This window comes from Oncorhynchus tshawytscha, linkage group LG07, assembly GCF_018296145.1.
Source record: "Oncorhynchus tshawytscha isolate Ot180627B linkage group LG07, Otsh_v2.0, whole genome shotgun sequence".
Taxonomy (NCBI): domain Eukaryota; kingdom Metazoa; phylum Chordata; class Actinopteri; order Salmoniformes; family Salmonidae; genus Oncorhynchus; species Oncorhynchus tshawytscha.
Window position 1 is genome coordinate 48,415,677 of NC_056435.1, and position 72,089 is coordinate 48,487,765.

The following is a 72,089-nucleotide window of genomic DNA, read 5'->3' on the forward strand; positions in this document are numbered from 1 at the left end:
CTGCGCCACTCGGGAGCCATGTGTTCTCAGTCCGACTTCAGACAAACGCCATTGTGTTCCTGAGAGTCTCATCATATTAGTTTGTAGGCTGGTTCAGAGTCTCCAGGCCGATTTTCAGGATGTCTCCTGGTCTGACAAACAGTGCTGTAGCTCTGACACTTTTCCACTGCAGATGCGGAAGGCCAACATAAGCGGGACCAAAAAAACCATATACTGTATCTCTAGCTTAAACTATTATGTTAATTAGTTTGACGCGCGCGTGCATCAATAGACTCTTAAGGATTTGTGCACACCAAACTAAACTGGGTTTACTCCACATGGCAGTTTGTCATATTATTACTAGTGCAGAAGCACGAGACTGGAACATTAGACTGCACATTCCTCACTCAGTAGATGCGCAATTAAAGGGGAATTCAAATCGTTTTTTTTCTGGTCTTCTGATGTGATTTAAGTATTAACATGGACTCAGAACATCCAATCTCGTTGTTTCTCTACGAACAATTGTAATTTTGAGAGTGAAAAACTTTAAAAAATCTAAAACCAGGAAAAATAAAACTGAGAAAAAATAATTTTGGAAAAAATAAAACAGAATTTGGGAAAGACATCACATATTTTATTGGGCCCCCCTTAGAGTTGTTTATTAACAATTATTTCACCAGGTATACTGACAGAAAATATAGTGCACTCCTTTCTCTTGTACACTAAGGACCCAGGAAGAGTTAAAGGTGAGAGGAGAAGAGAAGAATATGCCTATTTGAATACTAGAAAAAAATTGTAGCTCAGATAAGTTACATTTTTCTAAATGTAGCACTCATGCTAGAAAAGGTTGGAGACTCCTGGCCTACATGATCAAAATCACATTGTATTGTGGTAGGCCTATAGGCTACTTGCTGTTATCACAAGAAGCTCTCGAGTCAGAATTAGACGTTCATCCATGTTCCTCAAACATAACATTTTGAAGTTGTTCCAAACATCAAATTTCGAAGTGTTTAAGGTTAAGTTTAGGCATTAAGTCCACAATTTTTAGGTTACAGTTAAGTTTAGGCATTAACTCCGAATCCTATGGTGGTGCATACACTACGAATGATTAAGGTAAGGGTTCAAGTTTGGGATAGGCTTAAAACAACATGTGAACATGCAACCTTTTGAACCAGAAGCAGATGCTAAAGCCCATCCGCCATGCCCATCCACAACGCCCTATGAAAACAGCGCTCACTGTTGCCTCTAGTGGGCGGTTTCCACGTCATCTCCCGACATTCTGAGACATGGATGGACGTCGAATACTGACTTGAATCATGGGTGACCTGCCTGGTTATAAAGAGCTTTATCCTTTAAAAGATATATATTCACCCACAACTATCCAACCAACTTTTCATTGTAGGATATGTTTATAGGCCTTTTTCTACTTTTGACTGTCGCTCAGACCAGTGATGCCCAATTCCATTCTGCAAAATAGGTTAAGCATGTTTGTTTTTTCCTGCATAACATTTTTTGTTGAATGTTGTTTTTATATAACTCATGCCATAGTTGTATTTCGCATCTTGTTCTTTTGGTTATATGTTCGTTTTATGTTTATGTGATATGAATAACTCGGTAGAGTTTTTTTAATTAACCACACGTTTATGAACAATCAAATGGTTCTCGTAAACATTTATTGAGGGACATAAAACATGAGCAGCCTCTCTCCGAATTTAGCTGCAGTGGTGAGCAAGTGTTCCGAATCTCTACACAGTCACAAAGTTTTACAATATGCACCGTGTGTTATGTGTTTCTTCAATATAAAAGCCTCATATGAATCACACATTTGGGGTATATTATTATATTGTTCGATCTTTAATCTATTGTTGCTATTGTGCATGTTACAACAATGTTATACCCGTCAAAGTCTATACAATGCATCAAGATTGGATAAAAACTCTAAAGGAAAAAGGAATTCTTATTTTCCAAACTGTTTTATCTTAATAATTATTCAAATGGTCGACAAATTACATCGATAAAAAGTGCTTCGTGCACTGTGATCAACGTACCTCATGCTCCAATACGAGGGGATAATCAGTTTTCCATGCTTTTAGGACAACAAGGAAAAACGAAAACATTATAGGTGGTGAATCCTTCTTAATGATTGATCATATAATCTCATTCTTGTACATAAATAGCATTCAAAGGTCTGAGGTACACACACCCCTGACCTGTGACTGCTTGCGCATTAATCGAATGTAAAAATGTGTGGTAAACATAATCACGTGTTCAACCGTGGCCAATGAGAGTCAAAGAACCTCGGGATAAATAATTACCTGCCTTGATTGTTCTAGGGGTAAAATAAAAGTACACATACACTCCATATAATAATCTGATGCATGTAAAAGAGACCAGAGCATCGCCATGTCGACCACGTGTCCCATACGCAATTATTATGTGGATTCTTTGATAAACCATGAGAGCGAGGACGTGCTGGCGTCGCGGTTCTCAGAGCTTCCCCCCACCCGCTCGCGTCAGACGACAGTAGTACCAGAGTGCCCCGATTATCCCTCCTGCAGTTTTGCGCCGAAACCTTCTGTCTTTTCCTCCTCCTGGGGCCCAGTTCACTCCCAATCCTCAGTGGTCTACCACCCATACACCCACCAACCTCACGTTGGAATGGACTCGAGGTATGTTCGCTCATGGCTGGAGCCCATATCTGGAACAGTATCCTTTCCAGGCTACCCGGCTAACTGCAGACACTACGGACTCAAACCCGATGGTTTCCCTCAGCCCAGTACCGGAGACTGCATCACCTCCAACAGTCGCGGTTACCCAGACTATTTCTACAACACCTGCGTGGACATCCGAGACAAGGCCCAGCAGATAGTCCCTTCTCCAGAGTCGGAGGTTTTGGCTTCCGGGAAGCACAAAGACGAAAAGACAGAATTCGACCCAAGTAAGTGGAAGCCATGCCAGTCTACAAACGGTTATAGGATTCGTGTGTGTGTGAGGTGGCGGTGTTCGTCATCCATGGGGGTTTTGCTCGTTGTTGTTGTCCCGCTATAAAACGAAATGGTCGTCTCTTTTCTCTTCCCTTTGAACGAGAAGGGAACTGGAGGGGCTGTTAGATAGTATTAGACAGGACAAACGCCAATCCCCTTAAGGTTGTAAAATATGAATTAGCTATAAAACAGCTATACAATGGGGAAACTGGAAGCAAGCTTTTTATTGGCGAGATCAGAATCTCTAGTAAATTCCACTCCACTATCTTCTTACATGGCCAAAACGTGTGCCTAAAATAATGTTTTGTGCGTAAAAGCATATTTTATTTTACTTCTCGAGACATTTGATGTTGTTTCATTTATACACAAGAGGTGTGGCCTTATATAGGCTTTGTGTTATAGTGGATTATTATTATTTTATTATTTGTTATTATAGCCTTCGATTGAAATGCACATCCAGAAACCTGAAATCAACCAACAAGCTAATTCGGATGATCCATGTTTACAGAAACGTTTGCAGAAACCACCAAGAGTCACCATGGTTTTTATCTCCAGTATGATTATCATGGCTAATTTCATTTAATTCAATGTAAACCTATACTTGTTTATTTCCCCGTATTATTTAGTCAATAATGGCTGGTTTTTCACGTGATTATTCAACTTTCTGGTACAACCGAAACCGAGCAAATCACAAAACATAACTTTGCTCAAATACAGCCTATTCAGCAAGGACCAAAACCATTGATATGGAAGTTTCTTCATACCAGTAGTTATAAAAACATGACTACACCGAGCAAACGCACTACAATAAACACAGAACAGAATATTTTAGGCCACAACAGGATTACCAGGGTGAAATGCATCTAGCTGCCTCGGTTGTAGACCAGCCGAGACTTGAAGTTAAAGGCTTTTAAAATATTTTATGGGCCAATAAAGCAAACGTGTGCACTCACAATTTTATGACTCGGTCCTTTTCTAGCACTGTTGAAAATGAATCATGTCTATAAGAGAGATGATTGTTTATAATTATTAAGGAAAACATTGATGACACATTTGACAATGCACATGGATTATATTGAACCATAGACTTATTCCCCCCAGAAATGTATAAGAGTGTAGGCCTGCTCTGCGTCTGGTCTATTGTTTGTCGAAGTGTTCATGATAATGATTTGGGTTATACACTGGAAAAGGTAAGCAAAAGTGCTCAATGTATTAACTTTTTTCTGATTTATCATTTTACAGGCAACCCGGTGGCGAATTGGATACACGCTCGTTCAACGAGGAAGAAACGGTGTCCTTATACAAAATATCAGACTCTCGAACTCGAAAAAGAGTTTTTGTTCAATATGTACCTTACCAGGGACCGTCGATATGAGGTCGCTCGGGTTCTTAATTTGACCGAGAGACAGGTCAAAATTTGGTTCCAAAATCGGCGAATGAAGATGAAGAAAATGAATAAAGAGAAGACAGAAAGCAATGAGCAGTAACGTGCTGTATGGACAAATTGACTTGTACACGTTCAGAAAAATGTCACTCATGTTCTCTCCTCTCCATTGGTCTCTCCTCTTGAGAGCTACTGTTTTCCCTTTTGATCTGATATAATTGAGATCTATAGGCCTATTCTTGACAAAGTAGCACATTGCAAATTGGGGCCACGTCTCTCTGTGACAGTATGCAGCTTGTTTTGACTATTTATCCTTTATTACGGCTTCATAGTCAAGACAGGAATAGGACATTAGTAAAGAAATGTATAGGGTCACGTTGGATAACTGTGTATAACAAAACCTGTGTATTTTTGTAGATGTTGCATCTTTGGCCTATTCAAGTTTAAATTAATGTTTTGTACACGAAGTACATGGAACGTGTGTCTTGTGTTTCGTCTAGACCTATGTGGATATAGATTTTGTTGTAAGGTTTTTATATTATTTTCTCTCGACGCTACACGTTTACGTTATACTGCAGATTGTGCTCATCTTTCTATCCGAAATAATCTAATTTCCTGTCTTTGTTGGGTCATTATTAAAACGTTAAAACCTTACCTTTATCATAAATATTAACACTTGCAAAAATGACATTCTGAGATGGCTTGACAAGACAGTAGGGTACAAAAATATAATTCGCAGATGTTGTTGGGATATAAGTAATTCAACAATTCCAATAGGCTACAGTCTAGCATTAGATACGGACTACTCCTTATTGAAAGCAGATGTGTCTTTTAACTCATTATTCTTCCTTTTCTATTTCCTTTTATAAAGCACGTTTCCTGACCAGTTCCAGTCGCTGTGTTTTCTGAATTGTGAATGGTTCTGGGGGGAAAATAACGTGACATTTAAGGCCTTGTGTAAACGCATTGCATCGCGTTGTTTCCTTTATACGTGTTATCCAATCATAGTCATTTAAGATTATTGTAACTATTTCAAGGAAAAGCTTTAGCGTGTTATTCTGGCACTGAAACGTTTTCAGTCCGTAATCTGTCCAGGCCTGGCCATATTTCTAATTGGTGGTCATTTAACAAAACATGCCACACATAACTTGATTTTTGCGATTCAGGTATAACGGAGGTGGGCATTGAGAGTGCATTTCGTGTAACAATGTGGCATAGGCCTATCTCAATATAGGCCTATCCGTGCATAGTTTAAAACAACGTAGGCTAGTTTACAACGTGAGGTGTTTTATAGTTTTTACTTCGCCTTCTTGTAGCCTAGAGACTCCACTATTTCATAATACAAATGTAGTCTATATGAGTGTTAACACTCTGCACACACTGGTTGAATCAACGTTATTTCCACGGCATTTCAATAAAATTACGTCGAACCAACGTAGAATCGACTTTGAATTGATGTCTTTGCCCAGTGGGTTGTTTCCATAGCATAAATCGCGAATATAGGGCCTAGGCTACACATTGTTGACGTTACGAAATAATTTGTAATAGACTAATGCAATCTTTCGGTCACTGATTTGAGGCTATTGTGAGCCGAGCAGTGCGCTATATTATGTTGGTCTAGCTGAGTTGGTGCTCTATGTTGTATTTTAGATGGGTCATGCTGGCCATGTGTCGTGGGTATGTAACCCACAGCAAACGGTGATACAAGTGTTCCCCCTGTGTCATGGTGCTATTTTTGGACACCCTCTGGACGCCACACTAATTTGCCGCGTAATCCTTTGCATCTTTTAGCCGATCAGTTCATTTGAGGTGTGTGAAGTATCTTTTCTGGCGTTTATTTTCCTTTCTTGGTCGCTGGACTAAATTGGCTTTCCCCTTAAGTGTAAAAAACAATACTGACAGGACGCAGAGATTTTAGAGCCCAATATAGTTGAACATTTCCGTTGTGGTGCACAGAGAAATGTGGGGTTTTACGACCCTGCTTCGGGCAGCGCTGTTCGTCTTGAATGCAATCTAACAAAGCAAACCTAGCAGAACTGGCTAGACGTCTAGGCTAAATTACTTTATTGTTCTTATTTCAAGGTATGGTGTGCTGGTTTCAAAGGAGGCTTATTGCACTTGTTTTTGTTTGCTGCAAACGTGACTCCATCCTCCTTTATTTACCCACTTTGAATTGTGTGGCAGAAGGGGAAATAGGAACACATGAAAGGCCCCAAATTGAACTTCCTTTATTCCAAATCTATATGAACAAAAATATAAACGTAACATACAACAATTTCAAAGATTTTGCTGAGTTACAGTTCATATAAGGAAATTGACCAATTGAAATCCATAAATTAGGTCATAATCTATGGATGTCACATGACTGGGCAGGGGCACAGCCATGGGTGGGACCTGGGAGGGCATAGGCCCACCCACTTGGGAGCCAGGCCAAAGCCAATCAGAATGAGTTATTCCCCGCAAAAGGGCTTTATTACAGACATAAATACTCCTCAGAACCCCCCATCCCCCCCATCCCCAGGTGAAGAAGCAGGATGTGGAGACATACTGCCAAATTCTCTTATGGTAGAGAAATTAACATTTGATTCTCTAGCAACAGCTCTGGTGGGTATTCCTGCCATCAGCATGCTAATTGTGCGCTCCCTAAACACTTGCGACATCTATGGCATTGTGTTGTGTGACAAAACTGCACGTTTTAGAGTGGCCTTTTATTGTCCTCAGCACAAGGTGCACCTGTGTAACGATCATGCTATTTAATCAGCTTCTTGATATGCCACACCTGTCAGGTGGATGGATTATCTTGAAAAGGGATCAAATGCTCACTAACAGGGATGTAAACTGATTTGTGCACAAAATTGGAGAGAAATACACTTTTTGTGTGTATGGAAAATTGCTGGGATCTTTTATTTCAGCACATTGTAGCACAGTGCAACAATATTCTCTTGGAACACTGGCACTTCCCCTGTCGAATGGCAATCTCCATTACTCTAAAATAGCCTCGATTCAATCCAACCCATACCCATGTGTCTTTATGACTTTGTCTTAGGCTATATATGACTACTGTATACACGTCTGTTATTTCAAGTTTTTTACTATTGGGGCCATATGGCAAAAATGAGGAGGACCCCTGCGATTTATAGAGATTTTATTAGAGTTGTAACAGATATAGGTATCCTCATTGCTCATTATTAAACGGTTATTATTTCTACTTTCGCTATTAGGCTATAGTATTCTTATACTATATCCCTTACGAGGATTGACATTTTATCAAGCTAGCAGCACTAGCAGTAGGCCCAGTAGTGGCAGAAACATTCTATTCATATGATTCATAGTATGTATTTTAATTATTGGCTACTAATTAGGCCTATGGTTTAAAATCTATCGCCGATCCAATCTTCCACTATCACGATATACAATATGTGTAGGCCTAGCATATATCTCACGAAATAATAGCCTCTGATGGTTATGTGAAAGTACTGTAGGTCTAGAACAAGTCCAATTAGTGCAGTACAAATCACACAAAAAGGCCACTGGATGTCGCTGTTGACTAAGTATTTAACATTTTCGAGCCTATGTAGCCTGTTTACCTTTTGTATGGGAACCTTTGGGGGACTGGAGGGAGAAAATGTTCTTAAAGGCTGTTCTAGGGTTACTAGTCACAAATGTAGAGATGAACAACTCATGCGTAGAGCTGAACAACCAACAACGTCCGTTTTCTCCCAAACCTATTATTAATCGTCTGCATATAACTTTTACGGATAATAATTATCTTTCTTCTCTAGCCTACACTATAGGCAGTAGTATTTCTGTAATATGGCAATATTGTATTATTTTTTTTAAAGTATCGATATTCCAATTTATTTAGCCTATGTCTATCTACAACCATTTATTTTGTCAGTGGGTCTCTATCTCTGTCTTGGTGTTGTTATGAAGAACAATTATTTTAGTTATAACTGATCAATTATCTTTTACTGTTGTGTTAATCGATAGCCTATGTTTAGTGTTAAGTAGCATAAGGTAGGCTACATTTACTATGGGCTCAAAAGACCATCAGAACATGTAGGCCTAACTTAATGTCAAAATGTATAGTCTGTAATTGTGAAACATATTTTCATATTTTTATTATGTTTGCTCTAAGTAAAAGACCAAAAATTCAACCAAACACGTTTATTTCACTTTTATTTTCATTAATAATCATGTAAATCATGTACAATAATTAATCAATGTCATCAACGACTATTAAGCATTATACAATAATTAATCAATGTCATCAACGACTATTAAGCATTATACAATAATTAATCAATGTCATCAACGACTATTAAGCATTATACAATAATTAATCAATGTCATCAACGACTATTAAGCATTATACAATAATTAATCAATGTCATCAACGACTATTAAGCATTATACAATAATTAATCAATGTCATCAACGACTATTAAGCATTATACAATAATTAATCAATGTCATCAACGACTATTAAGCATTATACAATAATTAATCAATGTCATCAACGACTTATTAAGCATTATACAATAATTAATCAATGTCATCAACGACTATTAAGCATTATACAATAATTAATCAATGTCATCAACGACTTATTAAGCATTATACAATAATTAATCAATGTCATCAACGACTTATTAAGCATTATACAATAATTCTGGTAACATAAAAAAACATATCAAACCAAATATCTAGGCTGTATTATTAGCAAATACAATTTTGATGCATGTAAACATTTTCGATTAAAATATTTTAATTGAAATAGGCTAGGCTACAAAACATTTCACAACCACTGGGTGTGCGCGTACATGTGTACGCGAATGGAAATCATTGACGTAATGCATAAACCTTGCCTTCACAGAGTCAGGGGTCGAGGTTTTTGTCACTTTCTTAAGGGCAATAAACGGTAGGCCTATTAACTAGGGAGGAAGGTGTAGAACACTACTCTTTCAAATAGACAATGTGTATAAGACTAAACAAAATGATAGTTGACACAGTCTAAGCTACATAAAATATTCAAAATGTTATTGTATTTTAAAGCAAAACGCACAGTCCCTTCCCGCTTGCCTGTTTCATGGTTTAGACGTCCGAGTTCTCAATGAGAATGGGAGGGGGTTGAAGGTTGGTGGTGAGAGAGGAGGGGGTCGATGTCGTGAAAGGGGGGGGTAAAAACGAAACGCTAGTGACTGTGTGTCAGAGGGGCTAGCCGCTTTAGCATCAACCATGCACGACATAAGAAGCTGATTTGAAGCTCCAAAAGGAAAAAGACAATAAAAACCAAAGGACTTCCTTTGGTAATAGAGCAGTGTTTTAACAAGGGAGACGTGGATAAGGAAACAAGCTTTATTATCTTATTCCTTAAACCTGTCTCTATGATTTCGTGGTTTCGTTCGTTGTATGTGTGGGGTTTGGAACAAAACTAAGGCAATACTTGAAATTGTCGTAAACTAAGTTCTTCCACTGTAACATTGTAAACTGTAACATGAGCTCCTATTTCGTGAACCCTCTCTTTTCCAAGTGCAAAGGCAGTGAAAGGTTGGAACCAACTTACTACGACTGCAGGTTCCCTCAAGGCGTCACCCGGAGACACACGCTGGTGTACGGTGCGGGAGCGGCGGCGACGGGATTTCAGCACCCGCCCCATCACGTCCAAGCCTTCTTTCACCATAGGACGCCGGCGATCTCCACACCAGGCTACCAGCAGAATCAATGCGCCTTGGCTTGTCATGGAGATGGCACTACATTGTATGGATACGAAGCGCTTCCAAAACAAACGCTTTATGGTACCCAACAAGAGGCACGCGTGGCGCTATACCCATACTGTAAATCGTCAAATGGCACTAACCTCGGAGAAGGACAAGGGGACCTAAATCAAAACCAGTTTCCTAGTCTCATGTTTCCATGGATGAGACCGCACGGTTAGTAGGCTACTTGTTTACATGTGCATTAGTGCAATTATATAGGCTGTAACATTATAAGAGTAGGCTACAGTTAGGCTTCTTGTGTGGTTATTTTGTTGTAGTTTCATGGCATGTAGCCTACATCCGGTAACATATGATAACGTTTTCGGAGCTTCACTTATCATTCAGTAGAACTTCGTCACTTCGTCAACCGTGGCACAATGATTCGCTCTCATCAGATCTTAGCTACTTTGATTACAGGCGTATACATACCAGTATATCTGCGTCAGTGCTGTGCCATTAATGGCGGCTCAGTTGATCGCTAGTAGATGAGAAAATAAGCAGAGATTAATAACAACGGTAAAAACGAATTCAGTTCACCAGAAGCACTTGGCATGGCGTTTATCTTCACACACATCCGGACAGCTATCCAAGGGTAGACGGTATGTATAGTCACACACACACACACACACACACACACACACACACACACACACACACACACACACACACACACACACACACACACACACACACACACACACACACACACACACAATCTCAAACAATTTATCTTATATTTCAAAAACAATAGTGAACCAAACACAGTCTTGCAACAATTCCTGCTTAATTGTATGTTCTATTTCCATTATATAGCCCCCGGAAGACGGAGTGGCCGACAGACCTACAGTCGATACCAAACACTGGAGTTGGAGAAGGAATTTCTATTCAACCCTTACCTCACCCGTAAACGTCGGATCGAGGTGTCTCACGCTTTAGGGCTGACGGAGCGGCAGGTGAAGATTTGGTTCCAAAACCGACGGATGAAGTGGAAAAAGGAGAACATCAAGGACCAATTTCCGTGTCAAAGAGTAGAGACAGAGAACGAGGGTAATGGTGATGGTGATGGTGAAGGAGAGGGCGATGATGAAGGCAATGATGATGGTGAAAGAGAAGAGGGAGACAAAAAGGAAATGGGAGTGGAAGAGGAGGCGAAAGAGTGATTTTTATTGCTCTTTCTTTTTATGGTTATATGGCTTAAAAGTTGAAAGATGGTCCCGGGAGAAGGAGATCACATTTTCTCACAACCGTTTTACTGAGTCAACAAGATGAGAGAAAAATAACTGTTCTGGATTACAGCAAATGGCTCCCTCTATGAGGATTATAACTACTAATAATGTTTAACTTATACAGTCTCCAAACGCTGCAAAGGTTCTCATAACATAAAGACCTGAAGCACATGCAAATCATATTGTTACGTATATGTCCATATCACAGAATGCACAAGAGGATAGGATGTCTGGAAATGTTTAAATGTTCCATAAATGTTGTCATTCGAGGAGAAGGGTTCATTATTAATACAAATTGTTTGTACTTTGTTTTCCTCGAGTATTTTTTATGTGGGTTTGTGTGTGTGCATTAGGATGATCGGAGTTTTATTTTATTCATAACTGCCAATTCTAAAGGTGGGGGGGAAAGGGTGGCAGTTGGCCCAGTGGTTAAGATCGTTCGGCCAGTAAGGGATATTTCATGTTGTTGTGTCTCAAATTTCAATCTATACGCCTATTATTTTCACAAATATTGGCCTACTATTGTGTATTGTAATGTAGCCTATATTTTGTAAACATTGTGTGCGCTGTCTGTTCTTTTGATCGGAAATTCGACATATGTAGAATATTTCTTGATTCTTGACCTAATTCTGGAAAATGTAAGATTCTAGAAGGCAGCAATAAGTTATTTTTATGTGATTATTAGCCTATATTCGTTTTAAATAGACCGGGAACTCTTTACTACCTAAGTAGATCTAGATGCACTTAGAGGTGATGGTAAAATTTACCAAGAAAACGGTTTTGTCATTAGCAATGTGGATCTATACATTCTCACTGAAGGGACAAGCCAGTGCAATGGTAGGCCTGTAACACATTATATTGCATTTGATTGCACGATACTTATGGTGTTACTTGTGGCGGTATAGTAGGACCTATATTGATCTTCCAAACAAATGTCTCTGCGCCATACTACCTAGTCAGCTAAAGAACGGTGTAACAACAATTGGTGTCCCAACAACTTAAACTGCCTTAAGTAATGCACATTTATTTAACAAATATGTTATAATTGAACAAAGAATTGTACTTCAGCGTTTAAATATCATTAGCCTACAATATTGTGCTGATGCAATAGACTCTTTTTTATTGCACTGAATATGACCTCTGTATGTCTTCGTATTTCTTGTTGTACAAATCAGCTTGATTTCTTATGTTAAAGTTAAAGGAGGGTATGTTGGTTGCGAGTCCACACACACCTGATTGGCATGAACATGTTCAAATAAATGGAAAAAAATCTGAATTTCCCTTCCTCATTCTTAATACAATTTCGCAATTTCTCTGAACTGCAATATACCAACACACACACACACACACACACACACTAGGTAGACAATCTAAACATCTAATTATGGCTGTTTTGTAATTTTATGATGTTTACATAATAACATCAATGAATTCTAAGAACATTTCATCACAATATCTTACACCCAAACAAAATGACATTATAGAAAATATTTTTTATCATGACTTGTTTTCAGTCAGACCAATGGATGACGGAATGGATACGCCTGTATTGATAGTGGTTCATAAACATTTTTAGTTTTGAGACACAAACGCTTGCAACGTAGTTTATATTTGATAAAGGGAAATATCCCAGCCCAATATCATGGCTATAAAGAGTTATTTTACCAATAAGCAGAGTGGTTTTATGATGTAGAAGATCCCCCTTACCTAAACTATTTCGTAGGCCTACACTTCGAGTGCACGTAATTATGCGATATCCATTTGAGTACTTCATTTATTATATTTATTTTACCTTTATTTAACTAGTCAAGTCAGTTAAGAACAAATTCTTATTTACTATGACGGCCTACCCCGGCCAAACCTTCCCCTAACCTGGACGACCCTGGAACAATTGTGCCAACCTATGGGACTCCCGATCATGGCCTGTTGTGAACCAGGGTCTGTAGTGACGCCTCTAGTGACGCCTGTAGTGACGCCTGTAGTGCCTTAGACCGCTGCGCCACTCATACTTCCAAGCTACCTTATAGGTGCCCAAAATACAGTATAAGTGATTGTACATGTTAGTGTGTGTGTGTGCGCGCGCGCGCGCGCGTGTGTGCGCGCGTGTGCGCGTGTGTGTGCCGGAGGCAGTTATATTCTTGTTTGAGACCCGCCTATACCACAAGTTACTGACATCCACATTCAACCGCATTGGCGACCTTACTGTATGTTCACAGGACATTTCAAATACCCTCTACCCTTGGGTAGCTGTCTGGATATATGGGAAGATAAACGCCATGCTATGTTTTGTTGGTACATTTTCAACATAGCCTATTATGGACGTCAAAAGTATGTATACTCTACCTCTTCAACACATACTGTATGTGCACCACTATACGGCATAGAGGTATAAAATCACTAAATAGCTTAGTTATATTTGATCAATTATCTCAATTAAGTCGAGTAGTATATTATGTATATTATGCTATTTGGCCTACAAGACGAGATAAATTGTATTGTTGCCAAGTCAGTTGTTACACACTATTTTAGTACTGTTTGACGTTCTTTTTCTAGTTGTTGTTTGCCCAGTAACAAAAATGCAATCCAATATGTATTTTTTTTATGGAAAGAGAAACAGGTGTGTAGGCTTCTATGTGCATCTTTAATCTCTTGTCGTCAATACGTTATTATGCAACGATTAGAGTATGCTACAGTGCCTTCAGTATTCACACCCTTGACTTTTTCCACATTTCGTTATGTCACAGCCTGAATTTAAAATGGATGAAATATAATTGTTTTACTGGCCTACACACAATACCCCATCATGTCAAAGTGGAATTATGTTTTCGAAATTTTTACAAATGAATTAAAAATAAAAAGTTTAAATATCATGAGTCAATAAGTTCTCATACTAAGCCTAAATGAGTTCAGGAGTAAAACATTTCTTAACAAGTCACATAATAAGTTGTATGGACTCACTCGGTGTGCAATACACGTGTTTACATGATTTTTTAATGACTACCTCATCTCAGTACCCAACACATACAATTATCTGTTAGGTCCCTCAGTTGAGTAGTGATTTTCAAACTCAGATTTAACCACAAACACCAGGGAGGCTTTCCAATGATTCGCAAACAAGGGCATCTAGTGGTCAATGTGTATAAATAAAATAAATACAGGCATTGAATATCCCTTTGAGCATGGTGAAGTTATTGCACTTGGTTTATTAATACAGGCGTTCTTCCGAACTCAGTTGCCAGGGGAAGGAAACCGCTCAGGGATTTCACCAGGAGGCCAATGGTGACTTTAAAAAAGTTGAGTTTAAGGGCTGTGACAGGAGAAAACTGAGAATGGATCAACAAAATTGTAGTTACTCCACGATACTAACCTAACTGACAGAGTGAAAAGAAGAATACAAATATTCCAAAACATCCATCATATTTGCAGCAAGGCACTAAAGTAATACTGCATAAAATTGGGCAAAGTAATACATTTTTTATCTTGAATAAAAAACATTATGTTTAGGGCAAATCCAATACAACACATTACTGAGTATCACTTTACATATTTTCAAGAATAGTGGTGGCTGCATCATGTTATGGGTATGCTTGTAATTATTAAGGACGGGGAAGTTTTTCCAGTTAAAAAAACAGAATGGAGCAATCCCGAATAAAATTGTAGAGAAAAACCTGGTTCAGTCTGCTTTCCACCAGACACTGGGAGATTAATTCACCTTTCAACAGGAAAATAACCTAAAACACAAGGCCAAATCTACACTGGAGTTGCTGACCAAGAAGATAGTGAAAATTCTTGAATTACAGTTTTTACTTAATTATACTGGAATTTTTTAAATATTTATTTTACCTTTATTTAACTAGGCAAGTCTGTTAAGAACAAATTCATATTTTCAATGACGGCCTAGGAACAGTGGGTTAACTGCCTTGTTCAGGGGCAGAACAACAGATTTTTACCTTGTCAGCTCTAATCTATGGCAAGGCCTGGAAATGGTTGTCTAGCAATGATCAACAACCAATTTGACAGAGATTGAAGAATGTTGAAAAGAATAATGAGCAAATGTTATACAATCCAGGTGTGGAAAGCTGGTAGACACTTAATCAAAAAGACTCACAGCTATAATCACTGCCAAATGTGCTTCTACAAATGATTGAATCAGGGGTGGGAATACTTATATAATGAGATATTTCTGTTTTTCATGTTCAATACATTTGTGACAAAAACATGTTTTCAATTTGTCATTATGGGGTATTGTGTGTGGATGGTTGAGAATTGTATTTATTTAATCCATTTCGAATTCAAGCTGTAACACAACAAAATGTCGAATAAGTCAAGAGGTATGCGTACTTTCTGAAGGCACTGTACAAGATGTTTGCGATGTGTTACTCTTAGGTTACTTAAATTCAATCAAATCATAGAGTAGGCGATGTTAGAAATCACATGCACATTGGCCTATTGCAGTCTGCAGGTTACAGGAAATAATACGTTTTCATATTTAAATGTCAAGTCCTTTAAGTCCTATCGGTCTTGTCTAACATTTTCCCGAAACCTTTCAGGGACTTGTTATTTTATGGAGGCTAACCCTTAAAATAAGTTGACCAAATATATTCGTAACCAGCGCAGTGTGGCAATTGGAATATGGTGCACATCCTATGCATATTTAACACCACACAGGCCTAGCCTAGACTCAATATATTATTTTAAACCATCTCTTGGAATTAAATAAAAAATGCCACATATAGCCTGCATTAGGTATACGTAACACGACTACAAACAACTAAAGAACAGCTTGTACAATGAGAAATCTATGTTAAATATATCCCGAGTGGCGCAGCGGTCTAAGCCACTGCATTTCAGTGCTAGAGGCGTCACTACAGACCCTGGTTCGATTGCATGCAGTATCACAACCGGCCGTGATTGAGAGTCGCATAGGGCAGCGCACAATTGTCCCAGTGTCGTTAGGTTTTGGCCACGGTAGGCCTTCATTGTAAATAATAATTTATTCTTAACTGACTTGTCTAGTTAAATCAAGGTAAAATTAAAAAAAATATCCTTAACATGTACATTTACCGAATAAAACTCACCTTGTCAATCAATGCCGCCACAGTCAGATGTTCAGATGCCTTCTTACCTACACTGGGGCCCCCTAGTAAAACTCTCTTGACTTGAATGTCTCCGGCTAGATTTAGCCTATTCTATATGCTGTTTACTGCCGAAATTCCGGAAGTTTTCTGTAGCGTGACAATTGTCTGTGAGCATTGTCTACCCGTCTCCCTTTGTACTTTATATTGTCATGAAGGGAGACCACTTCCGTAATAAGGTCGTAACCACCTGTTAACTTTATGGACGGCAAATAAACTCGACAGTGTTTCTGTGTTCTGACACACTATAGCCCTCAAGCTCAACTTTGGACCCCGAAGCCAGTTCCACTGCATTTTTTTCATTGTCCCCCTCTAATCACGGAACGATTTAGACCTGGGATACCAGGTGTTTGAAATGAATAATCAGGTAGAACAGAAAACCAGCAGGCTCCGGACCTCATAGGGTAAGAGTTGAATACCCCTGCACTAGTATACTGGTGCTTTCAGTGTAGGCCTCCACAAACAATACGATTGTCTGGTTTTCTCTTCTTTGACCAGTTGTTTTTAAAGAGGAAAACCTAATACACAGCCATATGAACAATTAAGTCTCATATTTGTTCTTTAAAAACTTTGTTTATTAGATAGCCCAACTTTAATGTATTTTACCGACTTATTTAAAGTGTACTGTGTATAGGCTACATATTCAATTGCTAGAAATCTTAAAAGGAAATGTAGTAGGCTTACACGCTACAATGTAAAGAATTCATAGAATTGAAAAATAAATCGAGGCTCAACTCTCTAGGTATAGACTATCCATTATTGTGTTAAGTATTGTGTTAAGTGTAAACAATGATGGCCAATCTTGAGTTATCCTCCATTGCTAATTAATTGTGCACACCGAGAATGATCTCCATTATGGCGGACATTTTTTCCCAAAAACTAAAATGCAATCCTCAATGATATTTTAGTGGAAAGAAGAATATGCATCATGTGAAGGTGGCATGCACCTTTATTTCGTTGTAGGCAAGTGATCACCCTCATTACATCGCTTAATAATAACAGGTAGCCCTTTCTTGCAGTCAAATGACCTTGTGGCCTCATTTGTGGAATGTTATTAATATTTTTCATAATTTCATAATTAATAAAAAACGTAAATAATTAAACAGACGATGTCAAAGTTTTTTTTCCAGTCTTCTGTGATGTATATACAAAAAAATATATACATTTCAACTCTATATCTGACATGGTACAGGTGTCTTCTTCTTTTTAAGCCCATAATTATGTGTGTGAGGTGTATACTTTTGTTTCAAAGTAGATTTTTCTTCAAGACTCCAGCCACCCTAGTCATAGACTTTTCACTCTGCTAGCACACGGCAAACGGTACCGAAAAAAAGGTTTCTTAACAGCTTTTACCCTCAAGCCAAAAGACTACTGAACAGCTAATCAAAGGGCTACCCAGACCCCTCTTTTACGCTGCTGCTACTATCTGTTAATTATCTATGCATATTCACTTTAACTACCTACATGTACATATTACCTCAATTACCTCGACTAACTGGTGCCCCCGCACATTGACTCTGTACCCCTGTATATAGCCTCGTTATTGTTATTTTACTGCTGCTGTTTAATTATTTGTTACTTTTATTTTCTGATTTCTACTTTTTTCTTCTTAAAACTTCTTAAAGCATTGTTGGGTAAGGGTTTGTAAGTATGCATTTCACTGTAAGGTCTACACCTGTTGTATTCAGCGCATGTGACAAATAACATTTGATTTGATTTGTTTAAGACTACCAAGAAACACTCTGTGTGACCCTGATATAGCCCACTACAGTAAAATGTTAACAATATGCAGAATAAAACTGTTAATTTGTATAGTGGATGAGTTTATTTTTCAATCCATGGTGCAACATGATCCTCCCTCACAGTGCAGTCAAAAACATGATTTTCCTGTTTTATAAATATAGGATTGTTAAACATTTACCTGACAACAGTACTTAGCACCTCTGAACAGAGTGTTAGCAGTCAATCTCTTTTGTGTTCACACAGCAAAGATCTTGGAAGTCATCAGCCATTTGTTAAAATAGTCCAAACCACAAGGAGGCAGTAGCGTTGTTTGTTAATGCATATCCGTGCGTATTGCTTATGGTCTAGATTCCAAGCTATCTGCTTTAATGTGTCTATTTTTTAGAAAGCCTTTGTTGATACTAGCCAGATGGCCACAGCTAGTTAACTACCTAGCAAGAAGAGAAACAAACAATTTCATTCACTTGCCATAATCCCATACTGCCAGTGCCAGCCCATAGACAAATGTTTAGCTAGCTAGCAAACGTTAGCATATTCACTAGCACAACATAACTAGCTAGCTAAGGATACTGCGCTAACTTGGCACCTAACACAGGCAGCTGTTTCATGGAAACTAGCTAATCCATTGTGATTTAATTATAATGTCAATACTAGCTACAGTGGTTCACTAGCTTGTAGGAAGTATTTAGTGTTGTGTACATTGTGTCTGTGCACTTAGCTAGCTACCATCCCATAGCCTACATTGCATATGAAGTGTGACTGGCTCATCCATGGATGTATGGAGAAAACGCCCTCTTTTATCCTTTTTTTGTAGGGGTTCGGGCTCTCCAATTGGCTGGTGGCCACTGACAAGCATTGTGTTGGTTCATCACTGACGTGTCTGCACGTAGCAAGTACTGCTTTTGTTCTAGCAAGAGAAGGAACAGCCTCCCACTGTGATAAGTACCGATCGGCTGTTTATCGGAAGTGAGATTCTCGGTGTGTTTCATGTTTTAGAGCTGTTTGAAAAGACCGCCTGAAATTTCAGCCTGTTTTGGTGGGATGGAGTTTTGGCCTTCCATGGTGACATCACCATGCTACATGAGTTAATAGACCAATAAGAAAGATAGTTCCAAACTTCTCTGCCAGTAACAGCAAGTATTAAACAGCTGCATTAGACTATTACGAGCATATCATAGCCTATTACAATGTGCTCACATAGCCAACAACATGTAGAGAATGAAGGCAGGAATGAATACCAGGGCAGTCTCACATTAATAAGCAAACTATGCTGTTTTTTATTTCACCTTTATTTAACCAGGTAGGCTAGTTGAGAACAAGTTCTCATTTGCAACTGCGACCTGGCCAAGATAAAGCATAGCAGTGTGAACAGACAACACAGAGTTACACGTGGAGTAAACAATTAACAAGTCAATAACACAGTAGAAAAAAAAGGGGAGTCTATATACAATGTGTGCAAAAGGCATGAGGAGGTAGGCGAATAATTACAATTTTGCAGATTAACACTGGAGTGATAAATGATCACATGGTCATGTACAGGTAGAGATATTGGTGTGCAAAAGAGCAGAAAAGTCATCAGATTAGAATCAAATCAATTAGGCTATTTCTATTGGCAGAGTTAGACAATCTCATCCTGTCATCTAATCAATTGATAACATGAATGTGTCTCTGTCTTGGAAATATATGTTTTCATGTAAACAAAGGTCTAAAACATGTTTTTTAGATATATTTTATAGCTGATCTCCATCATGTACAGAATGAGCTGCTGCTGCTGACCTGGGATGAAGGTACAGCATGCGCGCGCACATGTTTGGTGACGATATGTTTACCCGCATGACTGCGCATGTGGAGGAGTGGTTGGTGCATCTGCAGGATACATCCTCCGTGTAAATGCTTTATTACGCCCTGACTAAAATGTAGGCTATGTGACTGATGTTTTCAGATGCAGAAGCAAAGAAAAACAGAACTATATTTATCGATGGAAATGTAAGTTGGCATATAGGACTCTACAATTGCGTAAAGGGAGGCACATCAGTATGGAAAGAATAAGAAAATTAACTAGACTAGCTTTCATCGACACATACTGAATGAGATGTGAGTTTCTGGAGTTGTTGAGCTTATTCCATAGATAGTGAAGTGTCCTTATGCAAAATGAAAGATATAGAGAATGGGTCGGCCAGGCAGGGAGGAGGCGCAACGCATTCCTGATTGTTTAGTGGGAAGGTTACAACTGAGTTATACAACTTTACGACTGAATCGGAAATTGGATTGTCTGTAACTTGACATGTGACTCTCTCTCCATGAACATGAACTTTATACTGTTGTCTTTCCCTGATTACTATCTTTCTCAATCGGTACACGACCTGGCCGTTTAAGCGACAGCATTTTTCGCGTTCTATACAGAAATGTGTTTTCTTTTGCAGCACACCTGCATGTTTGCCATTCCATTTGACTGCTACTCCTTCTCCCCTCCCTCTCTCGCTTTGTGTCTCTCCGTCCCTATCCAGTGCTCCCCCTCACTCTCTCTCTCTCTCTCTCACTCTCTCTCTCTCTCTCTCTCTCTCTCTTTCTCTCCCTCTCTCTTCCCTTTGCGCGCTCATCGCTGTTAAATCAGAAGTGGAACCTGAGTAGATTACTCGGATCCAGGTTGTGGATTGTGATACTTCAGAACCTGAATACCTTTAATTTCGTTTTACAGCGTTGAACAGAATACAAGCGACATATTGGATATTAACAAGTTGGGTTCCTCGGTCTCCTTGGTTTCCCTCCAGCGCTTGTAGCTGCTGGACCAGTGGATGTACGTCACTGTAGCAGCAAGGAGAACGTAGGTAAGTTTGGGTTTCTGCGTTCCTTATTGGTTTAAAATTAATCGAATGGTCTGTGGCCTTTGGATGTATTTAAATATGTAACATATATTTTTGCTTAATGGGGGGAAAATGCAGTTTACCAAATCATGCATCTAATGTATACTTGTATTGACACTGTAGGTCTATGGTCTATGGACATATTGTTTTCCCCTGATATAGGTATAACTATTGTCACGTCATTAGATCTGTTTGTGTAAACATCAAATGCACAAAATAAAGGTATAGTGTATGTATTATTGTTTAGTAATAAGCTACACACCAAGCTATATATTCTGCAATTCATCTACAAGTGGGACTGGGGAACTATTCCTGATATTAGTAGTAGCTCGCTGTAACACACGTGAGCAATCATTTTGATTCTGACCGAAATAGGCAAGAGGGCTTGTGTGCATCACCAGGACTAGCTTGTGGCAACGCTTCTTGTACCAGACCATAAAAAGTAACTGGTACCTGTGGGGTATAGAGCTTGCTGGTTGGTGCATTGATGCCTGGCATGATTTACTGTAATGGTTCCGATAAAATTTGAGCTATTTCATTTATTTAACTCTTGAATTGTATGTACATTAAATATCCAGTGTGATACATTATGATACCCTGGTCTGATTCAGGAATGGGGTTTTCTCAGTTAGTCTGCAGTCAAGCGTTCGATGTTAAAAAAGGGAACATCTATTTCATTACTAACCATACCTTACTACCAGGCCTAGGTTATTGTTTTGGCTTTAATGTTTAGGACCGATGTCTCTGTGTGACAATGTATTGCGATGGGACATGCTGTAGCCTTTCTTATAAACCTTACAATGATATTATATAGGTAGGTAAAGCTGCTCCACATGCGTGAATCAAATACCCATTGTTCAGTTAGTTACTTATCTGAGCCATATTGCAACATGAGCAGGCAAAACAAAGTTACTATTGATGGTTGGTTGTGCTGACGGTTGTGGTGGTGTCATCATCATAACATTGTGCAAGTATTCGTTTTGTTTATTGAACTGGTACACTAATGTATAATGTGTATAATCTACATAGCAGCCTGTACACTAATGTGTATTGTGTATAATGTACAGGGGTAGGCCTTCGATAACATACATATATATAAATACACACTTCATCATCATGGATCACCAACGCAAAACACTTTATTTCGTTACACAATGGATAGCCTCAGGCTTCGAACACAACGACAGTGTATTGTGCAAATTAGTATACAGCATCGTCTGGATATGTATGCCACAAAAGTTAAAAATTCACTTTCTGCTACCATTTCTGTCAAGCCGTCTACTCATACAGTTTTGACACATACGTTCGATAAATCCAACGCACTGCAACTTCCTCTGCAACGCAATGCTGCAAGGCAAACGCAGCTTTTCATTGGAAATTCATGTAATTCTGGTGTAACAAAATGCAATATCACTGTCGGTGTGTTCGACGCGTAAGTCAAAAACGCATCACAGCTATATAAAATCAAACGTGTGATTGTCATGCACAGCATTTGGCAATAGCCTACAAATTCAGGCTCAAACTTTGATTACCTCTTTTCCCACACCTAATATGTATTACAGTCAACACTGCCATCTAGTGTTAGATCGCAGCACCTCAAAATCCTGTCACTGCCAATACTACTGTGTGATCGATAATGCGAGAACATACATGCACACAGTAGGTCTATGTCAATAGGGTGTGTTCAGTCACCTTGGTTTTATCTAATTAAATGTTAGCTTTGACACAATATAGGACAAAATAACAACATTATGTTGATTGGATAGCCCACAGTAAGCTGCACGCGGTTTTGTTCGTAATGCTCCATACATATTTTGTGTCATAGTATGGTCATATAGCCTACTAGACTACAACATTTCATAAACATAAACATTCTAGCTACTCAAGCTCAAAATGAAAAATGAAAATCAAGTACAACAAGAGTATATATTTATTCGAGTCAGAAAATTTCATGCCACGATAACATTGTGGGCGTCTAGACAGAACCTGTGCGTAATATTTGGTTGAAACTCAAAACGCTGCACCTAAAATGCACCGGCCTACTAAAAAAGCCATTGATTTTCTCTAGGCGCACTCTGTCAATACTGTGGTTGTTTTCATATCAGTTTAATGTTAATTTATTTTGCTGTAAAAGCAGGTAGGGGGTTGCAGGACATTTCAGGACATTTCTAAAAAACTGACGAGGGTTTTAGAGAATGGCATAGGGTAAAGTCACTTTTAAAAGCTTTATACTTACAGGGGTAGGCCTTCGATATGTTGATTTATTTGGTGATACAAATCTTTGAAACTACAAAAAAAGTGGTTCAAATTATTTAGAGATTATTGGGCATATCGCAAATGTAGCCCTGAATCTCTTTGGTAGGCGATTGTCCCTAAAATTCTGAAGGCTATGTTGCACATTCTGCTATTGTGCTTTATTCAAATGTTAGAAATATTCTGAATAATTATGTTCTACAATAATAATATGAAAGTGCATTGAAACAAAAGCCTTATCGTTATAATGTGAGAGAGACTATTGTAGCCAAGTTATGTGATCATTTTGGACAGCTGCTTTTCTTAATTTATTTTAAAAAGCCTACGTTTAGGGTTGTTTTGCCCATATAAGATAATATTGTAATTTAATGATGGTTTTATATAATATCTCATCTTAAAACAGTAATATTGAATATAACCCATAACCCTCATACCATAATTTGTATTATTAGTGTAGTATAGTTATTTACTAACCTATTCTCTTCGTGCTACTGGCCCATAAGACAGAGTTAGAGTTGCAATAGTTTGTTTTAGAGTGCATAATTGTGCTACTCTTGTATGCTTCTAAGGCTTTGTTAGACTTGCTGTGTCTGCCATAGAACACCATTTTAACATTATCAGGACGACATGGTTTTAGTCCGTTTTAGTTGCAGACCTCAAGACCTCCAAAGTTGTTTTTGCGTGCAAATGCCAGACTGTCTTCCACAAAGGGTGCAATAAAACACTTCCCCATACACTTCCACTTCCATAGTACAATAAAAAACCCTCTCTACCTCTCCCCCAACCCAATTCACGTTTCCTTCACAGATAGCGCATCAGCCTTGCAACAACATATGTTTTACGCGAGGAATAGAGAAGCACTATTAAAGAGATAGATATAGGTTACTCAACGTGTATAGTCTAATATTGTGTGTATGAGGAGGGGGGGGTGCTCAATTAATACATGTATTAATTATCTAAAGTTGCATGACAAACTAGACTTACAGAGATAAAAGGTTCCATGTAAGTTCTCTATTCAATTTACAGAAAGGCTCACCGATAACATCCCACTGCATTCCAACTGCTGCGTTTGTCATATGGCCCGCATTAAAGCAATAGCCTTTTAAAGGCGTTCGGATTTAGAGATCAAAGGCTGTTTGGGAAACACCACGTTTGTATCCGACAACTTCTGCCAGACCCGTGAGCTCATTAGTTCGATTAAACTGAGTGCTGAACTTTTATTTGGAAGGCAGAGTAGGATTGATTAGGCTATGTGGATATCAATCGAAATCATCAAACTTGTCATAAAAGTCGGTTTTATCTTTCCCATGTTACTCCAAAAAGAATAGTCTACCAATGTCTTGTCTTACAAATAACGTTAGATAGACCTACGTTGTTTGTGTGGAAGTCTAATATTTTGAGTTTGATACTGAGGCCAAGACAAAACGCAACAGACACATTTGAAACACATATTAAATATGTTTAGTGGATATTTGAAAATCAAGATGTTAGCTATATTCGTTTTTCATTCTTTATTTTGTATTGCATTGTCCTACAATAGACCTATTCCGACAATGATTCATATTTTCCATCTCCACACTGGCTTAGCTATTTCATCAACAAATGATCAACATATTACAGTTACAACCCTCTAATGTTGCACTGCAATACTGTAACTTAGCCTATCAATAAATGTTGCTCTCTTGCTGTTGCATTTTATGCTGTAAGGTTTAGGCCTGTAGCCTTCTTTGTAGTAATACACGTTGTTTAAAGGCACCACTAAATGTCTTTAATTAAAGTGTATTTTCTTTCCATGCTCTAACGCTAAAGCCTTCCATTCACTAGTGCATTTCATTTATTTGTATGGGCGAGGATTTCCCACACGCGGATACACACAGTGCATGCAGGAGAAGAGTATAGACTAGAATCCGTCATTTGTCTGGTTTTATGACTTCTGCGGCTTACACAGGCGTTAAGACATTCTTTCGCTCTAAAACTGCCATAAACCCCCCTCTTTCTACCGAAAGAATAATTACTGAATAAAGGGGTAACGCAGCTAAAAGCCTCTTGTCCCAATATAAGACTTTTCTTACCTCTTCGAATACGTTTCTCGAATTTTGTGCACCAGGTCTAATCTAATTCTTATAAAACGTTGCCTATATCGGGCAACCTCACATATCAAATGTAGCCTAGACCTGTTCGCTTTTTGATGGAGAAGCCCCAAAATACATGCCCGTCTATCCTCAACAATATATACATAACTTATTTTTATGGCTAGCATTAGCAATAAGAGGAGGCCTCTCTTGCCGTAAGCAATTGTGAACCCTTTCCATTTTCGTGTCATTCCAACTCTAATGAGAAAATAGGTGTGTGTGTGTGTGTGTGTGTGTGTGTGTGTGTGTGTGTGTGTGTGTGTGTGTGTGTGTGTGTGTGTGTGTGTGAGATGTGTGTGTGAGGAGTGTGAGTGTGTGCGTCGCACACTCCTGTGTTCAGTTATCCTGCCAGCCTGTAGCCTTCAAACAAAGCCTGTGTTAGGACTTATTTTATGTCAAACTGGATTAACGCGATACTTCCTATGTGGAAGTATTAGATCATTGTGTTATGGGACTTTATATTATCAGTACATCAACATTCAGTCCATTCATATTAGGCTAAAGCATTCCCTATCTATCTATTTGTTGTTATTGTAAATAATATAATTAAAAGTCACCCAAACACGTTTTCTTGACTCTATTTTAACAATTGGATTAGGCCCGCCTAATCCTCTTTTTTCAACATAAATCATGTTTTTTAATCCGTTTGGAAACTATGTAACCCACACCGAATAAAAACATATTCATTGATTTAAGAGGGCAATATTGTCAAGCTTTTTCGAACTGAATAATTTGATCACACTGTATTGCGGTTATAAACCCTAATCATATTTTCTCAACCGCGAGGGGTATAGAAACATAACACCCGTTCTTCTTTAAGGTCCAATCTTTTTTTTTTATTACAAGAGACTGGACTCAAGTCAAATAATTTAAATAGAGCATGCTTGTCTAGCGATGGCATCTATTTCTCTCAATAATTAAATTCCACATTTAGGCTAATTCATTATTGTGAATGTTTATTGCTAAAGGCCTATCTGAATTAATTAATCCACACACTGAATCTTCTTTATACCTTTGTGAACAGGAGTGTTATTATGTTGCTATGGGATAGTACTGTACAACAAAGAATATGCGTTGCAGGAGCAGATTGGAAAGAGGAGACGTGTGTGTGTGTGTGTGTGTGTGTGTGTGTGTGTGTGTGTGTGTGTGTGTGTGTGTGTGTGTGTGTGTGTGCGTGTGTGTACGTGCGTGCGCGTAAATGCTCCCTATGTATGTATTCCTTATGCGTGTGTGCACGCGCATGTGTGCACGTGTTAGCTTTACGATGGCGTGTGTGTGCGCGCGCATATGCGAGAGTAGTTTTGACTGAGAATTTTTTTAAATGAAGTTACTTTTTCTCCCTCAGTCCCTCTACTCCCTGCTTTTTATTGGAGGAAATTTGGTCAGCTGACATTGTCATCTTGTCCATCCTAGAGTGAGGCTTTAGCGACAACATTCAGCGGTGTCTTGTGTCTTTATTGGCGTCCAGAAATACATTATAAAGAAATCATACAGCGTGCCTGTATTAAAATATAGACTGACAGTGAAAAAAAGAGAGTGACTCAATGAGTGTGAGAGAGGGAGAGAATAAAAAGAGAGCTGATATTGAAAGGGAGGGAGGGAAAGGGAAAGAGAGGGAGCAAGGGAGAGAGGGAGGTATGAATTCTTATTTCGCAAACCCGTCGCTGTCATGCCATTTAGCTGGTGGTCAAGAGGTTTTACCAAACGTGGCCCTAAACTCAACTACCTATGACCCAGTTCGACACTTCTCCTCCTACGGAACCGCTATAGCCCAAAACCGGATATATTCCTCGCCTTTCTATTCTCCCCAAGACAACGTTGTATTCGGCTCGACCAGGGGACCGTACGAGTATGGATCCAACGTGTTTTACCAAGACAAGGACGTGCTACCCAGCTGTAGGCAGAGCAGTTTGGGACAAGGTTCACAAAGCTCGCTCGCGCAGGATTACCCGTCTGATCAAGGCAGGAACGGCTCACAGGAACAAAAGGGGAACATTCAGATCTACCCGTGGATGCAACGGATGAACTCTCATAGCGGTGAGTAGGCCTATTACAAACTCCTAGAGATGAATTAAACGAGCTGGTCCGTTTTACGACTGGGGAAGCTACTTTTTATCACCCCATAAACCATTACTACAGCAGCACCCTGTCGCATGCAATAAAGGCCTTTTATCTTCGTAGGAAAAAGTCTCAGTCACAGTTCATCCCCATGTCCCTCAAAACAAAATAGTTTATATATTTTAAGCTAATCCCTTTGTCACCCATATTAAAGAGTTCACGGTATTGTAAAACGAATAACCTATAATCTCTTCAAATATCACTCAGTGGACTGGGTTCCCCTGATAGCGAAGTGTATGTGTGTTGCGTCAGTATGCACCACCACTGTTGTTGATTATTTAGATAATTGCAAAACATAGGCTAGCATGTAAGAACTGACACAATTAGGCTATATCCTAGACCTCGATTCTTTCCGTGTTTTTTTGTGATTATGTGTGCGCGTGTGTTCGGCTAGTGACATTGCATATCCTACGTAAAAATATTGATTATGCCAGATTATGATCATTCAAAATTATGTTTCCATTCAGGAGTTGGATACGGTTCTGACAGGCGAAGAGGACGCCAAATTTACTCCCGATACCAAACTCTAGAACTCGAAAAGGAATTCCATTTCAACCGCTACTTGACGAGACGCAGACGTATCGAAATCGCCAACGCACTATGTCTCTCCGAACGTCAGATAAAAATCTGGTTCCAGAATCGCCGTATGAAATGGAAAAAGGAAAGCAATCTAACGTCCACTCTCGCCGAAAGTGGTTCGGCAGGGGCAAGTCAAGACACAGGAAAAGAGGACACAGAAGAGGCGACAGAAGAGAAGAAAGAATGAACGACTTCATATCCTAGCCTACTATATGCATCAATCCGCCGTGATGTGAGAATAACTTAACTACCTAGCAAGTACCTATCAACTATTTTTTAGCACAATAAAAAACACTAGTGTATTCAAAGATATGGCTGCGTTAAATGCAATGTGGATGCAAGATATCTTCAGACGTCAATGTTTGCCTTTTTTTTATTATTCTGTATTGATATGAACTTTTCACGGTGACCACAGAATTTCTTTCCTTTACTTGACATTCCCTCATATAGCCTGCACAGACTGTATGTAACGCGAAGACGTTCATTAATGTATTTTCATAAATGTTGTTTGACAACGATGCAAAACACATGGTTCTCAGATGTCTGTACACCTATGACGAATATGTTTTTCCAAAAAGGATTGTCAAAAGAATATGTGAATTAAACTACAAGAGTTACATCCACTTGTGTTACTTATTGATGTTTTTTTGGTTTTGCTGTTCTGTTGTACGAAAAAACTATTCTGAATAATAACGACTCACACTACCTAAATCGTTTATACGTTTGTATATATATATATATATATATATATATATGTGTGTGTGTGTGTGTGTATCTGTTATACATACCTTAGCCCTGTGACAGCATGTGTGTGCAACCCGCAACTTTTTTTTGTAGTAAGTAGGCCTACTTTATTTATGTTTAGATATGTACCAGTAGCCTACATTGAGTATGTGGTCAAATAATAACTGACCGATGTGGCTTAGATTGTCGCGTTAGATGAAAATCTAAAATTAAACAATAACAGTGATGTATGACATTTACGTCAAGTCATATTTAATAAAACTGTCAATAAAAAAGTTGTCCATGTCTTTGCGCCCACCATACCAAGTTAGTCTCGTTCTCAAACAGCAGCATTATAGCCCTCCAGGTTAAATGTGTACACATGTCATTGTTCAAGTGTTTTCATTCGTCATATAATAGACCTAAAGCCAACTACCCTTTAATGTTTTTTTGCCTTTCTTTTTTTAATTCAAAGCTTTGTCACTTAAAATAAATGAATGTTCTGTGGCTCTCTGATATTTGTCTGTGGCTCTCTGTGGTAGGGCTCATTGAGATGTTAAAGCAATTAAATTTACCCACATTATTTCAAAGCCATGCAGTGAAATCTTTGAATAGGCTAGTCATTTCAAATAGCTACAGAAATATTGGAAAATGTGGATGGGGAGAGGAGAGGAAACGCAAATCACACACAATTCGACAGAACATCACTGTCTGTGAGGCCTGTCTAATTTTCTAGTCTGAATAGACTTCCATTTCATCTTACACTGTATGGTTTAAGGTTGTAATTCGTGTTATTAGGTAGGCCTATATGTAACGTAATGCCAAGCATAATACTAAAAGGCCTTCTTAGTCACACACAAGCCATTTAAAACCATTGCCAGGCGATGTTACCGTTGTTTACGGAGGACACTGTTTGCCTTTGTCTTTTCAGATAAACCAGTGATGCAACATCAATAAAGAGAACTTTGGGTTTCATTTACTCTTATGAGAATTATTATGTTGGCATTATCGTAATATTGGCATTATCATTCTAAGAGTCGTTGTAGGCTATACAATTACTCAAATTTATGCACGACTATTTCGATTTCTGCCAAACCTGCCATATCGAGAAACTTGTTGCTATGATCAGTCAAGCCATTTAGAAAACAATATCAGATACAATTCAATATAAAACATATAGCCACAGTGAAAAAAATACTTACAGTATAGCGACCCAAAAAAGTATTGCTAGTACGGTGACTGCATAACAGAAGGCCCAAGTCATATGCCATAGCAATGGATTGTTTAGCCTTCCATTATTATCATTATTATTATTAGCAGTTTATGGTGGAAAAACAATTAAAGAAACCCTACTGACAATTGCGTAAAACTGTGGTCAGACATTATGTAGCCTGACAATTATATTATAAAGGAGGTTGAAAATTGACCTTGTATTGTTTGGAGACCGATTACCTGCTCTACGCTACACTTTTAAGGCTGATTTTAAACCTTTAGAGCAATTTTACTATTGTTGATTATGGTGGTAATCAATTAGCCATCAATGCAGTTCTATCCTACGAAATAACAATATTCTATGTGCGCGCATGCCTCGATGCGCATAACTGTGTGGTTGTTGCCAGGTAGATCAAGACATAGTGTGGCAGAGAGGAGAAGGAGAGGGTGGCCTATGCCCTTGTGTGTTTTATGCTCTTATCCGTCCCTGGCACCAGGTGACGCTCTCGGCCTTCCGTCCAGCCCTGCTCCGCCAGTGCCCCATCAGGGTCCTCGATGCCCGGATATCAGGCGTTTCTCCTATTGCCATTAATAACCTCCAAGTGTAATCTAGCCAAATTTATGACTGGCCGATACGAGCACGTGATTCTTTTTAGACGTCCCATATTTGGGCAATGGATTAAAAAAAATAAAAAAATACCCCACCTATAAATCGTTGTCATTTTTAGGATAAAACCCCATGAACTTCAAAAGAGCTACAAATCAAACGCAAACGCAATAACAATACCACACCGTTATAACTGCTATCTGTACATATTTTACAATTATCGTGTTACGTCAAAACTTTAATGCAATAATTTAGTCCGTATAAATGCTTCCATTTCGTTTCCTTAGCGTTTTCTCTTGAAATGAGCTCTTACGTAGCCAACTCGTTGTTTAAGCAAACTCACGATGCGTCAGCTTTCGCATTGCACAACCATGGCTACGGATCTATCCCTGACCTCAACGTGTCCGGCTACAGTGGTTATGGAGAGCATGATCACCGCGGGTCATTTGCGTCCCCACGGTCCTCGAGTTCCATTGGCATGGGAGAGATGAACACTGTGCTGCGTGGTAATCCTGGCGATCTTACACCACCGCCAGAGTCTTCCACAGGAGACGCTACCCAGAGACATCTCGTGAACGAGCAGACAAGCGGCCAGGGATCTCTAAATCTGGGACTGTATCGTCGAAAACCGGTGATGAACTCAGATTTGAGCGAAATGCCCATCCGCAAGACACAAACAGGAGAGATCAAAGTCGGAACTTTGCAACCCGTCCAGCCAGTAACACTAGCAAACCATTCGACTCAACCACAAACCAGCGAGCAGCAACCGCAAATATATCCCTGGATGACTAAACTACACATGGGTCACGGTAAAGTTTGATGTTTCTTTTCGCTTTATTTCCTACAGAAGGGAAAGTGTCCCTCTCACCCTCTCTCCTCCATGTGTTCTATCTTCTTTACCCTCTTGAGTCCATTCACAGTTTTTCTTCTATGAGTTTTATAGGTCGTATTCGTAAATAATAAAACTCGCAGTCATAAATTGTATGACAAAGGCATCAATTGCTCGTAAAACTGTCCTGTTACAACGAAGAGGCGATCTGCGTCCAAATTTATGACAGGGTAATTGGATAAGGGAGACACAAGTCTCTGCAAACCCTCAACAAACAATGTGTGCGTTCTATATTTAGAACCAAAACAACGTAGTATGATAAACGTGATCCTTATTTTCGAGGATATTTGAACTGAAGAGTGAGATTGTGGATTTCACTGTATACGCTTTAACTGAACGTTTCTAATGTAATAAAATATGCATATAGGCTACTGGCAAGTTATTGTTTGTTATACAACAGGGCACGTAGGCTACTTTAGAGGGGGAAAGGATATTTCTGGAACTGTAATGACTCTTGCCCTTGTTTTAGTTATTGTTAAAAAAACACATTTGCATTATAATAACAATACTATTATTAGTCATAGGCCTAATAGTGATACAATCACTGTAGTTTCATTGAGTAAACCCGAATGGACACATTTTGGTAACTCATACAGCTCTATATTGATGATCATTTATCCAGCCATCCAGCCATCCTTACGTTCATTAGGCCATACAGTAACTTTAAAACTTGAAAGTAATCTATTGACATGGGGATATAGTCACAGAATAGTGACTTACAGGCTGTGTTTTGCTATTCATTCGTATCTATTGGTAAACTACAAGTCATTGCATGTCCATTGACAAGTTAAGATATATTTTAAGTGATAATGTTTACTCTGTTTTTATATGAATATTCACATTTCCAGTGCGGTCACACATTTTCTCTCAATTACACCACAGAGGCTGACGGCAAAAGGTCAAGGACGAGTTACACACGCTACCAAACTCTGGAGTTGGAGAAAGAATTCCATTTCAACCGGTATCTGACGCGTCGTAGGCGCATCGAGATCGCGCATACGCTCTGTCTGAATGAGAGGCAAATCAAAATCTGGTTCCAGAACCGACGAATGAAGTGGAAGAAGGACTCAAAGCTTAAAATGAAAGAGTCCATCTAAAACAAGGGGGCATTTTCAAACGATATCAACGTTTCTGTTTGAGATGACATTCAAAGACTCTCATCACTACCCGTTTCCAAACCGTGACTTTTGTGATGCGATGTTTCAGTGTGATAATAATGAACATTCTTCGATTATGGATCTGATGATGTAATACATCTGTCATGTTGTTTGAATATTGTACTGTTTTATTTTATACCTTGGAATATAAACTTGTTCAACAGAGTCATATAGAACTTGTGAGAATGTAAACGCTTGAAATAGATTAATTATAGAAAATATTACTTTAATAATTTTAACGTTTCATCCCTTCCCCTCTTTTTCCTTAAATTCATTTCAAGTTGAAAGTTATTGATATTATCGTATATTCCTGCTGTACTATCAACATTGTTTTCTCCGTGTGAGTTTTCTATTAATATATATAAAACACAACCACGAAAGGTAAATTCATTGTAGTTAGCCTACTCTTCAAACTTCTTGTATATTTTTGTTCTGTTTGTGTTTTTTTTTTTTTTTTTTTTTTTTATCGGGCCCGTTTAAACATCCAGGGATCTTAAAATGTAACAGACACATTTTAGTCAATTGCGGGGACTATATCATTCTCAATGACGATATTGTATTTGAAATAAAAGTAAAATTGTTGATTTTGGCAACAGTTTCGTGAGAACAGTGAGATAGTCGTACAATCTAAATAGTTTCGATAAAACATTCAACCTTACTATACATTTCGTAGTTAACATCTATACTGTGAATGGTTTCCTCATATGAAAGGTATATTGGAATACATAACTTGCCAGTCGGCAGGAGATTCATATTTGGGGGAATGTGGCTTGATTGTTGACTAAGATCTGACTCAATGTGCCAAGTATGATCATGGGATGAGTTATTTTAGCCTCAGCATTACAGTTGTGACAAATCATTATTAACAATTTAGAATATATATTGTAAATCACGAACAATGCATGTAATAGAGGATTTCTGCTGAGAATTGGGCAATACATGGACCAGTGTTCTGGTCATCCTACATTTCCTGCAAATGTCCCATTATTTTGGAACATGGAAAAATATACATTCATTTGCCCAATGTTTGAAAGTGAAGAACACAGAACAGGCCACCAACTAAGGTGAGATGTTGAGTTCACATAAATGTTGTCATGAGGCAGGAGGCTCATGTCCACAATGAGTAGCTAACAATTAAACAATTTCCTTCTCACCCTCATTTCCAACGTCTGCCACAAAACAGTGTTATGTCAACCTTTTCTCATACTCTGCATGGTTATAATTGCTCACAAAGAAAACTTTGAAGGCCTTGTAGGTAAAACGATTTCACATATTACAGTTCACATTTTCTTGTCAAATCCCTGTTTCACTTTGTGGAAATAATCATCTATTCAGTGGTAGAATGGGGGTTGATCCTCTGGAACAAAATGCACTTGAATTATTTAATGGCCTATTAATTCATCTAGAACAGTTAGCACCATGGTAGAGCCTATATTTTAAATTGCTCACCTTGTTTAGATAGCTGAATGAAGTGTTGTCTTTGAAGTGGACTGAAATCTTGAGAAGAAAGGCATTCGTTAATGTTTGTGTTTTAAATAATGAAATAAAGATGGGTGAACATGTGCTTCATACCACTGTCTTTTGACGATGTCACGGGGAAAACGGGCTGTGCTGGGGAAGTATAAGGCTATAGGCCTACTTGAATTTTGTGCAGCCAATTCAGTAGTCGTTTGATTACTCCAAGAAGTGGCTGCTTTTTTACTCTTTGGCCCTTAGCAATTCTCAACGTGGTCTCGGGTTTTGATCCCGGTTCTCTGTCAGCCTCCACTTCCTCAGTAATTATTTACAGTACAGTACAGACGGATGCCTGTAAAGCTTTATGGCCCTGACGCATCATAAAACTTTACTGCTCTCCCTAACACCTCTCAAACAACGACAATTGTTTAACTAAACAGATGCACATTCAGCACGACTCTTGAATCTAAATACATAAGAACATAACGCTATTTCCATTGAATGTAGCCAATCTGTTCACTTAGATAAAATAATAAATGAATCACCCAAGGTTGATGAAATGAACATAATTTTCCCAAGGAAAAGTAAACTTTTAATCAAAATCCCAAGCTGCAGTTGTGAACTTTTTAAGTACTTTTAAAATACGTTCTACTCCTAGGCTATTTCCAGAAACATTCAACACAATATCTAGGCCTAACAAACTTACGTGATAATGTTTTCTTTAGTCGTTTTGAATGATCCATCAGCGGAAACCTTGTACCAGAAACGATAATTTATCCGTAATAATCAGTTCACACGACTACCGGTACTCAAAACAGGTCCAAACAGTTCTTCCACATGTTGTCCATATCTATGTTTCTGACAGAAATGTCTACACAACACACATTTAAGGAGCCACTTTGGATGGAAACGTCCACTAAACGTAACTTGTAAAGTTGAAACCGATGCATCGATCATTTTCAAAACCTCTGTTCAAAGTGAATTCTAGTTTGGTTAAACTTTTAGGGTCAACTACCATGTCGTTCCTGGAATAGTACCTACATGCTTTGCTTCCATGATGTCATTGAATGTGTCCTACCACGGGAGCAGTATGAAACCAAGTAAATCCCCTTAAGAGGAACTCTTGGAGCCGTCATCACACAACATCAACCTTACTGTCTCCTCCGTATCAACACAGACAGGTAACAGTGCTGGACAACCCCACCCCACCCCTCTTCATGCCCTTTCACTTTTGAAGTAGCCTTTCCATTATACTAGACTAGAGGGAAAACTCTTGTCTAGCTACGCAGTCCTCTGCAACATCTTGGTACAGTATTTTCCAAACACTATTTACACGTCAAAACCCCTGCTTCCACGTGAGAGAGAGAGAATAAAAAAAACATTACTCACCGCTATGTTATTGTGGTAATAGTTCCCCAGGACGTCCTGCGTCTGACATCCCTCTCGGATATGTCAGTTGCAAGCTTACCGCGTGGAGTAGGGTTGGTATTGGATACTTTTTTGTTTCCGTCTGTCTTAAAAAAAAAACTTTTAAACTTTTGGAGGTTGTGTATGCTGAAGGCCCTAGGGCGCTGACCCTGAGTGGCTCACGGAGAACACGTGATTTCAGTAAAGTACATTATATGGTTTGGGAGAGCTGACAAACCAGCCCTCAATATATTTACATCATATATAATCTTAACTGTCGTGAATCGCAGCTGTTGGGTCCTCTTATCTGAGTGGTCGGAGAGGTATGAGGCGTTTAGTGAGGATTATCTAGCCCCTAATGCTCTGCACTCACATCGTTCGACTCAGGAAAATTGTTCCCAGACGATGTAGTAAGTTAATAATCTTGTTTATCTTGCTTTATAATGAAATAGACACCTGCCTCTTGTAACACCCAGCTAAAATTAAATGAATGCTGTAATTTCATGTTAGCCTGAGAAATGCCTTGGTGATCGGTCGCTAATGGTTCTCAATTAGGCTCTTGACATGTTGGCATTTTCTCTAAACTCAGATTACCTTTAAAAGTAGACTAGTTGCTTGTGATATAGATGTGATGCTATGGGCGTTAACAGTTCAGTATAGGCCATGTGCGTTTCCTTCAGTTAGTGGAGCGTGTAGCATATCGGAAGCCCCCTGTGTTCTCCTGACATGTGTGTATATGTGTGGTTGTCATTACATAATTAGACTTCAACATTGCAATGTTTTTGTTGATCCGGCAGTCAATCAGCTTTGATTCAGCAATCAGCATTTATACTGCATTTATACATAGGCAACTTGAACATAGAACAAAATTAAATTAAACATGAAAGCATGGCAATTGTAGGCTATCAATTGTTAATTAATTGTAGGGGGGATGCCAGGACTAGTTATAATTTCTTTGCACCTTCTGGTATGAGACAATAGCTCATATAATGTCGACTGTAGACTATTAGGCCTATATTATTGTACTGAATAATCCAAGCCAAAATGTGTTTAAAATGTGTATGATAATGGTTCGAATGTGAATGTGAATTTTGCAGCTGACAATTTTTGGAAATATTTCATACTTCAAATTAAGTATTTTTTATTTTATTTGTATTTTACCTTTATTTAACTAGGCAAGTCAGTTAAGGACAAATTCGTATTTACAATGACGGCCTAGGAACAGTGGGTTAACTGCTATTGACTTCAGTAGCAGAGTAGGCCTACGGCCATCCCCATCCACAACGCCCAAGCAAGAAGCAAGCATACTTGATGGTAATAGCTCTCACCATTGCCCCTAGTGGCCGGTATTAAAGGAATCTCCTCCTGGGCGAATGTCGAATACAGCACTGGATCTGGTGTGACTTGGCTAAGCAGGCGACTCAGAGATAACAATTATTCCCTCTCAAATTGTTTTAGCGAAGATAACAGCAGGTTGGACCATTAAACCCTGTGATGCCTGCCAGTATCGCGTGAACCCCATTCATTATTTAGAGACTCCTATACTGAACACAGGAACAGATTGTGTAACTCTAATTTTCCGGACCTCTCAATTTAACTTTAAAAAGTTCCAGCTGTGTTGGCTTCGTGGTTTCCTTGTGTTTTACGTTAGATGGCGGCTTGCTTTTAGTTCAATAGACAGTTTTCACAAATGGTGATTTGTTTAATTATTTGTTTCATGTTTGTAGTGAATTGTACCTTGAGTACAATAGATTAGGCTTCACCAGTAGCCTAAGAAATGTAGACACATGTTCCTAAGAGCTAATTTATGAATTAATTGAATATCAGCAAGCATTTAAATATTTCTGGAATTAAAATGTTACATGACAGATACAGTCAGAGCCAGAGCCGGTGTACGGCTCAGGATATAACTTAGATTAATTAGGTCACTAATTGGACTGGCACCTGTGACATTCAATATTATAATAGGTCTTAAAAAAGTCCACCGCTACAGGCCACCCCTACAGGCCACCGCTACAGGCCACCTCTATACATTCGGAATAATCTTGACTCTAAAAGGCGATGTTGAGTGTTTCATGAGGTTTCGCAGAAGTGTAACATTTGTGTTCATATTGGGGATGTTAGCTATAGTGTTGTAAAATGTAAGAAAAAAACTGCTGGCTTGATGTTTACTTGATCATAGCACTCAGCCTCAGTCTTCATGGCCATAATCACTGTTGTTCTCCTTAACTCTCTCTCTCTCTCTCTCTCTCTCTCTCTCTCAAATGTACCTGATTAATTAGGGTTATCAATTGACTGGAAGGTGATAACCTGGTAACATAAGCCTTAAACATATGCTGATTGAATAGTAGGCTATGTAATGATAATAATAATACAACATCAGGCCTGAGACAATGTATCTTTGGTGCATGAGGTAGTTGGGTCACGTTTGATGAGATCTGGTAGGCCTAGCTATTCCATTGCTATTTGTGGGAGCTAAAGCAAATTGATATCGGATCTTGACAGCGACCATTCAACTGGAAGGAAAATGGCCTATGACTAGAAAGAATGCCTCCCTTGTAGGACGGCCTTTTTTTTAAAAAGTAATTATCTCGCTACTTGGAGAGAAAGATCCTGGAATTTCAGGCAAGCGGGAACTCTGATGATTGAAAAAAGGCAGAGTGTATCTATTTAGTTTGAAAATATGATCATTCAAATTTTGCAACAGGGAGGGAACTAAATGACATTTTACAACAAAATCCTGTTATCCACATTTTCAGAATCTTAATGCGGAAACAATTAAGAGTATATATCAATGTTGTATGTACTTCAAATGCCTACAGAACCCACTTCTGAAATTATTACATTGCTGATCCCACACCAAACGTATGATTACTGTGAATCAAAACTATTGCAGGGAGCTGTAACATCCTGACTAGAAGAATTTGAAAGTACCTTAGTCTTCCAACTTGATCAAACGGCATCGACGAGAACTGAAAATACATTCCAAAACCTTGCCCTGGGATTTATAATCCATAATACGACAATTACCTGCAAATGTCTTTGTTGGTGACCTTATTGTTTTTTTCTATCGCTGAAAGCTATGGCAACAGGTGAAGGACTGCTCAGTCAGCTTGTCTGTTTGATTGAATAAAATGGAATGTCTTTGATCTATTACTGCAATAAATTGAAAGTGTCTTTCAAGTGGGTATCACCAGCAAGTCACAACGTTTTAGATAAATGGATAAATGTATAGTCCCTGCCCCGCACAGTACCCCCCTACCCGGGGGTACTGTGGAGGATGCAGACAGAGTAGTGCTGATTTTTTCCAAAAGCATGCGTTGAGTTGAAGTAGCGTACATATTGCAACAGAGCCCATATAGATTCAAGGAACGTCATTTTGCCAAATCTAACACGATTTAAGATTAGTTTATTCAAGGGGTTAATTTTTCCATCTCTACCTATACTCAGTTATTGAACGAGGTAACAGATCTAAATGGCATTTGTGTGGAGACTCATTTCATTGGTGATTCTTCATTAATAACTCCTTGGCAGTGAACTATTGGAACGAGTCAAATGCAAGAGGTGAAACACCAGTCAATCTGTCTAACTAATATTAAAATGAGCCTTCAGCGAGAGAGGGTGAGAGAGAAAGAGGACTGTGGGGGATGGGAAATAAAAACGATAGTCTCCCCCCATAAGCCTATTGGAAGTAACTTCATAGTCACGGGACTCTTAGCCTATTCGTATCAAGCAGACTAAGTTTATCAAATATTAAATAAACACATATAGACGACGGCATATTACTTATTTTTTGAAAATGTTGATTACTGTTATTCTTCATATTAATATTGTTATTGCTCTTGAGGTTTATATTTTTTCATTGTAGCTTATATTCAATGTATTTTTTCTGGGGAGTTCACTTTTGATATCTTGAATAGGCATAGTCTATTGAGTACGTTCAGCGCGCCACACTCGGGTTACCCAACGGTCAGTATGGTAATGAAGAAGACAATATACCTCGGGGATAATAGAAAGTTATTTTTCATCTCTACTGTCACGTGGCCCCTTTGTGTCCTCCGTTTTTCCAAACTGAATATTTATGATTAGGAAGGGGTACCCGCAAGGTTATATTCAGGGACATGTTGAATGTTCACTTGTTTGTTGTGTGTTTTGGCTACTTCTCGAAGTTCCTTTTTGTAGCCTATACGTTCTAGGTGGAGGCCAAACATAGGACATTCAGCTAAAGGCATACATTTTGTGCAATGAAAGATTTAAGTCTTGCCTCTGCTTAGTAATTTATGGGTCTTAATAGACAGTTACCGCGTCTCACAGTGTGTTGCGGAAATTTCTCAAATGTTTTTTATTGTTGTGTGCATCATGTTTAGCTGACACTATGATAACAGAAATGTTAAATTCTATATAATTATTAACACTTTACCATCATGTGCACCCATTAATTAATAGCCTATAACATATTCAAGATATAGGCCACTCTGTGGTGTGTTGTGTGTATTGACGCTTCATAACCTATACACTAGGCTGTGAGAAAGTTTCTACGAGCTAAATACGTGCTATCTCTAAAATATGTGGGATTTATTAACAGTAATTTCCAGATTTCACAATCACAGCTTGCAGCATTGGAATGCAGTTCAAGTCGTCTATATGCACCCTGTAGAACCGAATTTGTGTTTACAATTAACAACCGCAAATTCGCCTCTACGGGAATATATGGGCGATTTCAATACCTCTGTGTCAGATAGAACGTAGTAGCCAATCAAGAACATCTGATAATTCTTCAATGGATGTAAGCAAACGTCTAACATTTGGAAGATGGAGAAGGAGAGGGAAGGTGGGGCCGCAAAGAGAGAGAGAGTGGGAGAGACGGAGCTAGATAGAAACCTGGAGAGAGAATGTTCTAGGAAACCATAAAGCGCGCGTGCGAGCGGGAATCATTTGAAGCGATTGATTTACTGCATTTACAGCCTAATAAAACTCAAACAACAAGGGGGGTTCTAATAAATAAGCCATTCTAACTTTTATGTGTCGTTTTTATTTTTATTCAATAAAAACTGACACGGCAATGATGCCTGTTATTTAGGAAGTTAACCTGGAGGTTCAGCTCTCAGTCTCTCTGATATAGATCGTGAGGGGGACTCCGTCTGTAATTCGCCAGGCCATTATCACTCATAGGGTCACTATACAACCATAACTGCTAATCCATTGCAACTACAGCTGCCAACTACTCCTTATTTTACCAGCAATACCACGACCTAATGCTATATTCTATTCTTCGGTTTACACAATATTAAAAATTGCAATGGCAATATTGTTGTTGTTATAACAAGCCTACAATAGGATAGTAATAGCCTAATAGCCTACTAAGCATATTAGTGTAATTATTGGCCTATTCATATCGTGAAAATTAGCATTAGAAGTATTCTATTATCATATTAGTAGCATTGTACTGGTAGTAGAATCATCTACATTGGTTTAGAATGGTTGAATTGACCCTGTGCGTAATGGTCTCCAAACGATTGGCTTGTCAATGATCAATACGGCCCAATTAATTAGACGTGTGTTATAGTAAGAATGTTGTCCTGTTTTCCCTAAATCCTCCTTTTCTTCAGATATCTGTTATCTTATATCATTGTTAGGGTGTGATTCTGAATGCATTCTGCTGTCATGGTTTAAGAATAGAGTGGTTTATCTGTACTTAACCACAAAGTTCACACCAATTTATGCCATTGTTACTTTGTTCTGTTTGTTTTGGTGTATATTTTTCCGAGTCATGTCAGGATACCTTTGCTCTCCTCAGTCCCTGCCTGAGATGTGTGTATATATGACTGTCTGTTTCCTCACATAGCCTCCAACGGATCTTCGTCACTTTCTGCCCTATTCAATCATTTCATACTGATCTTGGTCGAAGAGCCGAGGCCTTGCCTGGAGAAAGCACTCTCACACAAAGGCTACAAAAATATTCGAATAAATGTTTGGTTCCTTATCCGGTAACAACATCGCCAGCTGCCATTGGACTGCTGTGTCACGTGGTTAAAGTAACTTTACAGGGTCGCTTGCTGGTAGGAGGGTTTTATGGACCAGAAAAACGACAAAGGTAGAAAAAATATTTTTCACTCCAGAAATTAATGATCATGAGCTCGTATTTGATGGACTCTAGCTACATCGATCCGAAATTTCCTCCTTGCGAGGAATATTCACAAAATAGCTACATCCCAGAACACAGCCCTGAATACTACAGCCGCACGAGAGACACCGGCTACCAGCATCACCACCAGGAGTTGTATCCTCCGCGAGTGACCTACCAGGAGCGCCCGTATAACTGTGTAAGCATCCCCGAGCCCGAGCCCCAGACCGGCCATGGGCTCACACACTCGGGGAATCTGCTTGCGGGGAAGGCACATACATCTCCATGTGAACCCTTGCCACTGTTACCCACATCCCCTACCACCCCACCGATTGCGCCGGCTGCCTGCATCCAAGCCGCCCCGGAGCAACCCACCAGCTCTGCCTTGGCTAAGCAGCCTGTAGTGTACCCATGGATGAAGAAAATCCACGTCAGTATCGGTAGGCAATCTGTGTTGTTATTCTCTTTACTCTCTCTCCCTACCTCTCGTGCTCTCTCTTCCTCTCTTTCACCCTTATTTTACCTATATTGCCTGGACTATAACCGGCTCGTGCTACGTACGTTGAGAGAGCAGCCCCTTTCAAATGGCACATATGATGTAGATTTACGAGTCAGCATTGGCAATTACACCCGCCATAAATTTTATAGCGGAGGCACTAGTCTGGACAGTTGTATTGCCATGTGGCTTTTTCTGTTATGTATGTGTCAGAGGGAGGAGAAAGTGAGCGAGGAAATGAGGGCTAAGGATTTTTTTTAAATATAATGTAGAATAAATAATTCAGCTGCTCTCTCGCAGTGGAGAAAGTGTTACCCATTATAGAGCCCACGAGTCGAGTCCCTGACTGAAATATTTGATTGGGGATTAGATCATAGTGATTTCATTCTCCATTCACATCGCTATTTCTTTTCATATTTCAATTCACGCCAATCTTGCTTCCCTCCTATTTCTCCTTCTTTTCCTTTCCCTTTCTCCTATCTTCTACTGACCTCTACAAACCTCTCAGCGAATCCCAATTACAATGGAGCAGACGCAAAGCGGTCCAGGACTGCTTACACTCGCCAGCAGGTCTTAGAATTGGAGAAGGAGTTCCACTATAACCGCTACCTAACTCGGCGAAGACGCATCGAGATCGCCCACACCCTGGTTCTCTCCGAGCGCCAGATTAAAATTTGGTTTCAGAACCGAAGAATGAAGTGGAAAAAAGACCATAGGCTACCCAACACGAAAGTGAGATCTTCCTCCTCATCCAACACTAGCGCGACCTCCGGGTCCAACACAGCGTCCACAACAGCCAGCACTCTCCCGCGTGCTGTGGGCTCCAACACCATGCCAGCTTCCCAGGAACTCTCTCGAGTGTCCGTAGTCGAACGAGACCAGGATATTACAAGGTTATAGACACAATATAGTATCTGACAAAGAGGATGAAAAAACAACGGATTATTTATTTAACAAAAAAATATTTTCTTTTTATATATATATATATATATATATATATATATAATTGTTCCTATAGTGTTCTTGTGCGTAAACGAGTTTTTCTTCTCAGTCCACAGTTATTCAAGTATGCATGTTATATAGCATGGATTACTGCAGATACTGTGCCAACAGATTATTACGGTTATCAGGGTTTATTTATTTATTATATAATTTGTTGTTATTTTTTAGTAAGTTGTTCTGACGAATAATAATAGACGTTATCAAAGTATTTGCCTGTGGCAGAATACGTAGCTGTCAGTAGACTTATACAAACACAATCGTTTTATTTATTCTCTGAAAAATAATGTTAGGGTAATCTATTTATTTAGGCTATTCATCTCAGAGGTGACAGTTAACAATAGCCAGTTTTTATTTTTCAATACATGTGAATCAGTGAAATGTTGTGATTTATTTTTCAGCACAACCTCTTATCAAGCAAAGCCAGTGAGGGTAGTGTGTTTTGTGATTACATTTTGTGATTTAGATCTATTTTAATTGATCATTGTAAAATGCAACATAATAAGTTTAGTGTTTTTGTGATAATCGCAGTGTTCAATAAAACCGTGTCGAGTAGTTTAGAATACATTTGAGTCATCTTTATTTACGTATTCAGCATAAAAACCTATATTATATTTACATGTGACCTACACCATGTTTTGAAAATGTATTAATGTAAGAGATGGGGAACCCTTGAGAGTCCCCATTGCAAACGAAGAAGTGCTCGGACCTTAAAGTGGTAGGCCTTGGCCTATATGTCATCGGAATAACTGATTGATAACTTCCCTTAGAGTAGTTCCATTATTCTATGAGTAAGGGGCAGAGGGTTTTCCGAGTCATCTCACATGAATAGCCCTTTCAGAGTTCACCAAAAGGTCGAACATGTTTTCCCCAAATTCAAATGCACATTATGCTTAGTTAAAACTTAAACTAATGACATAGAATGTGTTTGCAAACAAAGTTTGATTCATACGAGCACAGATGACGTGTTCCAAGCAGGCTACCAACAATGTTATGGGCCTGTGTGCGCATTTCCATAAGCCTACGTGCAACTGTTTTGCGCATATGGACTATTAAACATAACTAGACCTATGAAAGCCTCTACAAATGGGCTATAACTTTAAAAATATGTGTATATTGTATTATGTTATTTTAAGACACATTTTTAATTGTAGAAAACAATTACAAATATTTTAATTGTAGAAAACACTGAATTCGTCTAGTTATTCTATTTAAAAAAATATTCATGCACACACAGTCGTACCTCAAATCAAACCAGCTAGTATGTCTCTTCAATCTAAAGTGATTTAAAAATGTATAGGTTAGACTGATATTAGCAGCGTTATAAAACTCACTGCAGCTTCGTAGCCTACAGATTCCCTTTCAATGTACAATTTGCACGAGTTGTATTGCAAGCCATTTGCACATGCAAATAAAACTTGATATCTTCTATAGGTTATCTGTAGTGCTCAAGGGGATGACATTCCAAGCAAAAATACTTTTCAAAACTATTTACAAAGTCTGATATGACAACAAAATCATAACTGTTTTGTTATAATATGCGTAAAGTTAATAAGCAGCTAGATGTCTAGAGATTGTGGCGTTAATTGCCTGAGGCCCAAATACTGCTAGTGAGCATCACCATATAGACTGAAGTTGTAAGCCTTGATATTCTAAGTCTTAAAGGAAAATGCCACTCAATATCATTTGGTATTTGTTTCATTAGTCCACTGTTGATACATTCCCAAAATGTTTTGCATGTCAGTAATTAGGTTTTCAAGATATAGAACTGTCAAAATACAGAAAAGGTGATGATGAGGTATGATGAGTTTTGCAGTTTTTGAGTGGAATATTCCTCTAATATACATGTTCCTATCTTAGCATGGATCTCTCAGCTCTTTCTTATAGAACAAAGCGACATGGGCCTTACTGAGTTTCACTTGGCCATGACTTTCGGGGAGAGTGGAACCCCTCCAGATCCACCCACCGTTCTGGCTGCCATTATACTCCCGGACACCGGTGAGAAATGAGGGTGAATGCATACCAAAATCGCTGCCTCCCAGTGATCTGTTTTCTATAGCCTACCACTCTGTCGCCCTGTAGCGCGGCTGAAAAGGGCAATCGTATTGAATTTTTATTTTCAGGCGGACGGTATAAAAGACGGGTTCAGGCAGGGGACACGTTTTCTGTGCCATTAGCTTAATTCCAGTCCGGGATGCTCGACCTTTTCAACGGCCTGACATGACCGGTCAAGGTCCCTCGACTTGTAACTTCGACTTGTAACTTGTGTATGTCTTCATGGGGTTGCCTTGATTGTGGATGTTTGTTCTACGTTAATTGACCCGTGGAGAGTGTGTGTGATGTGATTTGTTAATTGTCCTGATGCTGTAACCTATCTGTGATCTCTAACTAGAAATATGAAGCCTAAAATCTCATTATGCCGTAATACCGTAAATGCGTGAGTAATGTCTGAAATTAATAGCCTATAACAAAGCTTCGTTTACGATTATTAACATGTAATACACCTGAGGCTATTTAAAACACAAAAAAACGTATAGGCCTGTATAAAAACATACAAGGTTTATGGGGAGAAATTGGTCCTGTGCTGCAACGTCAGTTTCTAAGCACTATTGTAAGACACTTTAGATAAAAGTGTTTGCTAAATTACTGAAGTGTATTTTTAGGTCTATACACTGAGTGTACAAAACATTAGGAACACCTTCCTAATATTGTATTGCACACCATTTTGCCCTCAGAACAGCCTCAATTTGTTGGGGCATAGAATCTACAACGTGTCGAAAGCGTTCCACAGGGATTCTGGCCCATGTTGACTCAATTCTTCCCACAGTTGTGTCAAGTTGGCTGGATGTCCATGGGTGATCGACCGTTCTTGATACACACGGGAAACGGTTGAGCGTGAAAAACCTAGCAGCAGCTGCAGTTCTTGACACACTCAAACCGGTGCGTCTGGCACCTAATACCCTGTTCAAAGGCACTTAAAACTTTGTTCTTGCCCATTTACCCACTGAATGGCACACATACACATTCCATGTTTCAAGGCTTAAAAAACATTCTTTAACCTGTCCCCTCCCCTTCATCTACACTGACTGAAGTGAATTTAACAAGTGACATCAATAATGGATCATAGCTTTCACCTGGATTCACCCGGTCAGTCTATGTCATGGAAAAAATCAAATCAAATCAAATCAAATCAAATTTTATTCCAAAACATACACATGGTTAGCAGATGTTAATGCGAGTGTAGCGAAATGCTTGTGCTTCTAGTTCCGACAATGCAGTAATAACGAGCAAGTAATCTAACTAACAATTCCAAAAAAAACTACTGTCATACACAGTGTAAGGGGATAAAGAATATGTACATAAGGATATATGAATGAGTGATGGTACAGAGCAGCATAGGCAAGATACAGTAGATGATATCGAGTACAGTATATACATATGAGATAAGTATGTAAACCAAGTGGCATAGTTAAAGTGGCTAGTGATACATGTATTACATAAGGATGCAGTCGATGATATAGAGTACAGTATCAACGTATGCATATGAGATGAACAATGTAGGGTAAGTAACATTATATAAGGTAGCATTGTTTAAAGTGGCTAGTGATATATTTACATCATTTCCCATCGATTCCCATGATTAAAGTGGCTGGAGCAGAGTCAGTGTCATTGACAGTGTGTTGGCAGTAGCCACTCAATGTTAGTGGTGGCTGTTTAACAGTCTGATGGCCTTGAGATAGAAGCTGTTTTTCAGTCTCTCGGTCCCAGCTTTGATGCACCTGTACTGACCTCGCCTTCTGGATGGCAGCGGGGTGAACAGGCAGTGGCTCGGGTGGTTGATGTCCTTGATGATCTTTATGGCCTTCCTGTAGCATCGGGTGGTGTAGGTGTCCTGGAGGGCAGGTAGTTTGCCCCCGGTGATGCGTTGTGCAGACCTCACTACCCTCTGGAGAGCCTTACGGTTGAGGGCGGTGCAGTTGCCATACCAGGCGGTGATACAGCCCGCCAGGATGCTCTCGATTGTGCATCTGTAGAAGTTTGTGAGTGCTTTTGGTGACAAGCCGAATTTCTTCAGCCTCCTGAGGTTGAAGAGGCGCTGCTGCGCCTTCCTCACAATGCTGTCTGTGTGAGTGGACCAATTCAGTTTGTCTGTGATGTGTATGCCGAGGAACTTAAAACTTGCTACCCTCTCCACTACTGTTCCATCGATGTGGATGGGGGTGTTCCCTCTGCTGTTTCCTGAAGTCCACAATCATCTCCTTAGTTTTGTTGACGTTGAGTGTGAGGTTATTTTCCTGACACCACACTCCGAGGGCCCTCACCTCCTCCCTGTAGGCCGTCTCGTCGTTGTTGGTAATCAAGCCTACCACTGTTGTGTCGTCCGCAAACTTGATGATTGAGTTGGAGGCGTGCATGGCCACGCAGTCGTGGGTGAACAGGGAGTACAGGAGAGGGCTCAGAACGCACCCTTGTGGGGCCCCAGTGTTGAGGATCAGCGGGGAGGAGATGTTGTTGCCTACCCTCACCACCTGGGGGCGGCCCGTCAGGAAGTCCAGTACCCAGTTGCACAGGGCGGGGTCGAGACCCAGGGTCTCGAGCTTGATGACGAGCTTGGAGGGTACTATGGTGTTGAATGCCGAGCTGTAGTCGATGAACAGCATTCTCACATAGGTATTCCTCTTGTCCAGATGGGTTAGGGCAGTGTGCAGTGTGGTTGAGATTGCATCGTCTGTGGACCTATTTGGGCGGTAAGCAAATTGGAGTGGGTCAAGGGTGTCAGGTAGGGTGGAGGTGATATGGTCCTTGACTAGTCTCTCAAAGCACTTCATGATGACGGATGTGAGTGCTACGGGGCGGTAGTCGTTTAGCTCAGTTACCTTAGCTTTCTTGGGAACAGGAACAATGGTGGCCCTCTTGAAGCATGTGGGAACAGCAGACTGGTATAGGGATTGATTGAATATGTCCGTAAACACACCGGCCAGCTGGTCTGCGCATGCTCTGAGGCGCGGCTGGGGATGCCGTCTGGGCCTGCAGCCTTGCGAGGGTTAACACGTTTAAATGTCTTACTCACTTCGGCTGCAGTGAAGGAGAGACCGCATGTTTTCGTTGCAGGTCGTGTCAGTGGCACTGTATTGTCCTCAAAGCGGGCAAAAAGTTATTTAGTCTGCCTGGGAGCAAGACATCCTGGTCCGTGACTGGGCTGGGTTTCTTCCTGTAGTCCGTGATTGACTGTAGACCCTGCCACATACCTCTTGTGTCTGAGCCGTTGAATTGAGATTCTACTTTGTCTCTGTACTGGCGCTTAGCTTGTTTGATAGCCTTGCGGAGGGAATAGCTGCACTGTTTGTATTCAGCCATGTTACCAGACACCTTGCCCTGATTAAAAGCAGTGGTTCGTGCCTTCAGTTTCACACGAATGCTGCCATCAATCCACGGTTTCTGGTTAGGGAATGTTTTAATCGTTGCTATGGGAACGACATCTTCAACACACGTTCTAATGAACTCGCACACCGTATCAGCGTATTCGTCAATGTTGTTGTCTGACCCAATACGAAACATCTCCCAGTCCACGTGATGGAAGCAGTCTTGGAGTGTGGAGTCAGCTTGGTCGGACCAGCGTTGGACAGACCTCAGCGTGGGAGCTTCTTGTTTTAGTTTCTGTCTGTAGGCAGGGATCAACAAAATGGAGTCGTGGTCAGCTTTTCCGAAAGGGGGCGGGGCAGGGCCTTATATGCGTCGCGGAAGTTAGAGTAACAATGATCCAGGGTCTTTCCACCCCTGGTTGCGCAATCGATATGCTGATAAAATTTAGGGAGTCTTGTTTTCAGATTAGCCTTGTTAAAATCCCCAGCTACAATGAATGCAGCCTCCGGATAAATCGTTTCCAGTTTGCAGAGAGTTAAATAAAGTTCGTTCAAAAAGTAGGTGTTCCTAATGTTTTGTACACAGTATATTTAGCATTAAATCGTTTTTATTACTTTTGGTCAAATGATACATAGTACAACTAGTAGCCTAGCTTTAAATTGTGTTTTTAAAATTCAATATTGATCTCAATGTGTCATCCTCTCAGTACAGGCGTTAGCCTACCAAATATATATCCGAGCATTTTAGCGTACCAAATATATCCACTATTTTCAATGGGCCTATAGGCAGCACACGTGTACATCCATCTAGTAGGCTAAAACCTTTACAGAATCACCTCCTAATATTTCCCAAGTGTCTTTGACGGGACAGAGAGAGATATGTGTCTGTCAGGTTTGAATTGAAAGGCTACTTCATCGGGTTTCTGCACTGTGTTTACGTTGACATTTCTGAGCGATCAGTGTCAGTGATGAATACACGTCCATTCCATATTCATATTGGCAAAAATTATCTATATCTATGACTAACATCATTGCATTTGCTAATGAAAAGGCTTAGTCAGAAAAGTGTTCAAGAACAATTGATAGGTTGTCAAGTTCATTTCGATGTAACCAGCAACTCCAACAACGAAAACACACAATTGTCGTGATAAGAGCCTAGAACATGCCTATTTTCTCAAATACAACTATTTTATGTAACAAATACTTTACCAAAATGATGTTTGTATTTGCTTATTCTTTTTTACTTCAGTGAATCCTTAAGGGTTTCAGAATGTCTTGAAACGGAATTAGCCTTTTTTTGTTTTTGCATCTTTGGTAAGTGAACATAGTGGGGTGTGAGGACTGCATGTTTCTGGCGGTAGGGTCAAGTCTCTGGATTTTTCTGCTGTTTGCGAGCAATTATAAATATTTAAACACCCAATGACATGTTTACTTGTTAGTTCGTGTCTGGCAACGAAAAGGGTCATGACCCTACTTGAGACAGGGATGGACACTTTAGAGGAGAGGGAGGAGAAGAGGTGCAGCAGAGACCCCCTCAGCGCTGTGGTATGGGTTATGGACCACTGGCTGTATTGGCACCAAACTAGGCTATTATGCAGGTGCAATGGGCATGGCACACGGACAGACATTTGCTCTCAGGTCAACGAATCCTTCATTCAGATACGATGCGAGGAGTGATGAAGGATTGGATCGAACTTTGTCTTTGTGTAAAAGGATTTAGCCTATGCCTATAAACAATATGTTTTTAACTTTTAAGTTTAAATGGATTTAGTAGTATGTAGTATTTTGACTTTTCGTGTAATTTGGTAGCCTATAAAAATCCTTATGTAGGCTAGGGGCTAGAAATAAACCATTATTTCTGAGGCCTAAATTTCCCAATAGGGGTCTTTATGACGTGATATTGTCATATCTTAAACAATATATCCGTCTTCAATTCAGACAGCCTCATGTTGGCAAGCACCCTTGATAGTTTTGTGTCTATAGGCCTAAGGCCGTTTAAATAGGCTGAGAAAAGTGCGATCAAACTTGCAATTAGCTCTATAGGCCAATTGGTTTAACCATACAATTACTCAAAACATTCTGTGTAATTCAGTGGGTTTATATACAGCTTTCTGTGTCGCTGCATGCCTGGAGGAGTCCCCACCCCCTGGGCTGTTTTGGAACTGTGCAGTGTCTTTCCAGCATTCCTCCTTCTCATTCTGATTTATGGCAAGTTTTGCTCTCATGTCCCTCAAAAATGCGGAACTCTTCCTCAAGACATGGAATGGTTTTGGAATAGGCCAGGCTATGTGGGAGGATATATAGGCTTACAGCTGCAGCCAATGGCTTCCTAATTTACACAGCCTTTTTGTGTTAACTTTATCAAATGAGCAAGTTATTAAAATAGTTTTTTCTATAAATAGTTTACCATTTATATTTTACATTGGTAGCTTAGCTGATTCCATCTCTATTGGGAGTTCGTCGATGGTTTCATTGTGCAGGAGAGAGAGTATTATGTGCATCATGGCGGTAGTATAGGAGCCCAGGGTTGAAAGAGAGGTCGTCTGGCTATTGAAGAAAAAGGGAGGCACTCTCAATGGTGATGTGTTATAAATCTAGCCGATTCCTTATTCAAACTCCGAAGCACAGCAGATGTTCCCCTCTCCCCGGATGCGTGCGTGCGCGCGCGTGCGTGTGTGTGTGTTTATTTGTATTTGTGTGTGTGCTTGTGCGTGCGTGTGTCGTTTCGGACCTCTCCCTGTAACCCATCACACGTGATGTGATGAACATTTTTTCTTTAGTCTACATGAAACAAAACTATTTGTATATTATCATGTGTTATCCGATGTACTTCACAGTGTAAGGAATCATTTTTGCGAAAGGTGGCTAGTATTTTCATATAGGTCTACAAGTCCCCTCACAAATCATATACACACTCTTAAGGAAGTTTTGCAAGTCAAATAATCTGGTGGCTGTGTCAACATGTTCTCTCAGAAAATGTGTGGTCTAAGAGAATGACAGATTTATATTAGGTGCTACTTTCAAGTTTACAAAATTGTAAGTTATTCGCCAATAGCCCGTTTTAAGTCATGTGATGGATGACAAATAGGATACTATTGCAAAACAAACTACTTGGCCTATCTTCAATATCTTTCCATGCCAGTTGTCCTTAAGATTATATGCCTGTAGGCTAATTAAACACTTTGGTGGAATTTTATTTAGGTCCATTTGTTAATTGTTTTATTTTGAGGACTCAATGGAATGCCAAACATAAGGAAATTCAGTCGCATGGTAGCCGCTGGTCGTTGGTATTCCCTCAATTGATCCTCTGTCCACATGTGTCTAACTCACACTTTACACTACAACTTTGCTTGTGGGTAGGTTTATGGGTATTATATTCAAAAAAGGATTGTTTACATGAGGGTGGAGGTTGTGCTTCCTGAACCTTAATTCCAATTTAATACGGCTTATTAGGAGGATCCACAATTATGCCTTCACAAATAAAGTCTTGTTTGACTCTCCCTCCAGGCCCATTGGTGGAGAATAATACCCAGTCCCATCTATTCCAATGGACAAAACATTTGACTATTTGAGGAGGAGGAGAATATCAAATAGGAAATCTCTATGTGAATGAGCAATACAGTGAGGTCAGTCAGCCTATTCATCCTATCCCGTCACAGATGCAGTGTGAAACATGTCAAAGGAAAATGGCACTCATAAGATATTTCCACTTCAGATGTATGGGTGTCAACAGTAATCAACAGTAGGCCCGTGCTCTGATACATAAAGCTTTCCCCACAAAACAGTCATGACTGTTTCATCATCAGTGATTATTCTGTCTTGTCAAGAGATTGAATGAAGATGGTGTGTGTTCAAGGCTCCAGCAGTTACTATGACCTCATCATTAGATGGGACAGTAGGGCTTACAGGTTATGCTAATGTCTATCAACTAAGTTTATCTGGGTAACACACACACACACACACACACATACACACACACACACACACACACACAGACACACACACACACACACACACACACACACACACACACACACACACACACACACACACGCACACACACACACACACACACACACAAACAGTGGTGGAAAAAGTACCCAATTTTCATACTTAAGTAGAAGTAAAGATACCTTAAAATAAAATGACTCAAGTAAAAGTGAAAGTCACCCAGTAAAATACTACTTGAGTAAAAGTCTAAAAGTATTTGTTTTTAAATGTACTTAAGTATCAAAAGTAAAAGTATGAATAATTTAACATTTCTTATATCAAGCAAACCAGACAACACGATTTTCTTGTTTTTTAAATTTACAGATAGCCATGGGCACTGTTCAACACTCAGACAAAATTCACAAACGAAGCATGTGTGTTTAGTGAGTCAGCCAGATGAGAGGCAGTAGGGATGACCAGTGAGGTTCTCTTGATAAGTGCATAAATTAGACAATTTTCCTGTCCTGCTAAGCATTCCAAATGTAATGAGTACTTTTGGGTTTCAGGGAAAATGTAAGGAGTAAAGAGTACATTATTTTAAATGTAAAAGTAAAAGTTTCTAAAAATATAAATAGTCACGTAAAGTACAGATATCCCAAAAAACGACTTAAGTTGTACTTAATAGTATGTTTTCTTAATAAGTACTTTACACCACTGTACACATATACAATGATAGCTTATATTTGTCTATAGTCTAATAGTCCTCTAATTAACTTGCAACAAATGGTCATAATATTCCTTCATATCACACACAAATATAACAATTTAGGTCATATTTAGGTCATATACTGGTATAGGACAATGTAGGACCTTTCAGCTATCACAATAAACTCTAAACCTATAGTCAGGACATGAGATAATAGTCATGTAATAACTGTTAATGAGGCCATTTATAATGCTTATCTAGGTTAAGTGTGGATAATACCTTGTCAAATTAAAACAGTCCCACTCTTCCACCTGTATAAAAGTCCTGATGTGTTGTGAAGATAATTGTGGGTGAAGATTTCAAATTACCTAAAAGCCCAATTTAAATTAGATAACTAATTAGCCTACATACATCTGTTATTATAATTTAAAACCTGTGCTGTCTTGAAACAAGGATTTGCCATCCTGCGAAACGGTCTATAACGTTATTATTGGTCCAACACAACAATTGGTCTCCTCAACCGTCGGTCAACTCAAACTTTTTTCTTTTACTCGGCGTTGTTTACAGCAATAGAATGCGATGGAGTCATAAATCTTACCCTGACTACACCGAGACAGCGCCATTTGTATGCATGGTTCTAACCACTGCCCGTACCTTGCCTATTCATGTCTCCCCAGCTCGCCTCTTGCCTGCTCTCACCCTCAGGTCAATCTGTACCCTATATAGACTATCATACCATTTGACTGTGTTTGCCTGGGGCTGAATCAAAACGTCTTATTGATTGTTTGTATACTTCATAAGTCACTATCTGCCTGATAAATTCACTAAAGAAATTAATAATAAACTCATTGTAACATGTGAGTATTTTGTCTTATTGACTACATGCCTATAGTTACCAGCAGCACACAGCCAGTTTGACTTATTTGATTCAAATCTTCTTCAATATTTAATTGCAGTTTTTTTCTAATTCCTTTTTATTGATATTTCTTCTCGATGTCCCCTAGACCAGCTCAAAGGCAGGACTAGACATTATAATGGTTTGACAGGGTGAGCTAACGGCAGGCGCGAGTGATGGGAGAGAGGAGAGTAAAACATGATTTATTGTCGCCATCCCAGTTCACACAGAGTTCACGAGGAGCTGCAGCCTGCTTGTGCATGAAAGGACAGGAAAGGCTTAAGCTAGTTTAGCTCTCTGAAGAAAGAGAAAAACAAAATAGAAAATATCTTTGCAAATTATTACAATTAAAATGTTAGTGTAATGGTGTCATACTCTGTAAGTAATAATAATATTATGAATAATAATACATTTATAGTTTTTTGTCAGTGTGGTCAAGCAGAATTGAAAGTGATATGGCAGAGTAGTTTTGCTACTGAATGAAGAGATTGCAGGTTAAATAATTGTACAATATTTGCATGATTTCTTTAAGAAATCCAAGTGTTCACTTTAACAATATGATATATTTATAAACTTTTGCAAAATGTCCGAAGGCTTTGAGAAGGCACAGTTTTGCATAGAATTATAATAATTTGACATTTGAGTTCTGATAAGCTCAATGTTAGGCAAAATGCCAAGAAATTTACTTTGTTTAGGCTTGTCTTTTATGGTGTTCATGGCACATCAGTTATGAAGATTATTTAACATGGGAAATTGCTGTCAAACTTGGGAAATTGCTGTCAAACTTGCCTCTCTTTTGTCTAGGCAGAAAATACTTGTGGGAAATGTATGTATGGGCAGGGCAATAGCAAGTGCAATATCATTTCAATTTAAAATTAAGAAGTGTTTGAGTTGTGTGATTAGCATATTTAAAGACTTTTTTGAATTCATTTGCATATTGCTTCTGCATACTTCTCCATTTAACTATTTAGCCCATACCTGTAATTTAATTTGGTGCAATGTAGGCCTATTGTCAGGGCTGTTGTTATTGTTTGACGAACTTGCTGGTATTGCTTTCCTAGTTTAAATAAACCTGCCCAGCTTGTACTTACTCACCTGTTCTATCTTGGCAACTTGACAAATCTTTAGAAATCCAAATTAGGTCTACTGATTACAACAATAATACAAATCACAGCAAAATATGTACAGTAGAAGTCAGAAGTTTAAATACACTTAGGCTAATTGACATCATTTGAGTCAATTGGAGGTGTACCTGTAGATGTATTTCAAGGCCTACTTTCAAACTCAGTGCCACTTTGCTTGACATCATGGGGAAATCAAAATAAATCAGCCAAGACCTCCAAAAAAATTGTAGACCTCCACAAGTCTGGTTCATCCCTGGGAGCAGCAAAGCACCCCCACAACATGATGCTGCCACCCCCATGCTTCACGGTTGGGATGTTGTTCTTCGGCTTGCAAGCCTCCCCTTTTTTCCTCCAAACATAATGATGGTCATTATGGACAAACAGTTCTATTTTTGTTTCATCGGACCAGAGGACATTTCTCAAAAAAGTACGATCTTTGTCCCCATGTGCAGTTGCAAACCGTAGTCTGGCTTTTTTATGGTGGTTTTGGAGCAGTGTCTTCTTCCTTGCTGAGCGGCCTTTCAGGTTATATCGATATAGGACTTGATTTACTGTGGATTTAGATACTTTTGTACCTGTTTCCTCCAGCATCTTCACAAGGTCCTTTGCTGTTGTTCTGGGATTGATTTGCACTTTTCGCACCAAAGTAAGTTCATCTCTAGGAGACAGAACGCGTTTCCTTCCTGAGCGGTATGACGGTTGCGTGGTCCCATGGTGTTTATACTTGCATACTATTGTTTGTACAGATGAATGTGGTACCTTCCAGCATTTGGAAATTGCTCCCAAGGATGAACCAGACTTGTGGAGGTCTACAATTTTTTTTCTGTGGTCTTGGCTGATTTATTTGAATTTTTCCATGATGTCAAGCAAAAAGAAACTGAGTTTGAAGGTAGGCCTTGAAATACATCCACAGATACACCTCCAATTGTCTCAAATGATGTCAATTATCCTATCAGAAACTTCTAAAGCCATGACATAATCTTCTGGAATTTTCCAAGCTGTTTAAAGGCACAGTCAACTTAGTGTATGTAAACCTCTGACCCACTGGAATTGTGATACAGTGAATTATAAGTGAAATAATCTGTCTGTAAAAAAATACTTGTTTCATGCACAAAGTAGATGTCCTAACTGACTTGCCAAAACTCTAGTTTGTTAACAAGAAATTTGTGGAGTGGTTGAAAAACTAGTTTTAGTGACTCCAACCTAAGTGTATGTAAACTTCCGACTTCAACTGTAGCCGAGTCTTATTTTCTATATTAATGACTGTCATTGCCTCTTTATGACTGTATGAGTACCTCTATGGGTAAAGGAATATTTCCTTCTGTTTATATTGTGTTTTATTACATTTGCATTATTGTAATGGGGCAGATGTTTGACTATGTGTGACTGATGTCTCAGGCCATTACTAAACTAAATATTGTAGAGGGATATCTGTAAACACACCATTCCACCATTCCCATCCAAATGTAAGACAGGGAACTATATTGTGTTTATTTTTCTGGCAAATGTGAAATAAATGCAATTTAAGTTTTTCAAGGTCTATGGTTATGCAAAGACAGAAAACATCCCTGAGTAGAATTGAATAATAATTATTTTTGCACTTTATATCAACAAAACATCCTTCAAACCACTTTAGGGACTGAGAGAGTATCCCATTCTCTTCAGTGTGGAGGCTCCAGACATTCTCTTCAGTGTGGAGGATACAGACATTCTCCTCAGTGTGGAGGCTACAGACATTCTCTTCAGTGTGGAGGCTACAGACATTCTCTTCAGTGTGGAGGCTACAGGCATTCTCTTCAGTGTGGAGGCTACAGGCATTCTCTTCAGTGTGGAGGATACAGACATTATCTTCAGTGTGGAGGCTACAGGCATTCTCTTCAGTGTGGAGGCTACAGACATTCTCTTCAGTGTGGAGGCTACAGGCATTCTCTTCAGTGTGGAGGCTACAGACATTCTCTTCAGTGTGGAGGCTACAGGCATTCTCTTCAGTGTGGAGGCTACAGACATTCTCTTCAGTGTGGAGGCTTCAGGCGTTTTCTTCAGTGTGGGGTCTATAGGTGTTTCCATTTACCTAACATTGTGACTCAGGGGGTGGAAGGCAAGCTATATGTGGCATGAAGTCTCCCAAATATGTATACAATAGTTGTATGAAAGTGGCAAAGCAGGGTAGCTTGTCCTCTAACTGTGGTGTTGGTTCAAGGCCCTGGAAGGAAAAAAGTATTTCTAAATAACCTAACTAGAATGCTTTGTAAAATGTGAAAATGTCTGCAAATACAAATGTTATTTTCTTCTGTAATACAATTTTTACAGAAATTGTGTGCGAAGCATTGCGTTGCATCATGTCACCAAAATTGACTGATAGTCCATAATTTCTGGTTTTGTATATGTAACCTCAACCCTATGTGTTTTTCTCCCCTGCTTTCTATCTCCCTAGGAATGTCACCTGAGAGGCAAAGTGAGGTGGATCCTGTTCCATGACAAAGACAGCAGATGAGCCTAGTTCACCTGTTCCTCTTGGACGGCCACAGGGATGGATGCTGTGAGGAACCTGGCTCTTGGGCTCCACCTTGATATGATTCTCTAAGGGAGAATATGACTGCAGCAGCACTTCACTCAGTGCTCTGACAAGGACCTAAGTGTAGAAGCTATGGCCTGCACCAACCTCACTCCTGCAGCAAATGGTGCATCCTCTGATCCCCTATAGTAAACAGAGCTTCAGCGTTGGGAAACAAGAGGAGCAAACAAGGCTGAACTCTAGAGCTTAAGGGGGGATCGTTGTTGGATCAGCAGTGATTACGAATTAAGTGATGTTGTCCGTAAGCACATTAGGTTATGATTAGTGAGGGCCGTTGAGAGCAGAGTGCTACACCTCTGAGGACTGTGGTCGACCGTCATGCTAGTGAACTCTCCAGCTCCACGGATCCTTACCCGTTCCAGTCGGGTTAATATGATATGTGATGCTACAGTTGGGACATTGATAGAAGCCTCTCACTATGACAAGTACCTCTGATAAGATTGTTTTGAGGACACACACACACAAAATATTTAGCTATTTTGCAAACTACCAATATCCAGAGGCACATTGTGATTCCTCAAGTGAGTTGTTTTCTCATTGCTAAAGTAGATGAATGCATTAATTGTATTTTGCTACAGTGTATAAAGATATTCATATTGAATACTGAAACAATTTATATGTTAAACATATGTATATGTGTTTTATACACCTGTGATAATGATACACCACCAAATATTATGGAAGCCATAAACTATGGAAAAAACAGATTGAAATTAAATTTGTTGTACAGATTGTGAAATTGTTTATTAAATGCTTTAATATGAGAGTTGATGGTATTTCTCTAGTTTGTGTCTTTTGAACTGAGCAATGTAAATGTGATGCATGTTCAAATTAGAAATGCAAATAATAAGATTACATACTGTGAAAGAGAGTGATTCATTGCCAGTGGCAAATAGACAGTCTGTGTTCCTTGTTGTATGGAAAACACACTAAAAACACACAAACACATAATTTCCTAGTCCATAATTTCAATGTGAATCATTCCCAAATTAGGAGAAAGAAGCGAGCCATGCCTTTGTCAGCAGACTGCTGTGAGATCAACACCATTTTTCTTGCAAATCAAATCAAATGTTATTAGTCACATGCTTCGTGAACAACAGGTGTAGACACAGTGAAATGCTTACCAACGGCCCTTCCCAACAACGCAGAGTGAAAGAAAATAGAAAAATAAAACACGTAATAATAAAAGTAAAAATAAATACACAATGAGTAACGATAACTTGGCTATACTGTATGTACATATAAGTAGGAATAAGAGATAATAAACAGTAGCAACCGCATATGTTTGTGCAAAAAAGTTTGTGCAAAAAGGGTCAATGCAGATAGTTAAATAGTTATCCAAATAGCTACCCTGACTAAGTATTTAGCAGTCTTACGGCTTGAGGGTAGAAGTTCTTTAGGATTCTGTTGGTTCCAGACTTGGTGCATTGGTGCTGTTTGCCGTGCAGTAGCAGAGAGAACAGTCTAGGACTGGAATCTTTGACAATTTTTAGGACCTTTCTCTGACACAGCTTGGTATAGAGGTCCTGGATGGCAGAGAGCTTGGCTTCAGTAATGTACTAGGCCCTACGCACTACCCTCTATAGCGCCTTGCGGCGCCTTGTTGTAGCAAGCAAGACGCTCTCAATGGGCCTCCCGGGTGGCGCAGTGGTTAAGGGCGCTGTACTGCAGCGCCAGCTGTGCCACCAGAGACCCTGGGTTCGCGTCCAGGCTCTGTCGTAACCGGCTGTGACTGGGAGGTCCGTGGGGCAACGCACAATTGTCATAGCGTCGTCCGGGTTAGGGAGGGCTTGGCCAGTAGGGATATCCTTGTCTCAGCGACTCCTGTGGCGGGCTGGGCGCAGTGCATGCTAGCCAAGGTTGCCAGGTGCACAGTGTTTCCTCCGACACATTGGTGCGGCTGGTTTCCGGGTTGGATGCGCACTGTGTTAAGAAGCAGTGCAGCTTGGTTGGTTTTGTATATCGGAGGATGCATGACTTTCAACCTTCGTCTCTCCCGAGCCCGTACGGGAGTTGTAGCGATGAGACAAGATAGTAGCTACTAACAATTGGATACCATGAAATTGGGGAGAAAAAGGGGGTAATACAGTGCCTTGCGAAAGTATTCGGCCCCCTTGAACTTTGCGACCTTTTGCCACATTTCAGGCTTCAAACATAAAGATATAAAACTGTATTTTTTTGTGAAGAATCAACACCAAGTGGGACACAATCATGAAGTGGAACAACATTTATTGGATATTTCAAACTTTTTTAACAAATCAAAAACTGAAAAATTGGGCGTGCAAAATTATTCAGCCCCTTTACTTTCAGTGCAGCAAACTCTCTCCAGAAGTTCAGTGAGGATCTCTGAATGATCCAATGTTGACCTAAATGACTAATGATGATAAATACAATCCACCTGTGTGTAATCAAGTCTCCGTATAAATGCACCTGCACTGTGATAGTCTCAGAGGTCTGTTAAAAGCGCAGAGAGCATCATGAAGAACAAGGAACACACCAGGCAGGTCCGAGATACTGTTGTGAAGAAGTTTAAAGCCGGATTTGGATACAAAAAGAATTCCCAAGCTTTAAACATCCCAAGGAGCACTGTGCAAGCGATAATATTGAAATGGAAGGAGTATCAGACCACTGCAAATCTACCAAGACCTGGCCGTCCCTCTAAACTTTCAGCTCACACAAGGAGAAGACTGATCAGAGATGCAGCCAAGAGGCCCATGATCACTCTGGATGAACTGCAGAGATCTACAGCTGAGGTGGGAGACTCTGTCCATAGGACAACAATCAGTTGTATATTGCACAAATCTGGCCTTTATGGAAGAGTGGCAAGAAGAAAGCCATTTCTTAAAGATATCCATAAAAAATGTCGTTTAAAGTTTGCCACAAGCCACCTGGGAGACACACCAAAACATGTGGAAGAAGGTGCTCTGGTCAGATGAAACCAAAATTGAACTTTTTGGCAACAATGCAAAACGTTATGTTTGGCGTAAAAGCAACACAGCTCATCACCCTGAACACACCATCCCCACTGTCAAACATGGTGGTGGCAGCATCATGGTTTGGGCCTGCTTTTCTTCAGCAGGGACAGGGAAGATGGTTAAATTGATGGGAAGATGGATGGAGCCAAATACAGGACCATTCTGGAAGAAAACCTGATGGAGTTTGCAAAAGACCTGAGACTGGGACGGAGATTTGTCTTCCAACAAGACAATGATCCAAAACATAAAGCAAAATCTACAATGGAATGGTTCAAAAATGAACATATCCAGGTGTTAGAATGGCCAAGTCAAAGTCCAGACCTGAATCCAATCGAGAATCTGTGGAAAGAACTGAAAACTGCTGTTCACAAATGCTCTCCATCCAACCTCACTGAGCTCGAGCTGTTTTGCAAGGAGGAATGGGAAAAAATTTCAGTCTCTCGATGTGCAAAACTGATAGAGACATACCCCAAGCGACTTACAGCTGTAATCGCAGCAAAAGGTGGCGCTACAAAGTATTAACTTAAGGGGGCTGAATAATTTTGCACGCCCAATTTTTCAGTTTTTGATTTGTTAAAAAAGTTTGAAATATCCAATAAATGTTGTTCCACTTCATGATTGTGTCCCACTTGTTGTTGATTCTTCACAAAAAAATACAGTTTTATATCTTTATGTTTGAAGCCTGAAATGTGGCAAAAGGTCGCAAAGTTCAAGGGGGCCGAATACTTTCGCAAGGCACTGTATATATATTTTTAAAAGATGCTCTCAATGGTGCAGCTGTAGAACTTTTATAGGATCTGAGGGCCCATGCCACATTTCTTCAGCCTCCTGACGGGGAAGAGGTGTTGTCGTGCCCTCTTTACGACTGTGTTGTTGTGTGTGGACCATGATAGATCCTTAGTGATGTGGACACTGAGGAACTTGAGCTCTCGACCCGCTCCACTACAGACCGTCGATGTGAATGGGGCGCACTCAGCCCTTAGTTTCCTGTAGTCTACGATTAGCACCTTTGTCTTGCTGACATTGAGGAATAGGTTGTTGTCCTTGCACCACACTGCCAGGTCTCTGACCTCCTCCCTATAGAACACAATGTTAGCTCCTGCATCAGTGCATAGTAACATTATCCCTGCATTGCAATCAAATCCTGCTTTGTCCTTCTGTTTTCTTCCTAGCTTAGTCTGTTACGCTTTGAGGTTAAAAGGTTTTTGCCAAATAATGACTACAGATTATAATAATAACACTTCTCAGAATATGTAAATAATTATTATCAAAGAATTGCAGTGAAGGGTATTTGATATTTGAAGTGTTCATTTTTTTCTCATCCATATTACTCTCTCTCATTCTTCCTACCCCTCTCTTTTTTTGTTCCTTTTCCCCTCAACCTCCCTCCCTTCCTGTCTCCCTCCCTCCCACCCGCCCTATCTGTCTCTCTGTCTGCTTCTCTGATGGTGTTTGCAGTGGCTGGCTGTATGCTGTGTACGCGGATGCTGTTATTGTAAAGACGCCACTGCATTATCATCTGTCACCCACGAAGTCAGAGCAGTGGGCTTAATGGTTAAGTTGGCCTGCCAATGGCCCCTGTTTGTGACAGTAGCAAATGCCAACTCTGTGCTACACGCCTCGCGGTCTGCCATTCTAATTCTGTTATTACTGTCATATGACTATTAATCACAGCCACAGGAGAACAAGAGGAGGGGGAGAAATACACCAGCACAATTAATGCAACTCAATCTACAAGAACCCAACACATGGAGACCCTCTCTTTATGCAGATTTCACATATGGAACTTGAGAACTTCAATTGAGGTCTTAGCGAATAGAGAATTCTATAAATTGTGTTGAAATTACTCATTATTTTTCATTGAAGGTTTTTCATAACCCTATAGTAAAAAAGAAATGAAAACTAGCCTACTATTGTGAATGACAATTATGTTTGTTTTTCCCTTCATCATTTAGCATTACCCTGAAGGCCCTGCACTGCAGTACTGGAGTTACAAGATGGAGCAAACAGCATAACCCAATGACTCCAGAAGCCTCATCCAGACACCAGGGAAACAGCTTACCCTATGTTCTGTGTTACATTACCTGAAGGGGTCATGCTGGCGGCCCAAGTCATTGCTGAATAACGACATTTTGGTCTAATCACACTCAGATTGAAATTATGTAAATGTGGGAACAGATGCAGATGAGAGAGCATTTCGGCGACACATGGCTCCAAATCCCACGGCTATTACTCAAAGGAGGAACTCCAAGTACTGGCAGCAATGCTGGAGGAAAGACTCAATGACCCACAACAAACAAGTGGTTTCTCTGCTTGCCTGTTTTTGATTGTGTTTATTTGTTATTGCCTCTGGTGGTCCAACCAAGCCTGCTGTTCAAACTTCTCACTTTGTTCTTCCGTTTTTCTATTCTTCCCTGCATCAAGTAATGCTGTGGTTAAGAAATGTAGAGTGTGAATACGCATAGTGATTTAATAATACTGTGTGTCTGTGTGTGTGTGTGACTTCTGAAGGCGTATACATATTATCATTAGCTCTATTTTATGCCTCCCAGATGTTGTCAAGAGCCTTCAAAAGATGTGGAAATCTCTCAGTGATTGAACAACAGCTGTTTACATGGAATATGTTGACATTAAATCAAGTAGTGTCTTGCAAAGAATCCCCTTGAAATTCAATCTCCTTGTGTGCACTTGACAAACACACACACACACACACACGCACGCACACGCACACACACACACACATACAGCTTTGCACACCAGTATCTCTACCTGCACATGACCATCTGATCATTTATCATTTATCATTTATCACATGACCATCTGATCATTTATCATTTATCATATGACCATCTGATCATTTATCATTTATCATGTGTTAATCTGCTGAATTGTAATTATTCGCCTACCTCCTCATGCCTTTTGCACACAATGTATATAGACTCTTTTTTTTAAATGTAATTTTTTTTCCTACTGTGTTATTGACTTGTTTATTGTTTACTCCATGTGTAACTCTGTGTTGCTGTCTGTTCACACTGCTATGCTTTATCTTGTCCAGGTCGCAGTTGTAAATGAGAACTTGTTCTCAACTAGCCTACCTGGTTAAATAAAGGTGAAATAAAAAATTTAAAAATCAAAAGTCGGAAGTTTACATACACTTAGGTTGGAGTCATTAAAACTCGTTTTTCAACCACTCCACAAATTTCTTGTTAACAAACTAGAGTTTTGGCAAGTCGGTTAGGACATCTACTTAGTGCATGACACAAGTAATTTTTCCAACAATTGTTTACAGACAGATTAATTCACTTATAACTCACTGTATCACAATTCCAGTGGGTCAAAAGTTTACATACACTAAGTTGACTGCGCCTTCAAACAGATACAAAAATTCCAGAAAATTAGGTCATGGGTTTAGAAGCTTCTGATAGGCTAATTGACATCATTTGAGACAATTGACATCATTTGAGATCATAATCCAAGATGGCGTAGCAGAGAAGACGTGTTTTTGTTCGTCCTCTCGTGTACCTTTGTATTTTACGTATTTTTTTTGTAAATATTTACATTTTATTTACAATCTCTTTTCGATTTTTAATTCGATTATACCTTCCGGTAATTTGCCTCACCCAATGGGATACGGAATCGCTATTATTTTTAATTTTAGAACACATTCAAGAACCACCAGAAGCTAACCAGCTAATTAACTAAAAGCTATTTAGTCATTGTTAGCCACTGCTAGCGGCTTTTACCTTCTGCACAGATACAGTGCCTTGCGAAAGTATTCGGCCACCTTGAACTTTGCGACCTTTTGCCACATTTCAGGCTTCAAACATAAAGATATAAAACTGTATTTTTTTGTGAAGAATCAACAATAAGTGGGACACAATCATGAAGTGGAACAACATTTATTGGATATTTCAAACTTTTTAACAAATCAAAAACTGAAAAATTGGGTGTGCAAAATTATTCAGCCCCCTTAAGTTAATACTTGTAGCGCCACCTTTTGCTGCGATTACAGCTTTAAGTCGCTTGGGGTATGTCTCTATCAGTTTTGCACATCGAGAGACTGAAATTTTTTCCCATTCCTCCTTGCAAAACAGCTCGAGCTCAGTGAGGTTGGATGGAGAGCATTTGTGAACAGCAGTTTTCAGTTCTTTCCACAGATTCTCGATTGGATTCAGGTCTGGACTTTGACTTGGCCATTCTAACACCTGGATATGTTAATTTTTTAACCATTCCATTGTAGATTTTGCTTTATGTTTTGGATCATTGTCTTGTTGGAAGACAAATCTCCGTCCCAGTCTCAGGTCTTTTGCAAACTCCATCAGGTTTTCTTCCAGAATGGTCCTGTATTTGGCTCCATCCATCTTCCCATCAATTTTAACCATCTTCCCTGTCCCTGCTGAAGAAAAGCAGGCCCAAACCATGATGCTGCCACCACCATGTTTGACAGTGGGGATGGTGTGTTCAGGGTGATGAGCTGTGTTGCTTTTACGCCAAACATAACGTTTTGCATTGTTGCCAAAAAGTTCCATTTTGGTTTCATCTGACCAGAGCACCTTCTTCCACATGTTTTGGTGTGTCTCCCAGGTGGCTTGTGGCAAACTTTAAACGACACTTTTTATGGATATCTTTAAGAAATGGCTTTCTTCTTGCCACTCTTCCATAAAGGCCAGATTTGTGCAATATACGACTGATTGTTGTCCTATGGACAGAGTCTCCCACCTCAGCTGTAGATCTCTGCAGTTCATCCAGAGTGATCATGGGCCTCTTGGCTGCATCTCTGATCAGTCTTCTCCTTGTATGAGCTGAAAGTTTAGAGGGACGGCCAGGTCTTGGTAGATTTGCAGTGGTCTGATACTCCTTCCATTTCAATATTATCGCTTGCACAGTGCTCCTTGGGATGTTTAAAGCTTGGGAATTCTTTTTGTATCCAAATCCGGCTTTAAACTTCTTCACAACAGTATCTCGGACCTGCCTGGTGTGTTCCTTGTTCTTCATGATGCTCTCTGCGCTTTAAACGGACCTCTGAGACTATCACAGTGCAGGTGCATTTATACGGAGACTTGATTACACACAGGTGGATTGTATTTATCATCATTAGTCATTTAGGTCAACATTGGATCATTCAGAGATCCTCACTGAACTTCTGGAGAGAGTTTGCTGCACTGAAAGTAAAGGGGCTGAATAATTTTGCACGCCCAATTTTTCAGTTTTTGATTTGTTAAAAAAGTTTGAAATATCCAATAAATGTCGTTCCACTTCATGATTGTGTCCCACTTGTTGTTGATTCTTCACAAAAAAATACAGTTTTATATCTTTATGTTTGAAGCCTGAAATGTGGCAAAAGGTCGCAAAGTTCAAGGGGGCCGAATACTTTCGCACGGCACTGTACCAGACCTTTTTTTAGCCTGGCTAATACTCGCCAGTCTACCAGTATCGACTGTCTCTCCACAACAATGCCGGATTCCTGCTGTAATCCCTGGACCATTACTTCTGATCTTCACAGCTAGCTTGGACTCACTGTGGCGCCCAGTACCGAAGCTATCCCTGAGGCCCACCTCCCAGCCTACTCAGCTGTTCACTCGAACCCCACTCATACACGGTTAGAGCCCAATACTCCACCGGATTCTTGCTGTAAACTCTGGACCTTGGCACCGGATCACCGCTGCTACCGATTGGCTATAGTGGCTAATGCCACTGCCACGAAGCTAGCCCCAGTTAGCCGTGAGCCAGACGCATCTCCCGGCTAGCAAACTAAATTCTACAATACCTCTTTCGCCTTCTGGCTTGGATTCTCTGTCGTCACGGCGCGCCGCCGCACCACCACGACTGGTCTGCCGACGAATACTCCATCTGCTGTGCCTTCAACCGGCCTCCGTAGGAGCAGACGCTTCTACTAGCCCCGGGCTACTAACTTTAAACGTTGTGTCGCCAGCGTGCTAGCATAGTGGCGGCTTCCCTGTTCCATCTACTGCTGCCCCCTGGACACTATGATCACTTGGCTACATAGCTGATGCCTGCTGGACTGTCCATTAATCACGGTACTCCATTCTGTGTATTTATTTTTATCTGTCGGCGCCAGCCGCAAACTCAGGCTCTGTGTGTAGTTAATCCGACCCTCATTTGTTGACTTTTGTGATCGAAAAAGCCTTGGTTTCATGCATGTCAACATCAGAAGCCTCCTCCCTAAGTTTGTTTTACTCACTGATTTAGCACACTCTGCCAACCCTGATGTCCTTGCCGTGTCTAAATCATGGCTTAGGAAAGCCATCAAAAATTCGGAGATTTCCATACCCAACTATAACATTTTCCGTCAAGATAGAACTGCCAAAGGGGGAGGAGTTGCATTCTACTGCAGAGATAGCCTGCAAAGTAATGTCATACTTTCCAGGTCCATACCCAAACAGTTCGAACTTCTAATTTTAAAAATTAATCTCTCCAGAAATAAGTCTCTCACTGTTGCCGCCTGCTACCGACCCCCCTCAGCTCCCAGCTGTGCCCTGGACACTATTTGTGAATTGATCGCCCCCCATCTAGCTTCAGAGTTTGTTCTGTTAGGTGACCTAAACTGGGATATGCTTAACACCCCGGCAGTCCTACAATCTAAGATAGATGCCCTCAATCTCACACGAATCATCAAGGAACCCACCAGGTACAACCCTAAATCTGTAAATATGGGCACCCTCATAGACATTATCCTGACCAACGGGTCCTCCAAATACACCTCCGCTGTCTTCAATCAGGATCTCAGCGATCACTACCTCATTGCCTGTATCCGCTACGGGTACGCGGTCAAACGGCCACCCCTCATCACTGTCAAATGCTCCCTAAAACACTTCTGCGAGCAGGCCTTTCTAATCGACCTGGCCCGGGTATCCTGGAAGGATATTGACCTCATCCCGTCAGTTGAGGATGCCTGGTCATTCTTTAAAAGTAACTTCCTCACCATCTTAGATAAGCATGCTCCGTTCAAAAAATGCAGAACTAAGAACAGATATAGCCCTTGGTTCACTCCAGACCTGACTGCCCTCGACCAGCACTAAAACATACTGTGGCGGACTGCAATAGCATCGAATAGTCCCCGCGACATGCAACTGTTCAGGGAAGTCAGGAACCAATACACGCAGTCAGTCAGGAAAGCAAAGGCCAGCTTTTTTGAGCAGAAATGTGCATCCTGTAGCTCTAACTCCAAAAAGTTCTGGGACACTGTAAAGTCCATGGAGAACAAGAGCACCTCCTCCCAGCTGCCCACTCCACTGAGGCTAGGTAACACGGTCACCACCGATAAATCCGTGATTATCGAAAACTTCAACAAGCATTTCTCAACTGCTGGCCATGCCTTCCTCCTGGCTACTCCAACCTCGGCCAACAGCTCCGCCCCCCCCCATAGCTACTCGCCCAGGCCTCCTCAGCTTCTCCTTTACCCAAATCCAGATAACAGATGTTCTGAAAGAGCTGCTAAACCTGGACCCGTACAAATCAGCTGGACTTGACAATCTGGACCCTCTATTTCTGAAACTATCCGCCGCCATTGTCACAACCCCTATTACCAGCCTGTTCAAACTCTCTTTCATATCGTCTGAGATCTCCAAGGATTGGAAAGCTGCTGCGGTCATCCCCCTCTTCAAAGGGGGAGACACCCTGTACCCAAACTGTTACAGACCTATATCCATCCTGCCCTGGTCTTCGAAAGCCTAGTCAACAAACAGATCACTGACCATCTCGAATCCCACCGTACCTTCTCCGCTGTGCAATCCGGTTTCCGAGCTGGTCACGGGTGCACCTCAGCCACGCTCAAGGTACTAAACGATACCATAACCACCATCGATAAAAGACAGTACTGTGCAGCCGTCTTCATCGACCTGGTCAAGGCTTTTGACTCTGTCAACCACCATATTCTTATCGGCAGACTCAGACCAGAAGTTTGGAAATTGACCCCAAGGATGAACCAGACTTGTGGAGGTCTACAATTTTTTTCTGAGGTCTTGGCTGATTTCTTTTGATTTTCCCATGATGTCAAGCAAAGAGACACTGCGTTTGAAAGTCAACCTTGAAATACATCCACAGGTACACCTCCAATTGACTCCAATTATTTTAATTAGCCTATCAGAAACTTCTAAAGCCATGACATCATTTTCTGGAATTTTCCAAGCTGTTTAAAGGCACAGTCAACTTAGTGTATGTAAACTTCTGACCAACTGGAATTGTGACACAGTGAATTCTAAGTGAAATAATCTACTTGCCAGAACTCCAGTTTGTTAACAGGAAATTTGTGGAGGGGTTGAAAAATTAGTTTTAAGGACTCCAACCTAAGTGTATGTAAACCTCCGACTTCAACTTTATATGTACACTACCATTCATAAGTTTGGGTTCACTTAGAAATGTCCTTGTTTTTTAAAGAAAAGCAAATTTTTTGTCCATTAAAATAACATCAAATTGATCAGAAATACAGTGACGACATTGTTAATGTTGTAAATAGCTATTGGAGCAGGGAAACGGCTGATCTAGGCAGAGTTGCAAAGAAAAAGCCATATCTCAGACTGGCCAATAAAAAGAAAGGATTAAGATGGGCAAAATAACAGACACTGGACAGAGGAACTCTGCCTAGAAGGCCAGCCTCGCCTCTTCACTGTTGACGTTGAGACTGGTGTTTTGCGGGTACTATTTAATGAAGCTTCTAGTTGAGGACTTGTGAGGCATCAGTTGCTCAAACTAGACACTCTAATGTACTTATCCTCTTGTTCAGTTGTGCACCGGGGCCTCCCACTCCCCTTTCTATTTTGGTTAGAGCCAGTTTGCGCTCTTCTGTAAGGGAATCGTACACAGCTTTGTATGAGATCTTCAGTTTCTTGGCAATTTCTCGCATGAAATAGCCTTCATTTCTCAGAACAAGAATAGACTGACAAGTTTCAGAAGAAGGTTGCAAGTTCAAACCACTGAGCTGACAAGGTGCAAATCTGTCATTCTGCCCCTGAACAGGCAGTTAACCACTGTTCCTAGGCTGTCATTGAAAATAAGAATTTGTTCTTAACTGAATTGCCAAGTTAAAAAAAATCAGAACAACAGTTTTCAGCTGTGCTAACATAATTGCGAAAGGGTTTTCTAATGATCAATTACCCTTTTAAAATGATAAACTTGGATTAGCTAAAACAATGTGCCATTAGAACACAGGAGTGATGGTTGCTGATCATGGGCCTCTGTACTCCTATGTAGATATTCCATTTTTTCTTTAAAATCTGCCGTTTCCAGCTACAATAGTCATTTACAACATTGTATTTCTGATCAATTTGATGTTATTTTAATGGACAAAAAAAATTGCTTTTCTTTCAAAACCACAGACATTTCTAAGTGGCCCTAAACTTTTGAACGGTAGTTTATATATCCTAGTAGTATCAAATTGGAAATATCAAGAAACATTTTCACTTATTTTTACTCATACTGAAAACCAAAAGTTACATCAAAGTTTTTTTTTTAAATGTCCCTGAGAGCAACACATTCTCTTGGTCCGATATTCCCTGGCTTGGTGAGACACGATTGGTCTCCATCCACCAGAGCCTGTTCACTGGGGAATGTTAAATATCCCCTTTCCTTTGTCACCTTTACGGCTCTTATTTATTTGTCTGCTTTATTATAATGGTGTTGGGGACAGAGGCATCAGTAAGGTAGATGGGTCGTAACTTGTAACTCACCAAGGGACCATCAATCTGGGTAAGTTGACTCCCTGTATTGCTTACAACTGTTACTGTCATATTAAAGCAGCACATTATCAAAATCAATGAGGATTTAACTGCACTCCAGTTAAGCAGGTGATTGGTGCCATTTAAAGCAAAGAGGTACGAGGAGGCTATGGGTAAACACAAACAACAACTCCAAACACACAACTTAAGGGTCACTTGATTGTCATTGTTAATAAAACTGTCACCTAAATCAATAAAAATACATTGTAAGATGCCATACACTTAGAAAAACGGTTCTGGATGTATCCAAAAAGGTTATATTGTTTGCTTTATTTATGGCACCCCTGAAGGCTCTATGTAGAACCCTTTTGTATGGTTATTTGATCAGAACCCCAGAGGTTATTCTTCACTGAACCAAAATTGGTTCCTTGGGTTTAATATAGGATTCTATATGGAGCCAATTTTGGGTTCTATATAGAACCTTTAGGGGTGTCATATGAAGCAGGCATAGAACTGTTTTTGGTTATATCCAGAACCTTCCTTTCTAAGAGTGTGTGTTTGGTAATAGAGAATCATCTGGAATACCCTCTAAATATATATATTTTTTTCTCTGATTCAAGTAGCTGAATTTATTCTTGAAATCAATGCCTCGATAAAATATCCCTTGGATTTTAACTAGTGACATGAAATCCCTGTCAGTGTGTTAGATTATGACATGGCTCACTCTCACTCAGCACCATACTATGCTTCCAGGCAGGTGTTGTCCACGGCACTGTCCATTTAGATGGAGTAAAAGATCCCTCTCTCCCTCTTGCTCTCTCTCCCACTCTCTCAGCACCACTAAATACTCTCACACAGGTTGGCATGTTTGAATTAAGCAAGCTTGCACCAATCATCCTCTCTCCACAGCCCAGGCAGCAGCCACGGCAGCACTAGCTCAACTTCAGCGGTGCTCACTGACCTCTCCTCTCTCCTCTCCTGGCGGTGACAGTCATCTGCCAGCACCAATTCATCCCTCCGGTGCTTCCAGGGTCGAGAGATGTACAAATAACAACGCCTTCCGCTCCTCTGCGGTAAAATGAGAGGCCACCAGGCGCTGCATAACTTCCTAAGGCATTGTCAGGGGTAGTGAGGAGGTAATGCGCTACGGGGAGATGCATCCCTGTCAAGTGGGGCTCACTACATAACAGCCCTGACCTCCCCATGTGATCGTTCCGTTCTTAAATACCAGGGTGATTGGTATGTAGTTCATCATGAGGTGAGCAGATATGATGCAGATGAAGGCCCGGGACGTGGTTATAACTCTTCATGTAGCAAACACAGGAAAACACATGAACCTATGACCTGATGTTTTCTGAGGGCCTGAATTCAGGGATTCACTTTACATACAACGTAATGTGTCAAACATGATTTTATATTTCAACACTGTAATTCAGAAATCACTGAATTCCATCCTCCCCTAATGTTTGAGAGGAGAGAACAACCGCTACAGTAAAATCATGTTATTATGCGTAGAAGGTTCAAGAACACAGTCAAGAGGACGGATAACAAATTGTTAAGAAACTGTTCAAGACCTTTAAAGACAATGGGTTAACACGCTTTAACCTGAACTCTAAAATATT

General features: G+C 39.9%; 5 protein-coding genes and 1 long non-coding RNA gene across 7 annotated transcripts; all 6 read left to right on the forward strand.

Annotated features, from left to right (window-relative positions):
* The first annotated feature begins 2,313 nt into the window (after positions 1-2,313).
* Positions 2,314-5,235, forward strand: LOC112255502 (homeobox protein Hox-C9a). Its single transcript, XM_024428482.2, has 2 exons — positions 2,314-2,917; positions 4,206-5,235. The coding sequence occupies exons 1-2, from the start codon at positions 2,383-2,385 to the stop codon at positions 4,448-4,450; spliced, it is 780 nt and encodes a 259-aa protein (XP_024284250.1). The 5' UTR covers positions 2,314-2,382; the 3' UTR covers positions 4,451-5,235.
* Positions 5,236-9,545: 4,310 nt separating this feature from the next.
* Positions 9,546-12,608, forward strand: LOC112254680 (homeobox protein Hox-C8a). Of its 2 annotated transcripts, none has more exons than XM_024427427.2 (2): positions 9,546-10,280; positions 10,920-12,608. In XM_024427427.2, exons 1-2 carry the CDS (start codon positions 9,845-9,847, stop codon positions 11,264-11,266), a joined length of 783 nt encoding a protein of 260 aa, XP_024283195.1. In that variant the 5' UTR covers positions 9,546-9,844; the 3' UTR covers positions 11,267-12,608. The 2 variants fall into 2 exon arrangements, 1 of the variants encoding a protein (XP_024283195.1); XR_002954181.2 differs by having other exon boundaries at positions 10,145-10,705; positions 10,920-11,057.
* Positions 12,609-20,110: 7,502 nt separating this feature from the next.
* LOC121846804 lies at positions 20,111-58,576 on the forward strand. Its single transcript, XR_006083773.1, has 3 exons — positions 20,111-20,196; positions 20,909-21,038; positions 57,678-58,576. It is a non-coding gene; the product is annotated as an uncharacterized LOC121846804 (long non-coding RNA).
* Positions 26,859-29,546, forward strand: LOC112254682 (homeobox protein Hox-C6). Its single transcript, XM_024427429.2, has 2 exons — positions 26,859-27,496; positions 28,045-29,546. The coding sequence occupies exons 1-2, from the start codon at positions 27,004-27,006 to the stop codon at positions 28,341-28,343; spliced, it is 792 nt and encodes a 263-aa protein (XP_024283197.1). The 5' UTR covers positions 26,859-27,003; the 3' UTR covers positions 28,344-29,546.
* LOC112254683 (homeobox protein Hox-C5a) lies at positions 30,837-34,313 on the forward strand. Its single transcript, XM_024427430.2, has 2 exons — positions 30,837-31,507; positions 32,470-34,313. The coding sequence occupies exons 1-2, from the start codon at positions 31,000-31,002 to the stop codon at positions 32,682-32,684; spliced, it is 723 nt and encodes a 240-aa protein (XP_024283198.1). The 5' UTR covers positions 30,837-30,999; the 3' UTR covers positions 32,685-34,313.
* Positions 40,367-43,790, forward strand: LOC112254681 (homeobox protein Hox-C4a-like). The gene is made up of 2 exons (XM_024427428.1): positions 40,367-42,170; positions 42,735-43,790. Exons 1-2 carry the CDS (start codon positions 41,732-41,734, stop codon positions 43,124-43,126), a joined length of 831 nt encoding a protein of 276 aa, XP_024283196.1. The 5' UTR covers positions 40,367-41,731; the 3' UTR covers positions 43,127-43,790.
* Positions 58,577-72,089: the final 13,513 nt, after the last annotated feature.

What these genes read in the sequence shown, in the direction of transcription:
- LOC112255502 (XM_024428482.2), top strand. Translation starts at nt 2,383, where the DNA reads ATGTCGACCACGTGTCCCATACGCAATTATTATGTGGATTCTTTGATA. An exon ending in AAAGACAGAATTCGACCCAA is followed by an intron (nt 2,918 to 4,205) that starts GTAAGTGGAAGC and finishes ATCATTTTACAG; the next exon opens with GCAACCCGGTGGCGAATTGG.
- LOC112254680 (XM_024427427.2), top strand. Translation starts at nt 9,845, where the DNA reads ATGAGCTCCTATTTCGTGAACCCTCTCTTTTCCAAGTGCAAAGGCAGT. An exon ending in TCCATGGATGAGACCGCACG is followed by an intron (nt 10,281 to 10,919) that starts GTTAGTAGGCTA and finishes TCCATTATATAG; the next exon opens with CCCCCGGAAGACGGAGTGGC.
- LOC112254682 (XM_024427429.2), top strand. Translation starts at nt 27,004, where the DNA reads ATGAGTGTGAGAGAGGGAGAGAATAAAAAGAGAGCTGATATTGAAAGG. An exon ending in ACGGATGAACTCTCATAGCG is followed by an intron (nt 27,497 to 28,044) that starts GTGAGTAGGCCT and finishes GTTTCCATTCAG; the next exon opens with GAGTTGGATACGGTTCTGAC.
- LOC112254683 (XM_024427430.2), top strand. Translation starts at nt 31,000, where the DNA reads ATGAGCTCTTACGTAGCCAACTCGTTGTTTAAGCAAACTCACGATGCG. An exon ending in TAAACTACACATGGGTCACG is followed by an intron (nt 31,508 to 32,469) that starts GTAAAGTTTGAT and finishes ATTACACCACAG; the next exon opens with AGGCTGACGGCAAAAGGTCA.
- LOC112254681 (XM_024427428.1), top strand. Translation starts at nt 41,732, where the DNA reads ATGATCATGAGCTCGTATTTGATGGACTCTAGCTACATCGATCCGAAA. An exon ending in GAAAATCCACGTCAGTATCG is followed by an intron (nt 42,171 to 42,734) that starts GTAGGCAATCTG and finishes CAAACCTCTCAG; the next exon opens with CGAATCCCAATTACAATGGA.